This window comes from Coregonus clupeaformis, unplaced genomic scaffold (genome assembly GCF_020615455.1).
Source record: "Coregonus clupeaformis isolate EN_2021a unplaced genomic scaffold, ASM2061545v1 scaf0106, whole genome shotgun sequence".
Lineage (NCBI taxonomy): Eukaryota > Metazoa > Chordata > Actinopteri > Salmoniformes > Salmonidae > Coregonus > Coregonus clupeaformis.
Genome location: NW_025533561.1, coordinates 614,598 through 686,686, shown reverse-complemented (window position 1 = coordinate 686,686; position 72,089 = coordinate 614,598). Strand labels below are relative to the sequence as shown.

Sequence of the window (72,089 nt, the reverse complement as noted above, 5' to 3'; positions counted from 1 at the left end):
TGACAAGATTGCCGAGTCCAAAGTCTTAAAAAATGATGAGGTAAGACAAATAGGAAGATTCTGGCAAAGATAAAGTGTAACAAAGTGAAAATGTAAAGTTTCCATCAACCTCGGTGCAATGTAGACATCAAAGAACGGTGCAGTTCGTGGTGGAGTAGTGGGTGAAACCATTCACTTCAGGAAAAGGGGTGATATAAATAAATTTTCCTGTACTCCTGAGTGGTGCAGTGGTCTAAGGCACTGCATTGCAGTGCAAACTGTGCCACTAGAGATCCTGGTTCGAATCCAGGCTCTGTCGCAGCCGGCCGCAACCGGGAGTCTCATGGGCGGCACACAATTGGCCCAGCCTAGGGGAGGGAATGGCCGGCAGGGATGTAGCTCAGTTGATAGAGCATGGCGTTTGCAATGCCAGGGTTGTGGGTTTGATTCCCACGGGGGGCCAGTATAAAGAAAAAAAATATGTATTCACTAACTGTAAGTTGCTCTGGATAAGAGCATCTGCTAAATGATGTACATTTTGTGTTACTGAATTCATAAAAACATTTGCTGCCATTGTAGTAAGGTTGGTAATACGAGAGGTCTTCGGACTTAGCATTTTTTGTACTATTTTCTTTTGAAAGAACAACTAGTGGGTTTGGAGTGCTTCTCCCCTATTTGGGAAGTTGGTCTGCCCGCTCCTCAGTCTGAGAGAGATATTCTGAGAGCAGGTTCGTGTTCCTCTGGATATAAAAACGGTTTAAAGCTGTATAACATAAGTGTTGTTGGAAAACTGGTTCATATATCCTAAAGTCAATAGCAAATGTGGCTGTGTATATATTTATTTTGCCGTTAATTTATTAAAGAACTATTTAATGCAGGTGAACCAAGTTTTTGCTGGCTTAGCTAGCCATGTTAATGATGAGCTAACTAGCACTGTTGGTCACTGCACTACAACGTCACGCTAGCTATTGCCAGCAGGTGACTTATTGAAACTAAGTGAATGTTTATTTTCTTACTACCTTAAAAGGTTTATATAAAAGGGTTGTACTTGTGCTCTGTATTTATGGATTCATATTACTTCACATTGAGGGTATGTTTCACTACTGTTGCTCCTATCTAAAATATATATTGTGTCCTACCTAACCAGTGAACGTGAGGCTGTGACCGTCCTGTCAATGCCTGTCATCACTGTTTGATATCTTTTACTGCAGATAAAACCCGAGTCAACCTGAAGTGTGGGTGTCCATGTGCCTTTCTTCTGGGGGGATATGTGAAGTTGGTTACAAAAGGAACCTGGGAAGAGAAACCATTTTTATGGCATTAATGCGCCCCATCATAGAAAGAGGCAATATTCCCCAGCTCTCTATGTTTTGTTTTAGCTTTGCAACCAGATCACTGTAGTTAAGCTTGAAGATAAACCTTGGGTTTCTAGGTATGTTTAGACCCAGGTAAGTTAAGTGATCATGCACCACTTTAAATGGTATCCTCTCTAACTCACTTGTTGTAAAATTATCTGAGATACACATGAGGTCACTTTTTCCCCAATTTATTGAATTTCCAGATAGTTTGCCAAATGAATTGATTAAGTCTAGTAGGTTAGGGACAGAGGCTACTGGGTCTGAGAGGTATAAAAGCACATCGTCTGCATATAACGAAATGATGCTTTCTATGTCTCCTACTTTAAGACCTTGGATATTAGGATGATCCCTTATTTGTATCGCCAGGGGTTCAAGGGAGACAGCGAAGAGCAGAGGACTGAGTGGGCAACCCTGCTGGACAGATCTAGGTAGTTCAAAGGGACTGGATTTGTCTCTGTTGGTCAGAATAGAGGATGTTGGGCAGGAAATCTCCTCCAGTCACATGCCATTCCCTTGTTTTATGGCAGACTCATATGAAATAATATGACCTCTCATAACCACTTGAAAAGGTTCCTATAGTGTAGAATCAGATACCACTCCTGTGTCATTAGTCTTTGGCTTGGATGCATATTTGATGTGGTTGAAATACTGTCATCTTTTATGATGCTGATAAAGACAGGGGCCGTCTGTTAAGGTGCTAACTGCACAGTGTAGCTACAGGTTATACACTGAGTGGACTAAATATTCACAACACTGTTATGACCAGTTTCTCTGGTATCTCGTACTTCAGGATGTAAGAGAGTAGTCGACCACTTAGATGGAGAGTTGATTCATTGTTATTTAATGGTTACAGTACTGGATTCAATGACAAGCTGTACGGGCGTAGCCTCTTGTCATCTGAATGACTTCCATAGAAAACCTCTCAGTTTATATAATGCTCTCCGAGCTACTTCCATCCCACAGTTGCCAACCATTATTGAGTGTCACTCATCTCTTACAATAGGATCCCCATACATAGTATCGTGTGGCACCCTAGCCAGGCCATTCCATCACGTACTCCTTCTAAGATTAGCAACAGTGGCCCCTAATCTATCTTGGCACGCCGACCTTCTGGCCCCCCATCCGTGACCGACACAACACATGGCTTGTCCTTCTCCTCTCTCTCACCTACAGCTGATGACTTTAAAGACATTAATAAATAATGTATCAAAAGACGTTATATCAAACACCTTCCTAATATTGAGTTACCTCCCCACTTTTGCCCTCAGAACAGCCTCAATTCGTCGGGGCATGGACTCTACAAGGTGTTGAAAGCGTTCCACAGGGATGCTGGCCCATGTTGACGCCAATTCTTCCCACAGTTGTGTCAAATTGGCTGGATGTCCTTTGTGTGGTGTACCATGAGCGTGAAAAACCCAGCAGTGTTGCAGTTCTTGACACAAACCGGTGTGCCTGGCACCTACTACCATACCCCGTTCAAAGGCACTTCAATATTTTGTCTTGCCCATTCACCCTCTGAATGGCACACACACACAATCCATGTCTCAAGTGTCTCCAGGCTGAAACATCCTTCTTTAACCTGTCCCGTCCCCTTCATCTACAAGTGACATCAATAAGGGATCATAGCTTTCACCTGGATTCACCTGCTCAGTCTGTCATGGATGTCCTTAATGTTTTGTCCACTTAAGTGTAAATTGCACAATAATGATCCATTGATGGATTTTCTTATGTAGTCTATTGTTTTCTCTGTATTGAACCTGCCTGCCACCCACCCGCCTGGGGACTGTGGGTTATGAGACAACCCCCGCATCACTAGCTTGCATGTTCTGCAGCCTTGTAGAGATAGGGAGGGGATGACTGGGAGGCAGGTTGGCATTTATTGTCATGAGTCTTGCCCTGGAGGCAGTTCTGCAAAGTGGTCACTAGCTGGCACAGGCATAAAGTATTAATATCTGATTTTAATGCTAACCTTAACCTCACTGCTAATCCTTACCTTAAATTAAGACCATAAAACATATTTATTTTCCACAAATGTTTACGATATAGTCAAATTTTGACTTTGCAGCTGGCATATCTAGAGGAAATCGTGCAGTACTGCCTCCAGGGCAAGATTCATGACAAAATGTAAACCTGCGACTGGGAGAGCCAATGTAAAACCGATAATGAAATTGTTTTCACAATTAACATGCTTTTTCTTATTTCAAGTATGTTTTATTTGAAAAGTACAATATATCCATGTACAATTGTGCAATTATGGAGAATATGTCCATATATAATTGTACAATTTATTTTTCAACATAAAATATATTCAACAAATTATCACATTGGTATTTTAACGGTGTTATTGTAAGAGTTTAAATGTTTAAACAGAGGATACATCTAAAACAGTATCAAAACAGTGCAGTATGTTCTGAGTATGTTACCTTAACGTAAACTCATAACGTCCCACTATAACTTCATGGGAGTCTAGTGGAAAGACTGCATGTTGCTTTGGGTGGATTCATCAACATTTGCAGAATATTCCTGTAATGTCAGATGGCATCTTGTCAGATGGCAACAGCCTAGTCGGCTGCAGACACTCATAAGGAGTTCAAGTAGTTTATTTGCCATTTGCAGGTATTAAAAGTAATACATCCATTGTAATTCCTTGTTGGAGCTCATATAGGACAGTACATACCAGAGGAGGCTGCTGAGGGGAGGACGGCTCATAATAATGGCTGGAACGGAGCCAATTAAATGGCATCAAACACATGGAAACCATGGAAACCATGTATTTGATGTATTTGACACCATTCCACTCAATCCGCTCCAGCCATTACAAGCCTGTCCTCCCCAACTAAGGTCCCACCAGCCTCCTGTGGTACGTTCACACAAACAGGAAAATATATCATAAGAACATCAATAAAAAATGCAAAGTGGTAAAAGATCATAAAAGGAAAAAATGTTCAGTGATGTTCTAAAAGTCTGATGAAAACAGTTTAGGTTGCTTGATTTAACAGGCAGATAGAACTGGGATAGAAGCTGTTCTGGAACCTGGGATCCAGAAACTGCCTAGCAACCACTGGTCCTCACTAGACTGGTGCCCTGCATGTCTATTTTTTCATTGGAGTTTATCAGGTGTTGAAGTGATGTCTGTGTTTGTTGGACACTTAGTGCTGGAATGAGGAGTCTGTTTGTTCCCAATTCTATTAGAAATGATGGTCCTCATTTGAAGGTCCTGAGTCAAGGTCCTCACTATTATAGGAAGATGTGTGAGTGTGTGTGTGTGTGTCCAGCGTGTGTGTGTGTGTGTGTCCAATATGTGTGTTGGTGTGTGTGTCTCCTGTGTGTGTGTCCAGTGTGTGTGTGTGTGTGTGTCCAGTGTGTGTGTGTCCAGTGTGTGTGTGTCCAGTGTTTGTGAGTGTCCAGTGTGTGTGTCTCCTGTGTGTGTGTGTGTGTCCAGTGTGTGTGTGTGTGTGTGTGTCCAGTGTGTGTATCCAGTGTGTGTATGTGTGCGTGTGTGTCCAGTGTGTGTGTCCAGTGTGTGTGTGTGTGTGTGTGTGTGTGTGTACCCAGTGTGTGTGTCCAGTGTGTGTGTGTGTGTCCTGTGTGTGTGTCTGGTGTGTGTGTGTCCAGTGTGTGTGTCTCCTGTGTGTGTCCAGTGTGTGTATCTGTGTGCGTGTGTGTGTGTGTGTCCAGTGTGTGTGTGTGTGTGTACCCAGTGTGTGTGTGTCCAGTGTTTGTGTGTCCAGCATTTGTGTGTGTCCAGTGTGTGTGTGTGTGTCCAGTGTGTGTCTGTGTGTGTGTCCAGTATGTGTGTGTGTGTGTGTGTGTCCTGTGTGTGTGTGTCCAGTGTGTGTGTGTGTCCTGTGTGTGTGTGTGTGTCCGGTGTGTGTGTGTGTCCGGTGTGTGTGTGTCCAGTGTGTGTGTGTCCAGTGTGTGTGTGTCCAGTGTGTGTGTGTCCAGTGTGTGTGTGTCCAGTGTGTGTGTGTGTCCAGTGTGTGTGTCTCCTGTGTGTGTCCTGTGTGTGTGTGTGTGTGTGTGTGAGTGTGTGTGTGTGTGTGTGTGTGTGTGTGTGTGTGTGTGTGTGTCCAGTGTTTGTGTGTCCGGTGTGTGTGTCCAGTGTGTGTTGGTGTGTGTGTGTGTCCAGTGTGTGTGTGTGTGTGTGTGTACCCAGTGTGTGTGTGTCCAGTGTTTGTGTGTCCAGCATGTGTGTGTGTCCAGTGTGTGTGTGTGTGTGTGTGTGTCCAGTGTGTGTCTGTGTGTGTCCAGTGTGTGTGTGTGCCAAATGTGTGTGTGTGTGTGTGTGTGTACCCAGTGTTTGTGTCCAGTGTGTGTGTGTCCAGTGTGTGTGTCTCCATTGTGTGTGTGTGTGTGTGTGTGTGTGTGTGCAGTGTGCAGTGTGTGTGTCCAGTGTGAATGTGTGTGTGTGTGTGTCCAGTGTGTGTGTGTGTGTGTGTGTCCAGTGTGTGTGTGTGTGTTTGTGCAGTGTGTGTGTGTGTGTCCAGTGTGAATGTGTGTGTGTGTGTCCAGTGTATGTCCAGTTTGTGTGTGTGTGTGTGTGTGTGTGTGTGTGTCAGTGTTACCATGGTAGACAAATTGAGGAAAAAAAATCCAGAAAATCACATTATAGGATTTTTTATGAATTTATTTGCAAATTATGGTGGAAAATAAGTATTTGGTCACCTACAAACAAGCAAGATTTCTGGGTCTCACAGACCTGTAACTTCTTCTTTAAGAGGCTCCTCTGTCCTCCACTCGTTACCTGTATTAATGGCACCTGTTTGAACTTGTTATCAGTATAAAAGACACCTGTCCACAACCTCAAACAGTCACACTCCAAACTCCACTATGGCCAAGACCAAAGAGCTGTCAAAGGACACCAGAAACAAAATTGTAGACCTGCACCAGGCTGGGAAGACTGAATCTGAAATAGGTAAGCAGCTTGGTTTGAAGAAATCTACTGTGGGAGCAATTGTTAGGAAATGGAAGACATACAAGACCACTGATAATCTCCCTCGATCTGGGGCTCCACGCAAGATCTCACCCCGTGGGGTCAAAATGATCACAAGAACGGTGAGCAAAAATCCCAGAACCACACGGGGGGACCTAGTGAATGACCTGCAGAGAGCTTGGACCAAAGTAACAAAGCCTACCATCAGTAACACACTACCCCGCCAGGGACTCAAATCCTGCAGTGCCAGACGTGTCCCCCTGCTTAAGCCAGTACATGTCCAGGCCCGTCTGAAGTTTGCTAGAGTGCATTTGGATGATCCAGAAGAGGATTGGGAGAATGTCATATGGTTAGATGAAACCAAAATATAACTTTTTGGTAAAAATTCAACTCGTCGTGTTTGGAGGACAAAGAATGCTGAGTTGCATCCAAGGAACACCATACCTACTGTGAAGCATGGGGGTGGAAACATCATGCTTTGGGGCTGTTTTTCTGCAAAGGGACCAGGACGGCTGATCCGTGTAAAGGAAAGAATGAATGGGGCCATGTATCGTGAGATTTTGAGTGAAAACCTCCTTCCATCAGCAAGGGCATTGAAGATGAAACGTGGCTGGGTCTTTCAGCATGACAATGATCCCAAACACAACGAAGGAGTGGCTTCGTAAGAATCATTTCAAGGTCCTGGAGTGGCCTAGCCAGTCTCCAGATCTCAACCCCATAGAAAATCTTTGGAGGGAGTTGAAAGTCCGTGTTGCCCAGCGACAGCCCCAAAACATCACTGCTCTAGAGGAGATCTGCATGGAGCAATGGGCCAAAATACCAGCAACAGTGTGTGAAAACCTTGTGAAGACTTGCAGAAAGCATTTGACCTGTGTCATTGCCAACAAAGGGTATATAACAAAGTATTGAGAAACTTTTGTTATTGACCAAATACTTATTTTCCACATTAATTTGCAAATCAATTCATAAAAAATCCTACAATGTGATTTTCTGGGTTTTTTTCCTCATTTTGGCTGTCATAGTTGACGTGTACTTATGCTGAAAATTACAGGCCTCTCTCATCTTTTTAAGTGGGAGAACTTGCACAATTGGTGGCTGACTAAATACTTTTTTCCTCCACTGTACATGAAGTGCTTTCATTTCTAATCGGTAAAATACATATGTATGAATACCTTTAAATAATAATAATATGCCATTTAGCAGACGCTTTTATCCAAAGCAACTTACAGTCATGCGTGCATACATTTTTACGTATGGGTGGTCCTCTGTAGCTCAGGGTGGTCCTCTGTAGCTCAGCTGGTAGAGCACGGCGCTTGTAACGCCAAGGTAGTGGGTTTGATCCCCGGGACCACCCATACACAAAAAAAAAAATTATGCACGCATGACTGTAAGTCGCTTTGGATAAAAGCGTCTGCTAAATGGCATATTATATTATTATATTATGGTGATTATTTACAGGGACACTGAGGAGTCAACATTATAAACCTTAAACCCTGGATAGAGGGGCTCAGTGAATGTGGAGTGGAATGTGTTCAGGTGGGTCAGTGTGTCAGAGGAGACTCTGTAGAAGGACAGAGTGCCGGCTGGCCAGTCCAGATACACTCCTACTCTGTGGGGGCTGGAGGAGGGGACGTCTAAATTAGTGAGATTATTATTGTGCCAGGCAGAGTAACTGTTGTCAGAGCAGTCCAGACTCCAGGACTTGTCATTGTATCCAATCCTACTGTCACTACCCCTTCCTCTCCTGCTGATTCCTTTATATGTCACTCCTATATCAGCCCCTTTCCCACTCCACTCTACCTCCCAGTAACAGAGTCCAGTGAGACCCTCTCTACACAGCACCTGTCTATAGTCCTCAAATCTCTCTGGGTGATCAGGATACGGCTGCTTCTCTCTCCTACATGTCACCTTTCTGTTCTCCTCAGACAGAGAGAGGAATCTGTTTACTGTGTTTAGGTCCAGTGTGAGATCACAGACATCTGATGGATAAAACCAGACACAATATTACAAATTATCATCATCCTTGAACACACACACCCACACTGAACACACACACACATCCTGAACACACACACACACACTAAACACACACACATATCCTGAACACACACACACACACCGGATACACACTCACACTCACATCCTGAACACACACTGGACACACACACATATCCTGAACACACACACACATCCTGAACACACACACACACACACACACATACACCGAATACACACTCACACTCACATCCTGAACACAAACACAAACACACACACACACACTGAACACAAACACACACATATCCTGAACACACACACACACACGGATACACACTCACATCCTGAACACACACACACACACAGAACACACACACACACACACACACACACATCCTGAACACACACTGGACACACACACATATCCTGAACACACACACACATCCTGAACACACACACCCTGAACACACACACACACCCTGAACACACACACTGAACACACACACACACACACATCCTGAACACACACATACACACTGGATACACATACACACTCACACTTACATGCATGAACGCACACACACACACACACACACACACACATTTCTAAAGTAACACGAACACGCAACACACACACACACACACAGACACACACATTGTCAAAGCAACTCTTTGTAAACTTTGGTGTCCCTGATTTCTGCTTCTGTAGAACTACAGCTGATATTTAATATGACCAAGTAAGTAATGATGGTGGTCTTTGACTTTGACTTCACTTGAATTAAGACTTATTCTTAGTCATATTCTTCACAGCAGTCAACACTCACATTTTCTAAGTCCAGGTTTCATTGTGTTCTCTCCACCATGTTCCACACTGTAGCGGTAAGCAGAAGAACAGACAGTCATTGAGGGATACACCTGAACTCACACACACACACACACACACACACACACACACACACACACACACACACACACACACACACACACACACACACACACACACACACACACAGTCAGCATATAACTTTGTGTGTGTGTGTTTCTGTGTATCCAGTGTGTGTGTGTCCAGATTGTGTGTGTCCAGTGTGTGTGTGTGTGTCCAGCATGTGAATGTGTCCAGTGTGTGTGTTTGTGTGTCCAGTGTGTGTGTGTGTCCAGTGTGTGTGTGTGTGTGTGTGTGTGTGTGTGTCCAGTGTGTGTCTAGTGTGTGTGTGTGTGTTTGTGTGTGTGTGTGTGTGTGTGTGTGTCCAGTGTGTGTGTCTAGTGTGTGTCCAATGTGTGTGTGTCCAGTGTGTGTGTGTGTGTGTGTGTGTGTGTGTGTGTGTGTGTGTGTATAGTGTGTGTGTCCAGTGTGTGTGTGTTTGTGTGTTTCTAGTGTGTGTGTCTAGTGTGTTTGTGTGTCCAGTGTGTTCTTGTGTGTGTGTGTCCAGTGTGTGTGTGTGTGTGTGTATGTGTGTGTCCAGTGTCTGTGTGTGTGTGTCCAGTGTGTGTGTGTGTGTGTGTGTGTGTGTGTGTCTAGTGTGTGTGTGTTCAGTGTGTGTGTGTGTCCAGTGTGTGTGTGTGTGTGTCCAGGGTGTGTGTCCAGTATGTGTGTTTGTGTGTGTGTGTCCAGTGTTTGTGTCCAGTGTGTGTGTGTCCAGGGAGTGTGTGTGTGTGTGTCCATTGTGTGTGTGTGTGTGTGTCTAGTGTGTGTGTGTCCCCAGTGTGTGTGTATTTGTGTCCATTGTGTGAGTGTCCCCAGCGTGTGTGTGTGTGTGTGTGTCCAGTGTGTGTGTGTGTGTATGTGTCCAGTGTGTGTGTGTGTGTGTGTGTCCAGTGTGAGTGTGTGTGTGTGTGTGTGTGTCCAGTGTGTCTGTGTGCGTGTGTGTCCAGTGTGTGTGTGTCCAGTGTGTGTGTGTGTGTGTGTGTGTGTGTGTGTGTGTGTGTGTGTCCAGTATGTGTGTGTTTGTCCAGTGTGTGTGTGTTTGTCCAGTGTGTGTGTGTGTTTTTGTGTCCAGTGTGTGTGTGTCCCCAGCGTGTGTACCCAGTGTGTGTGTGTGTCCAGTGTGTGTGTGTGTCCAGTGTGTGTGTGTGTCCAGTCTGTGTGTGTGTCTGTGTGTGTGTGTGTTTGTCCAGTGTGTGTGTGTCCAGTGTGTATATGTGTGTGTGTGTGTGTATGTGTGTCCAGTGTGTGTTTGTGTCCTGTGTGTGTGTCTGTGTCCAGTGTGTATGTGTCCAGTGTTTGTGTGTCCAGTGTGTGTTTGTCAAGTGTTTGTGTGTGTTTGTCCAGTGTGTGTGTATGTGTGTCCAGTATGTGTGTGTTTGTGTTTGTGTGTGTCCAATGTGTGTGTGTCCAGTGAGTGTGTGTGTGTCCAGTGTGTGTGTGTGTGTGTCCAGTTAGTGTGTGTGAGTGTGTCCAGTGTGTGTGTGTGTGTGTGTCCAGTGTTTGTGTGTGTCCAGTGTGAGTGTGAGTGTGTGTGTGTCCAGTGTGTGTGTGTGTGTGTGTCCAGTGTGTGTGTGTGTGGTTGTGTGTCCAATGTGTGTGTGTCCAGTGTGTGTGTGCCCAGTGTGAGTGTGTGTGTTTCCTTTGTGTGTGTGTGTGTGTGTGTGTCCAGTGGGTGTTTTTCCAGTGTGTGTGTGTGTCCAGTGTGTGTGTGTGTATGTGTCCTTTGTGTATGTGTCCAGTTAGTGTGTGAGTGTGTGTCCAGTGTGTTTGTGTGAGTGTGTGTCCTTTCTGTGTATGTTTCCAGTGTGTGTGTGTGTGTGTGAGTGTGTCCAGTGTGAGTGAGTGTGTGTGTGTGTCTGTGTGTGTGTGTGTGTGTGTGTGTGTGTGTGTCCAGTGTGTATATGTGTGCGTGTGTATGTGTGTGTACAGTTTGTGTGTCCAGTGTGTGTGTGTGTCCAGTATGTGTTTGTGTGTCCATTGTGTGTGTGTGTGTTTCCTTTGTGTGTGTGTGTGTGTGTGTCCAGTGTATGTTTTTACAGTGTGTGTGTGTGTGTCCAGTGTGTGTGTGTGTGCCCCATGTGTGTGTGTCCAGTTAGTGTGTGTGAGTGTGTTCAGTGTGTGTGTGTGTCCAGTGTGTGTGTGTGTCCATTGTGTGTGTGTGTGTGTGGACAAATACACACAAAGGACACACACACACTGGACACACACACACACACACACAGTCTTTATATAACTTAGTCCAAGTGGTGGTCAGAATGTTTGTCTTAACTAGCCTGATAACTCCAACATGTCTGATATGAACGTTGACATAAACCCTCTACATACTTGAGTTTCTCCAGTCTGCAGTGTGGATCCTCCAGTCCAGCAGAGAGCAGTCTGACTCCTGAGTCTCCTGGGTGATTGTAGCTCAGGTCCAGCTCTCTCAGGTGTGAGGGGTTTGACTTCAGAGCTGAGACCAGAGAAGCACAGCCTTCCTCTGTGACTAGACAGCCTGACAGCCTGCAAAGAGTCAAATCCTATTAAAACCACACTGCTATTCTTTGGTGGTGAAAATAGTGGCAGTATATTTTTTCAACATATTCAGATATATCAGTGTCCTGAAACCTGCCATATCTATTCATAAATGAATGTATCATTATTAGAAATGACAAATTATCAAAAGTATTGCTTGTAGATAGAAAAATACATATTACAAATATTTGAGTAGACTGACCAGAGCAGTTTAAAAAGTAGTATCAGTCAAAAGACAGACAGTGAGGTATCAGATTTAGATTGTATTGAGTATACAGTCCACACCATATCTATTTTGACAGTGAAGATAACATTTTAAATGTGGCTCTATACTCCAACATTTTGGATTTGAGATCAAATGTTTCATATGAGGTGACAGTATATAATGTCACCTTTTATTTGAGGGTATTTTCATATATATCTGTTTCACCGTTTATAAATAAAAGCACTTCATGTATCTAGTCCCCCTATTTGAAGAAGTCATAAGTATTCTGACCAATTCACTTATAGTGTATTAAAGTAGTCAAAAGTTGAGTATTTGGTCCGATATTCCTTGAACACAATGACTACATCAAGCTTGTGACTCAAACACGTTGGTTGCATTTGCAGTTTGTTTTGGGTTCTGTTTTGCCCGATAGTAACTGAATGGTGGATGATGACTGGAGTAATTTTCTGTCTAAGTGAGTAGATAACATGTTTCTAAACACTACTAAATTAATCCTGATGATGACATGATTAAGAAAAATCATGAATGAATCATGAAAAATTATGAGTGAGAAAGTTACAGAGGCTACAACAAAACATGCTAACCTCTCACCATTACCAATAACAGAGGGGGTATGATCCTTGTTCCTCTGTAACTTTCTCATTCATCATCATTCACGATTAATTTACATGAATAATAATTAGTAAAAAAGTTACATCATAATTCACAATTCATTTATGATTATCTCCCGGGAGGCGCAGTGGTCTAAGGCACTGCATCGCAGTGCTAGCTGTGCCAGTAGAGATCCTGGTTCGAATCAAGGCTCTGTTGTAGCCGGCCGCGAACGGGAGACACATGGGGCGGTGCACAATTGGCCCAGCGTCGTCCAGGGTAGGGGAGGGAATGGCCGGCAGGAATGTAGCTCAGTTGGTAGAGCATGGCGTTTGCAACGCCAGGGTTGTGGGTTCGATTCCCACAGGGGGCCAGTATGAAAAATAAAAAAAATATGTATGCACACATTACTGTAAATCGCTCAGGATAAGAGCATCTGCTAAATGACTAAAATGTAATTGTAATTATTCATAATCAAGGTAGCATCCATATGAATGTAGAAGTGTTCAGAAACATCTTCTATTCTTACTGACAATACAAGTGAAGTGACTACAAAATGACAGGACATTATTCACCATTCAGTTTCTATTAGGAAAAACATTATCTAAAACACAACCAAGACAAACTGCAAATGCATTCAACAAGTTTGTAGAATCACACGACTGATGTAATCACTGCAGGTAAGGAATATGGGACCAAATACAAAACTTCTGACTTTTTCAAATGGGAGAACTAGACACATAAAGTGCTTTCATTTCTAAACAGTAACACAGATATGTATGAAAATAATCTCAAATAAAAGGTGACATTATATACTGTCACCTCATATGAAACATTTTATCTCAAATTCAAAATGTTGGAGCATAGCGCCAAATTTAAAACTGTAAGCTTCACTGTCCAAACACATATGGTGTGGACTATGTGTGCCTGGTAAACACATGTGGATCTGGTGAACAGTTATAACTTGTTGACCAACTACAGGAATACTGACCTCAGAGTCTCCAGTTTACAGTGGGGATTCCCCAGTCCAGCAGAGAGCAGCTTCACTCCTGAATCCTTCAGGTCATTGTTACTCAGATCCAGCTCTCTCAGGTGTGAGGGGTTTGACTTCAGAGCTGAGACCAGAGAAGCACAGCCTTCCTCTGTGACTAGACAGCCTGACAGCCTGACAAAGAGTCAAATCATATTAAAATCACACTGATATTCTTTGGTGGTGAAAATAGCGGCAGTATATTTTTTCAACATTTTAGAATATATCAGTGTCCTGAATTAATTAATTAATTCATAATTATTCATTATCATAGTTGCATCCACATGAATGTAGAAGTGTTCTGAAACATCTTCTATTCTTACTGACAATACAAGTGAAGCGACTCCAAAATGACAGGACATTATTCACCATTCAGTTTCTATTGGGAAAAACATCATCTAAAACACAACCAAGACAAACTGCAAATGCATTAAACCAGTTTGTAGAATCACAGGCTTGATGTAATCACTGCAGGTAAGGAATATGGGACCAAATACTAAACTTCTGACTACTTCAATACAATATACAGTGGGGAAAAAAAGTATTTAGTCAGCCACCAATTGTGCAATTTCTCACACTTAAAAATATGAGAGAGGCCTGTAATTTTCAACATAGGTACACGTCAACTATGACAGACAAATTGAGAAAAGAAAATCCAGAAAATCACATTGTAGGATTTTTAATGAATGTATTTGCAAATTATGGTGGAAAATAAGTATTTGGTCACCTACAGACAAGCAAGATTTCTGGCTCTCACAGACCTGTAACTTTAAGAGGCTCCTCTGTCCTCCACTCGTTACCTGTACTAATGGCACCTGTTTGAACTTGTTATCAGTATAAAAGACACCTGTCCACAACCTCAAACAGTCACACTCCAAACTCCACTATGGCCAAGACCAAAGAGCTGTCAAAGGACACCAGAAACAAAATTGTAGACCTGCACCAGGCTGGGAAGACTGAATCTGCAATAGGTAAGCAGCTTGGTTTGAAGAAATCTACTGTGGGAGCAATTATTAGGAAATGGAAGACATAAAAGATCACTGATAATCTCCCTCGATCTGGGGCTCCACGCAAGATCTCACCCCGTGGGGTCAAAATGATCACAAGAACGGTGAGCAAAAATCCCAGAACCACACGGGGGGGGGGGGACCTAGTGAATGACCTGCAGAGAGCTGGGACCAAAGTAACAAAGCCTACCATCAGTAACACACTACGCCGCCAGGGACTCAAATCCTGCAGTGCCAGACGTGTCCCCCTGCTTAAGCCAGTACATGTCCAGGCCCGTCTGAAGTTTGCTAGAGTGCATTTGGATGATCCAGAAGAGGATTGGGAGAATGTCATATGGTCAGATGAAACCAAAATAGAACTTTTTGGTAAAAACTCAACTCGTCGTGTTTTGAGGACAAAGAATGCTGAGTTGCATCCAAAGAACACCATACCTACTGTGAAGCATGGGGGTGGAAACATCATGCTTTGGGGCTGTTTTTCTGCAAAGGGACCAGGACGACTGATCCGTGTAAAGGAAAGAATGAATGGGGCCATGTATCGTGAGATTTTCAGTGAAAACCATCAGCAAGGGCATTGAAGATTAAACGTGGCTGGGTCTTTCAGCATGACAATGATCCCAAACACACCGCCCGGGCAACGAAGGAGTGGCTTCGTTAAGAAGCATTTCAAGGTCCTGGAGTGGCCTAGCCATAGAAAATCTTTGGAGGGAGTTGAAAGTCCGTGTTGCCCAGCGACAGCCCCAAAATATCACTGCTCTAAAGGAGATCTGCATGGAGGAATGGGCCAAAATACCAGCAACAGTGTGTGAAAACCTTGTGAAGACTTACAGAAAACGTTTGACCTGTGTCATTGCCAACAATGGGTATATAACAAAGTATTGAGAAACTTTTGTTATTGACCAAATACTTATTTTCCACCATAATTTGCAAATAAATTCATAAAAAATCCTACAATGTGATTTACTGGATTTCTTTTTCTCATTTTGTCTGTCATAGTTGACGTGTACTTATGATGAAAATTACAGGCCTCTCTCATCATTTTAAGTGGGAGAACTTGCACAATTGGTGGCTGACAAAATACTTTTATTCCCCACTGTAAGTGAATTTGTGAAAATAATTATGATTTCTTCAAATGGGAGAACTAAATACATAAAATGCTTTCATTTCTAAACATTATGAGTACCCTCAAATAAAAGGTGAAAATCTGTACTGTCACCTAATATGAAACATTTTATCTTAAATCCAAAATGCTGGATCATAGACCCCTTTTCAGTACACGACACACTGACGTCAGGATGCGCCCGACTTCTGGCTGCAGTAAAAAAGCCATCTCCATCTGCGCCCATTCAACAAAGATTTACATTTTTATTAATTCTAACAAAATAACTTTTTGGGGTTCTCCTCTTAGAATTATGTTTTGATTATTTCTTTAACAGTCGGTAAGATTATATTTGGTTTTGATCTATTTTGGATGCAGTAGTTGTTAGCTAGAATGCTAACATTCATTGACAAAGGCTGTAGCAAAAGCTAGCCAAAGAGCCATTTTACTGATTGAAATTAAAGTGTGTATTTTGTGTAATGCAGTTGATTTGCAATGATGACACAAACATTATATTAAGCAGAACATTCATATGACCTATGAAATCAAATTATAATCCAAAAGTAGTGTGAAATGCACTCATAAGCAACATGTACACTGAGGCTTTTTTTTCTGGCGTTCTATAAGAACTCCCCAGTGTTCCTGGCGTTCTATAAGAACTCCCCAGTGTTCCTGGCGTTCTATAAGAACTCCCCAGTGTTCCTGGTGTTCTATAAGAACTCCCCAGTGTTCCTGGCGTTCTATAAGAACTCCCCAGTGTTCCTGGCATTCTATAAGAACTCCCCAGTGTTCCTGGCGTTCTGTGAGAACTCCCCAGTGTTCCTGAGGTTCTGTGAGAACTCCCCAGTGTTCCTGGCGTTCTGTGAGAACTCCCCAGTGTTCCTGGCATTCTATAAGAACTCCCCAGTGTTCCTGGCGTTCTATAAGAACTCCCCAGTGTTCCTGGCGTTCTATAAGAACTCCCCAGTGTTCCTGGCGTTCTATAAGAACTCCCCAGTGTTCCTGGCGTTCTATAAGAACTCCCCAGTGTTCCTGGCGTTCTATAAGAACTCCCCAGTGTTCCTGGCGTTCTATAAGAACTCCCCAGTGTTCCTGGCATTCTATAAGAACTCCCCAGTGTTCCTGGTGTTCTATAAGAACTCCCCAGTGTTCCTGGCGTTCTATAAGAACTCCCCAGTGTTCCTGGCGTTCTGTGAGAACTCCCCAGTGTTCCTGGCGTTCTGTGAGAACTCCCCAGTGTTCCTGGCGTTCTGTGAGAACTCCCCAGTGTTCCTGGCGTTCTGTGAGAACTCCCCAGTGTTCCTGGCATTCTATAAGAACTCCCCAGTGTTCCTGGCGTTCTATAAGAACTCCCCAGTGTTCCTGGCGTTCTATAAGAACACCCCAGTGTTCCTGGCGTTCTATAAGAACTCCCCAGTGTTCCTGCCGTTCTATAAGAACTCCCCAGTGTTCCTGGCGTTCTATAACAACTCGCCAGTGTTCCTGGCATTCTGTGAGAACTCCCCAGTGTTCCTGGCGTTCTATAAGAACTCCCCAGTGTTCCTGGCGTTCTATAAGAACTCCCCAGTGTTCCTGGCATTCTATAAGAACTCCCCAGTGTTCCTGGCGTTCTATAAGAACTCCCCAGTGTTCCTGGCGTTCTGTGAGAACTCCCCAGTGTTCCTGGCGTTCTGTGAGAACTCCCCAGTGTTCCTGGCGTTCTGTGAGAACTCCCCAGTGTTCCTGGCATTCTATAAGAACTCCCCAGTGTTCCTGGCGTTCTATAAGAACTCCCCAGTGTTCCTGGCGTTCTATAAGAACTCCCCAGTGTTCCTGGCGTTCTATAAGAACGCCTTTTCAATAATGATGTAATTTCTTGGTCGCACCACGACTCCCGTTGGTTGAGCACCCTCCACTTCTATGCTCATTACTTTTAGCAACAATACTTTTTAAGATGAGTTCTTTATTTATTTGTGGTAATGTGTTGCTTTTTATACAGTTCTTCCGAAGAATAATCAAGTGGGGAAAAAATGGCCCCCCTGCAATCAACCTTTATACATCTTGCCCCCGTAAGAATATAGTTGAATAGCCGTGACATATGGTGTGGACTATGTGTGCCTGGTAAACAGGTGGATCTGGTGAACAGTTATCACTTGTTGACCAACTACAGGAATGCCACAGGTTCCACAAAGAGCGACCTGGGAAAAATACAATTAGCTAATAACAGGGCAGCAGTGCTGGCCCTTAAATGTACACGGTAGATAACATTAATGATATGCTTGTCAATCTCTTATGGCTCAAAGTGGAGGAAGATTGACTTCATCACTACTTGTTTTTGTAAGAAGTGTTGACATGCTGAATGAACCGAGGTGTCTGTTTGGCACACAAGACATGCCACTAGAGGTCACTTCACAGTCCCCAAGTCCAGAACAGACTATGGGAGGCGCACAGTACTACATAGAGCCATGACTACATGGAACTCTATTCCACATCAGGTAACTGATGCAAGCAGTAGAATCAGATTTAAAAAATAAAATAAAATACACCTTGTGGAACAGCGGGGACTGTGAAGAGACACACACACAGGCACATACACACATACATATAGACACTAACTCTACACACACGTACACATGGATGTTGTATTGTAAATATGTGATAGTGGAGTAGTGGCCTGAGGGAACACACTTAATGTGTTATGAAATGTAATGTCATGTAATATTTTAAATTGCTAATAATTGCCTTAATGTTGCTGGACCCCAGGAAGAGTAGCTGCTGCCTTGGCAGGAACTAATGGGGATCCTTAATATAATAAAAATACTGACCTCAGAGTCTCCAGTTTACAGTGGGGATTCCCCAGTCCAGCAGAGAGCAGCTTCACTCCTGAATCCTTCAGGTCATTGTTACTCAGATCCAGCTCTCTCAGGTGTGAGGGGTTTGACTTCAGAGCTGAGACCAGAGAAGCACAGCCTTCCTCTATGACTAGACAGCCTGACAGCCTGTAAAGAGTCAAATCATATTAAAATCACACTGCTATTCTTTGGTGGTGAAAATAGTGGCAGTATATTTTTTCAACATTTTCAGATATATCAGTGTCCTGAAACCTGCCATATACACTGAGTGTAACTAGCATTAAGAACACCCTCCTAACATTGAGTTGCACCCCCTCTCCCAATTCATTGGGCATGGATTCTACAAGATATCGAAAGCGGTCCACAGGGATGCTGGCCCATGTTGACTCCAATGCTTTCCACAGTTGTGTCAAGTTGGCTGGATGTCCATTGGGTGGTGGACCATTCTTGATACACACTGGAAACTGTTGAGCATGAAAAACCCAGTATTGTTGCAGTTCTTGACACAAACCTGGTGCACCATCCACCTACTACCATACCCCGTTCAAAGGCACTTAAAAATTGAGTCTTGTCCATTCACCCTCTGAATGGCACACATACACAATCCATGTCTCAATTGTCTCAAGGCTTAAACGTCCTTATTTAACCTGTCTCCTCCCCATCTACACTGATTGAAGTGGATTTAAGAAGTGACATCAATAAAAGAACATAGCTTTCACCTGGATTCACCTGGTCAGTCTGTCATGTTCACTCAATATATACAGTGGGGGAAAAAAGTATTTAGTCAGCCACCAATTGTGCAAGTTCTCCCACTTAAAAAGATGAGAGAGGCCTGTAATTTTCATCATAGGTACACGTCAACTATGACAGACATATTGAGAAAAGAAAATCCAGAAAATCACATTGTAGGGTTTTTAATTAATTTATTTGCAAATTATGGTGGAAAATAAGTATTTGGTCAATAACAAAAGTTTCACTTGTTGACCAACTACAGGAATACTGACCTCAGAGTCTCCAGTTTACAGTGGGGATTCCCCAGTCCAGCAGAGAGCAGATTCACTCCTGAATCCTTCAGGTCATTGTTACTCAGGTCCAGCTCTCCAGGTGTGAGGGGTTTGACTTCAGAGCTGAGACCAGAGAAGCACAGCCTTCCTCTGTGACTAGACAGCCTGACAGCCTGCAAATATTAAAATATTTGTAAAATCACACTGCTATTCTTTGGTGGTGAAAACAGTGGCAGTATATTTTTTCAAAAACCTGTCATATGGGTCAATATCACCATAAGGTGCCTTTGAGACTTCCCCATTTCCCCCCCAAAAAGCTGAGATTTTCCATTGAACTTCATATTCATTGTATTAAGTATATGTTATGCTGTTAGAAATGCATAATGGTCAAGCTCCCACATTTTTTTATAAATTAACTGCAAGCAGACAATTTACATGCAAACAGCAAAATATGTCCACCCTGCATGGACAATTTCAAAGCAGAATAAATACATTGTAATTACATAGTGATTATAAAACGTACATTTTCAGAAAACTATTTAGTCACTTTCTCAACAATATATTTTAGTTTATGGGAAAAGTATTTGGATAATAATGAAATTATGGCAAACTATTTGTTTCTCTATAAAATCTGCGCGAGTTGCACTTTATTTTCTAAATAAAATCTAACAAAAAAGATATCTGGTCAAACTTTCAAACAATACTATTTGGCCCTCATTTGTTTATAAAGGAATCACACAAAAGATTTTGCTAACTTGTGAAAATAATTTGTTTATTTTCATAGAACATGAAAATAACAGGGTGGACAGTGACATGACAGGGTGGACCCTGGGCATGACAGGGTGGACACATTGTGAAATGTCATTGAATGGCCTCATAAATGCAAGGAACAATGCAAGAAAATTATGTAAAAAATGCCTTTTCCCATGTAGGGGGAAATTACAAGTTGAACAGACTGTTTTTGATCCACTCTACCTGCATGCAGCCACTGAATAAAGATGCCCAAAATGAGACATTAATGTGGCCTTCTAGCGTTAAACTCTGTACATCATTCTGCACAGTGAAAGTCAAACATTCAACTGTAGAACAAGAAGAAAAATGTTTTTAAGTGGAGAACAGTTGATTTGAAAAAACAGAATATTACAGAAAGATCACTTGGACGCATCTCCAAACAGTCTCTCCCTTTCTGCAGAGACATGGCTCAGTTCTGCAGTTGCTGTTCCACATACTTCCATGCACACACTTCAATCTGTACAGAGCCCTTGTTCAGAGCCTGTGGTTCTGGTATTAGGCAAAGTACCTGCCAGTCATGGTACCAACAGATGTCGTCCCGAAGACTTGGCCATTTGAACTTGTTTATGCCATGGCGTTGCATACACTTAACTTTCACACTGTGCCCTTCTGCATCCATGATGATACCTGGGTATGCTTCATTGTCATAATTAACGACGCACCACTCTCCAATGTGCTTTACCTCAATAATTTCTGGTCTCCTAGGATTATCTGGTGTCTTTCCACATGCTGGGGACTTGTCAGATGAAACAGGAACATTAGCTTGAGTGACCTCTTGAAGGTTAAAGCAGGGGCAGTCCAAAACACCTTCCTCCCTTTTACACAGACATGAAATGTCTCTGTATTTCATTTGGCCGGGTGTCAGACTGATAGCTTGGTGGATTCTCATAGTGCCTTTTATGGCAGCTATTGCAGGTACCTCAGGCTTTGATTCTGACTGTAGCAAAGCACTGGCCCTGTTTCTGGCTCTGGCTTGACTTTTTGCCTCTCTCCATTTCTTTCTTTTTGCCCTCTTCTCTCTCTCACTGAGCTCATTGACACCCTTCTTCTTTCCAGTCTCTCTGTCTTTTTTCCATTTGACCCTTTCTTTCTCAAGGTACTTTCTTCTTCTGTCTGGGTCAGCATCACGACGTTCCCGATATCTCTTTGCTATCTCAGCTCCTTTTGATCTCATTCCTTGAAAAAGACGATTCAAAATGTTCCCTTACACACTTTAATTGGCAGTCCCGGTAAACTAGGCTTGCATTATCAAACTAGGTTTGCTGATACCGATATCGCCAAAAAAATTGTCCATATTGTCCATTCTTACTATGTATAGCATGTACTGTTATAAAGTGTGTGTAATAGCTGTTGTAATATGTGTAACATTATCAGTATGTGGCCTAAACTATGCACATGTCCTTCGTGTCTTGAACCATGTCCACCCTGTCATGGAAGGCTTGCTGACAGGGTGGACAATGACAGGGTGGACATTTTTGGCTAATGTTAGCATTTAATGAGCACATGGTGGACCTTCACTTAGCAACATACTACAGTTAGCAAGCTGACTGTGTACTGTTTTACAAATATATTTCAAAGTTCTGATAGGTTTTTCTATCAATTGATATTTCACTATGACAGAGTGGACATGTTAAGCTTGACAACATCCAACTACACACATAATATGATGAAAATTATGAAACATAAGTGTAAATACTTACTCTGCAACTAGACACTGCTTCAGCCTTCATTGAAGAAAGACAAAATGCTCGTAGTGATGTCACTGAAAACATCAGTGGGTTTCTTAAAGGGGCAGTTACCCCATAATGACAGGGTGGACAGCAATTTCAGGGACACATGCAAAATGTTCAATATGATTATGAAAATACAATATACATGATCAAAATTACTTGTTTTATCAAATAACTTATTGTGGACAGTAAAACCATGTAAAAAAAAAAATTGGATTTAGTATAATTTAACCACTTATTACACACACTGTAGTTAGCAGAGCAGTGTGTGGGACATGCCAAAATCACATACATCCAATGAAAAAAAATATATAAAATGAAGGAAACACTTTTTTAGAGACGTATCATTCTACTGATATGTGTGCAAATGTTTGGCCACTTCTAATAAGACCTCAGACTTTCATTATTCTGCTACATTTTCATGATGACTGAGTGAGTCTGATGAGGACACCAAAGGCACCTCATAGTGATATTGACTCATATACAGTATATTCATAAATGGATGTATCATTACTAGAAATTACAAATTATCAAAGTATTGCTTGTAGAGAGAAACATGTATAGTACAAATATTTGAGTAGACTGACCAAACCACTTTGAAAAGCAGTATCAGTTAAAAGACCGACAGTGCGCCCGACTTTTGGCTGCAGTCAGAAAGCTGTGTTGTCTCCATGTTGCTGTTTGTTGCTACTTGCCAAACTTTTCGGTTTAATAACCGTTTAATCAAAATCTGCATTTAACACATCTACCAACATCTTCGTTTTTTCCTCGCTGTACTTTTTTTCATTCAACTTTTTATCTGGACATGGTTCTACAGGACCTCCACCAGCCGAAAAAGCTAAGTAGTAACATTAACACTATGCCATCTAATTGCAGTCGCTTTAATCATAATATACAGGAGAACTATCGCCTTATGGTCAGGATAGCCGTGTTGCAAGCCCAGCTTCAGATGCAATCGTTAGGCAAGGGCAATGTAAGTGTAGGAAAGGATGAAACAGTATCTGTGCCACCAGTAAGTACAGATAGTAGTATAAATCCCCCCCCGCAGCCGACAGAAACTTTCAACCGGTTCTTCCCATGAAGCAACAAGTCGGTGTCAGAGGCCGAGCCTTCTCAGGTCACTCCTCCACCCGTTACGGGGTCTGAGCCACCGAAGCCTCCCACCATTAGCTCTGACAAATTGAAAACCCTAGTCATTGGCGACTCCATTACCCGCAATAGTAGACGTAAAAATAAGAATCCAGCAATCATACACTGTCTACCAGGGGGCAGGGCTACCGACGCGAATCTGAAGAGTTGGCTGGCTAAGGCTAAAACTGGTGAGTGTAGAGAGTATAGGGATATTGTTATCCACGTCGGCACCAACGATGTTAGGATGAAACAGTCAGAGGTCACCAATCGCAACATGGCTTCAGCGTGTAAATCAGCTAGAAAGATGTGTTGGCATCGAGTAATTGTCTCTGGCCCCCTCCCAGTTAGGGGGAGTGATGAGCTCTACAGCAGTAATTGTCTCTGTCCCCCTCCCAGTTAGGGGGAGTGATGAGCTCTACAGCAGTAATTGTCTCTGGCCCCCTCCCAGTTAGGGGGAGTGATGAGCTCTACAGCAGTAATTGTCTCTGGCCCCCTCCCAGTTAGGGGGAGTGATGAGCTCTACAGCAGTAATTGTCTCTGGCCCCCTCCCAGTTAGGGGGAGTGATGAGCTCTACAGCAGTAATTGTCTCTGGCCCCCTCCCAGTTAGGGGGAGTGATGAGCTCTACAGCAGTAATTGTCTCTGGCCCCTCCCAGTTAGGGGGAGTGATGAGCTCTACAGCAGAGTCTCACAACTCAATCGCTGGTTAAAAACCCAGCACATCCCACAAAAATGTTGCTAACATTTACGACAGCAAATTTAAATTTACAAAAAAGAAAATGACTGTGTTTTTGTCCTTTCAGCTTCTAGTCATGAAACCTATGCAGCCTACTCAATCACTTTTTATAGCTACTGTTTACAGGCCTCCTGGGCCATATACAGCGTTCCTCACTGAGTTCCCTGAATTCCTATCGGACCTTGTAGTCATGGCAGATAATATTATAATTTTTGATGACTTCAATATTCACATGGAAAAGTCCACAGACCCACTCCAAAAGGCTTTCAGAGCCATCATCGACTCAGTGGGTTTTGTCCAACATGTCTCCGGACCTACTCATTGCCACAGTCATACCCTGGATCTAGTTTTGCCCAATGGAATAAATATTGTGGATCTAAATATTTTTCCTCATAATCCTGGTCTATCGGACCACCATTTTAATACATTTGCAATCGCAGCATATAATCTGCTCAGACCCCAACCAAGGATCATTAAAAGCCATGCTATAAATTCTCGGACAACCCAAAGATTCCTAGATGCCCTTCCAGACTCCTTCCACCTACCCAAGGACGTCGAAGTACAAAAATCGGTTAATCACCTAACTGAGGATCTAAATTTAACCTTGCATAATACCCTAGATGCAGTCGCACCACTAAAAACTAAAAAACATTTGTCACAAGAAATTAGCTCCCTGGTATACAGAAAATACCAGAGCCCTGAAGCAAGGTTCCAGAAAATTGGAACGGAAATGGCGCCCACCAAACTGGAAGTCTTCCGACTAGCTTGGAAAGACAGTTCCATGCAATATCGAGGAGCCGTCACTGCTGCTCAATCATCCTATTTTTCCAACCGAATTGAGGAGTATAAGAACAATCCAACATTCATTTTTGTCGCAAGCGAACCTAAAAGCAGCATTCCCCAAGAGAGCAAGGCTTTCACTTCAGCAGTGATGAATTCATGAACTTTAGAAGATCATGATCATTAGAAAACAAATTACGGACTCCTCTTTGAATCTGCATATTTCTCCAAAGCTCAGTTGTCCTGAGTCTGCACAGAACTGCCAGGACCTAGGATCAATGGAGACATTTTTTTAAAATCCTGTATCTCTTGACACGTTCATAAAAACAGTAATGCCTCTAAACCTTCAAGCTGCATACTGGACCCTATTCCAACTAAACTACTGAAAGAGCTACTTCCTGTGCTTGGCCCTCCTATGTTGAACATAATAAACGGCTCCCTATCCTCTGGATGTGTACCAAACTCACTAAAAGTGGCAGTAATAAAGCCTCTCCTGAAAAAGCCAAACCTTGACCCGGAAAATGTAAAAAACTATTGGCCTATATCGAATTTCTCATATTCCTCTCAAACATTTCAGAAAAAGCTGTTGTGCAGCAACTCACTCAATGTATAAGAAACACTTCAGTCTGGTTTTAGACCCCATCATAGCACTGAGCCTGCACTCGTGATGGTGGTAAATGACCTTTTAATGGCGTCAGACCAAGGCTCTGCATCTGTCCTCATGCTCCTAGACCTAAGTACTGCTTTTGAAACCATCAATCACCACATTCTTTTGGAGTGATTGGAAACCCTAATTGGTCTACACAGACAAGTTCTTGCCTGGTTTAGATCTTATCTGTCAGAAAGATATCAGTTTGTCTCTGTGGATGGTTTGTCCTCTGACAAATCAATTGTAAGTTTTGGTGTTCCTCAAGGTTCCATTTTAGGACCACTATTGTTTTCACTATATATTCTACCTCTTGGTGATGTAATTCTGAAACACAATGCTAACTTTCACTGCTATGCGGACGACACAAAGCTGTATATTTCGATGAAACATGGTGAAGGCCCAAAATTGCCTACCCTGGAAGCCTGTGTTTCAGACATAAGGAAGTGAATGGCGGTAAATGTTTTACTTTTAAACTCGGACAAAACAGAGATGCTAGTTCTAGGTCCCAAGAAACAAAGATCTGCTGTTGGATCTGACAATTAGTCTTGATGGTTGTACAGTCGTCTCAAATAAAACTGAAGGACCTTGGCGTTACTCTGGACCCTGATCTCTCTTTTGACGAACATATCAAGAATATTTCAAGGACAGCTTTTTTCCATCTTTGTAACATTGCAAAAATCAGAAATGTTTAGTTCAAAAATGATGCAGAAAACCTAATCCATGCTTTTGTCTCTTCTAGATTTTGTCTCTTCCCCCCCCCCCCCCTTGTCTCAGCCTCCAGTATCCATGCTGCAATAGTATATGTGCCAGGGGGCTAGGGTCAGTCTGTTATATCTGGTGTTATTCTTCTCTTATCCGGTATCCTGTGTGAATTTAAGTATGCTCCCTCTAGTTCTCTCCTTCTCTCCTCCCGGAGGAACTGAGCCCTAGGATCATGCCTCAGGACTACCTGGCCTGATGACTCCAGGCTGTCTCCAGTCCACCTGGTCGTGCTGCTGCTCCAGTTTCAACTATTCTACCTGCGGCTATGGAACCTTGACCTGTTCACTGGACGTGCTACCTTGTCCCAGACCTGCTTTTTTCGAATCTCTCTCTCTACCGCTCCTCCTGTTTCTACCTCTGAATGCTTGGTTATGAAAAGCCAACTGACATTTACTCTTGAGGTACTGACCTGTTGCACCCTCTACAACCACTGTGATTATTATTTGACCCTGCTGGTCATCTTGAAAAACAATCTGGCCTTAATGGCCATACACTCGTATAATCTCTATCCGGCACACCCAGAAGTGGACTGGCCACCCCTCAGAGCCTGGTTCCTCTCTAGATTTCTTCCTAGGTTCCAGCCTTTCTAGGGAGTGTTTCCTAGCCCCTGTGCTTCTGCATCTGCATTGCTTGCTGTTTGGGGTTTTAGGCTGGGTATCTGTATAGCACTTTGTGACATCTGCTAATGTAAAAAGGTCTTTATAAATACATGTGATTGATTGATAGCAACATTGTCTAGATTTACATTTGTATTACTTTTGGGGGTTCTAATACACTTACAATGATGTTTTATTATTGCTTGAAAAGTCGCTAAAATTATATAATGAACCAAAATATAAACGCAACATGTAAAGTGTTGGTCCCCATGTTTCAGGAGCTGAAATAAAAGATCCCAGAAATTATCCATACTCACAAAAAGCTTATTTCTCTCAAATGTTGTGAACAAAGCATTTCTCGTGTGCCAAGATAATCCATCCACCTGACAGGGGTGGCATATCAAGAAGCAGATTAAATGTGTCACGGATTCTGCCGAGGCTGCTCCTCCTCCTTGCTCGGGCAGGCTTCGGCGTTCGTCGTCCCCGGAGTACTAGCTACTGCCGTTCGATGTTATCGGTGTTTGTTTAGTTTTGTCTGTATTGTTTACACCTGTTCGTCATTATGTTTGATTGTTACCCTTATATTACCCCTGTCTCTCATCAGGACATTGTGTGTGATTGTTTTCCCTTCACGTATGTCATTTAGTGAGCGGGTTATTTCCTCCCTGCGTGGAGTTATTTCTGTGTTCATATGGTCATTATCGGATTAAAGTACGTGTCCGAGAGTTCTGTGTCCTACGCCTGACTTCTTCAACCGCATCTCACCGACAGCCGTGACAGAATCACACACCACAACATGGAGTCAGCAGGAGCGACGGCACCGACCGGATCACTCGAGGAGCGCGTCCTACAACAGGCAGCGATGCTTCAAAATCTTGGTGCCGCCATGGATAACGTGATGAACACTTTGGGACGATGGGAGAGAGGAGGTTTGCCCACACCTCCTCCAACGATACCACCACCATCGGCTACTCCTATCGTCTCACATCCGGAGTCCAGTGGGATTCGGCTCTCGCTCCTGAGGGCTTATGATGGCACCGTAGCCGGGTGTCAGGGTTTCCTGCTCCAGGTGGAACTTTACCTGGCAACCATTCACCCGGCACCCTCGGGATACGAGAGCGTGTCCGCCCTCATCTCCTGTCTGTCCGGCAAGGCACTGGAGTGGACCAACGCCGAGTGGGGAGGGATAGACGCCGCTACTGTGAACTATGCGGAGTTCACCCGCCGCTTCAGGGCAGTGTTCGATCATCCCCCGGAGGGGAAGGCGGCGGGTGAGCGTCTATTCCACCTCAGATAGGGGAGGAGGAGCGCGCAGGAATTCGCACTGGACTTCCAGACTCTGGCTGCCAATTCGGGATGGAATGAGAGGGCCCTCATCGACCACTACAGGTGTAGCTTAAGAGAGGACGTTCGTCGGGAGTTGGCCTGCAGGGACACCAACCTAAGCTTCGATCAGCTGGTGGACATGTCGATTCGCCTGGATACCCTGTTGGCTACCCTCGGACGTCCGGCACTGGGGCCGTTGGAGCTCGGGGGTGCTGGTAGTAGGGAGGCCAGGAAGGAGGCTGTCCCCTGCACCAACTGTGGCCGCCGAGGACACACGGCGGTTCGGTGCTGGGGAGGGTCTTCTAGGATTCGAGGCAGCAGGCAACGCACGGATGAGTCATTCCCGGTGAGTAAGGCCCCAACTCACCCAGAGCTCTCTGTTGTTCATATGTGTATCCAAGTTGTGTTTCCAGAAGTTTCTTCTTACTCCCAGCATAAGGCGCTAGTCGATTCAGGCGCAGCTGGGAATTTTAGCGATCGCCATTTCTCATATAAGTTAGGAATCCCTATATTACCAATCGATGTGCCCTTCCATATCCATGCCCTAGATAGCCGGCCTTTGGGGTCGGGATTGATTAGGGAGGTCACAGCGCCACTGAAGATGAAAACGCAGAGGGGTCATGAGGAGACTATACAGTTGTATTTAATTGACTCTCCTGCGTTTCCAGTGGTGTTGGGACTTCCCTGGTTAATATCTCATGACCCCAACATTTCATGGCAACAGAGGGCTCTCAAGGGATGGTCTGATCAGTGTGTGGGGCAGTGTGTAGGTGTTTCCGTAGGGGCAACGACGGTGGAGAGTCCGAACCAAATGCCCACAATGCACATTCCTCCTGAGTATGCCGATTTGGCACGCGCCTTCTGTAAGAAGAAGGCGACTCAATTACCACCTCATCAACAGGGGGATTGTGCGATAGACCTCCAGGTTGGCGCTGTGCTCCCTCGCAGCCATGTGTATCCTCTGTCTCAGGAGGAGACGGCTGCTATGGAGACATACGTCACCGAATCCTTGAGACAGGGATACATACGGCCGTCCACTTCTCCTGCATCCTCAAGTTTCTTTTTTGTGAAGAAGAAGAATGGGGGTTTACGCCCGTGTATTGATTAACGTGGTCTCAATCAGATCACTATTAAATACAGCTATCCTCTCCCTCTGATTGCTAGTATGACGGAGTCATTACACAGGGCGCGCTTCTTCACAAAATTGGATCTCAGGAGCGCTTACAACCTGGTGCGCATTCCGGAACGAGATGAGTGGAAGACAACATTCAGTACCACCTCGGGTCACTATGAGTACCTCGTCATGTCATACGGTCTAATGAATGCTCCTTCAGTCTTCCAATCATTTGTAGACGAGATTTTCCGGGATTTGCATGGACAGGGGGTAGTGGTGTATATTGATGACATTCTGATATACTCCGCTACACGTACTGAGCATGTGTCCCTGGTACGTCGGGTGCTGGGTAGACTGTTGGAGCATGATCTGTATGTGAAGGCAGAGAAATGTCTGTTTTTCCAGGAGTCCATCTCCTTCCTGGGACACCGGTTGTCTGCGTCAGGGGTGGAGATGGAGATTGACCGCGTTTCAGCCGTGCGTAATTGGCAGACTCCAACTATGGTAAAGGAGGTGCAGCGTTTTTGGGGTTTTGCCAATTACTACCGAAGGTTTATCCGGGGTTTTGGACAGGTAGCAGCTCCCATTACCTCCCTGCTAAAGGGGGGCCCGGTGCGTTTGCAGTGGTCGGCTGAGGCGGACAGGGCGTTTAGTCATTTGAAGGACCTGTTCACCTCAGCTCTGGTGCTGGCACATCCGGATCCCTCTTTGGCGTTCCAAGTCGAGGTGGATGCGTCCGAGGCAGGGATCGGTGCTATACTGTCTCAGCCCTCGGGCACGCCTCCAAAACTCTGCCCCTGTGCTTTCTATTCCAAGAAGCTCAGTCCGGCGGAACGCAATTATGACGTGGGGGACAGGGAGCTGCTAGCTGTGGTCCAGTTCCTGAAGGTGTGGAGACATTGGCTTGAGGGGGCTAACCACCCTTTTCTCATTCTGACTGACCATCGTAACCTGGAGTACATCCGGGCAGCGAAGAGACTGAACCCTCGTCAGGCTAGGTGGGCCATGTTTCTTGCCCAGTTTGTATTTAAGATCACGACGTCCTGTCTCAACGATATGACACAGAGGAGAGGTCCATTGAGCCCACTCCCATACTACCGGAGTCTTGTCTCGTGGCACCGGTGGTGTGGGAGGTCGACACGGAAATCGAGCGGGCGTTACGTACCGACCCATCTCCCCCAGAGTGTCCAGAGGGACGGAGGTACGTACCGCTCGAGGTCCGTGACCGACTGATTTTTTGGGGCTCACACGTCACCCTCCTCTGGTCATCCTGGTATTGGTCGGACGGTGCACTGTCTTAGCGGGAAGTACTGGTGGCCCACCTTAGCCAGGGACGTGAGGGTTTACGTTTCTTCCTGCTCAGTGTGCGCCCAGTGTAAGGCGCCTAGACACCTGCCCAGGGGGAAGTTACAACCTCTCCCCGGTTCCACAACGGCCGTGGTCTCACCTGTCGTGGGTTTTTGTCACGGACCTTCCCCCTCCCAGGGGAATACCACGATCTTGGTAGTTGTGGATCGGTTTTCTAAGGCCTGCAATCTCATCCATATGCCAGGTCTTCCTACAGCCCTACAAACTGCTGAGGCCCTGTTTACACACGTCTTCCGGCACTACGGGGTGCCTGAGGATATAGTGTCTGATCGGGGTCCCCAGTTCACATCTAGAGTGTGGAGGGCGTTTATGGAACGTTTGGGGGTCTCGATCAGGCTTACCTCGGTTTTTCACCCTGAGAGTAATGGGCAGGTGGAGAGAGTAAACCAAGATGTGGGTAGGTGTCTGAGGTCCTACTGCCAGGACCGGCAGGAGGAGTGGTCGGGGTATATTCCCTGGGCAGATACTCACTCCGCCACTCCTCCACTAATCTCGGAGGAGACATGGAACGCTGCGCACGTCCATCTGCAGCGGGCCATCAGACGGCAAAAGGCGAGCGCTGATCGCCACCGCAGTGAGGGTCCGGTTTATGCACCGGGAGATCGGGTCTGGCTCTCGACCAGAAACCTGCCCCTTCGCCTGCCCTGCCGGAAGCTGGGCCGGCGGTTTGTGGGGCCATTTAAAGTCCTGAGGAGATTGAACGAGGTATGTTATAGGTTACAGCTGCCTATTAATTATCGCATTAACCCCTCGTTCCATGTGTCTCTCCTCAGGCCGGTGGTAGCTGATCCACTCCAGGAGAATGAGGTAAGAGAGGCCCCTCCTTCCCCACTAGACATCGAAGGAGCTCCGGCGTACTCAGTCCGTTCCATCGTGGATTCGAGGCGTCGGATGGTGGGTCTGCAGTATCTCGTGGAGTGGGAGGGGTACGGTCCGGAAGAACGGTGCTGGGTCCCTAGGAGGGACATCCTAGATCCCTCCCTGTTGACAGAGTTCCACCGGAGTCATCCGACTCGCCCTGCTCCGCGTCCTCCTGGCCGTCCCCGAGGCCGGGGTCGGCGCACGGCTGGAGCCGCGCTTCAACGGGGGGTACTGTCACGGATTCTGCCGAGGCTGCTCCTCCTCCTTGCTCGGGCAGGCTTCGGCGTTCGTCGTCCCCGGAGTACTAGCTACTGCCGTTCGATGTTATTGGTGTTTGTTTAGTTTTGTCTGCATTGTTTACACCTGTTTGTCATTATGTTTGATTGTTGCCCTTATATTACCCCTGTCTCTCATCAGGACATTGTGTGTGATTGTTGTTTAGTGAGCGGGTTATTTCCTCCCTGCGTGGAGTTAATTCTGTGTTCATATGGTCATTATCGGATTAAAGTACGTGTCCGAGAGTTCTGTGTCCTGCGCCTGACTTCTTCAACCGCATCTCACCGACAGCCGTGACAAAATGACATGATCATCACACAGGTGCAGCTTGTGCTGGGGACAATAAAAGGCCCATCTAAAATGTGTAGTTTTGTCACACAACACAATGCCACAGATGTCTCAAGTTTTGAGGGAGTGTGCAATTGGCATGCTGACTGCAGGAATGTACACCAGAGCTGTTGCCAGAGAATTGAATGTTAATTTATCTATCATAAGCCGCCTCCAACGTTGTTTTAGAGAATTTGGCAGTACGTCCAACCGGCCTCACAACCGCAGACCACGTGTAACTACGCCAGCCCAGGACCTCCACATCTGGCTTCTTCACCCGAGGGATCGTCTGAGACCAGCTACCTGTGACAGCTGATGAAACTGTGGGTTTGAACAACCAAAGAATATCTGCACAGACTGTCAGAAGCCTTCTCAAGGAAGCTCATCTGCATCCTTTTCATCCTCACCAGGGTCTTGACCTGACTGCAGTTTGGCGTCGTAACCGACTTCAGTGGGCAAATGCTCACCTTCAATGGCCACTGGCATCGTGTGCTCTTCATGGATGAATCCCGGTTTCAACTGTACCGGGCAGATGGCAGATGGCAACGTTGTGAACAGTGTTCCATGGTGGCAGTGGGGTTATGGTATGGGCAGGCATAAGCTACAGAAAACGAACACAATTGCATTTTATCGATGGCAATTTGAATGCACAGAAATAATGTGATGAGATCCTGAGGACCATTGTCGTGCCATTCATCTGCCGCCATCACCTCATGTTTCAGCATGATAATGTCGCAAGGATCTCTACACAATTCCTTGAAGCTGAAAATGTCCCAGTTTTTCGATGGCCTGCATACTCACCAGACATATCACCCATTGAGCATGTTTGGGATGTTCTGGATCGACGTGTACGACAGCGTGTTCCAGCTCCCGCCAATATCCAGCAACTTCGCACAGCCATTGAAAAGGAGTGGGACAACATTCCACAGGCCACAATCAACAGCCTAATCAAGTCTATGCGAAGGAGATGTGTCGCGGAGGTTGCTGGTTTGTTGAGGCAAATGGTGGTCACACCAGATACTGACTGGTTTTCTGATCCACGCCCCTACCTTTTTATTAAGGTATCTGTGACCAACAGATTCATATCTGTATTTCCAGTCATGTGAAATCCATAGATGAGGGCCTAATGAATTTATTTCAATTGACTGATTTCCTTATATGAACTGTAACTCAGTAAAATCTTTGAAATTGTTGCATGCTGCGTTTATATTTTTGTTCAGTGTATTTGTTTGTGATATTTGCAAAATAACTATTTTGAATGCAGCAGTTATTAGCTACAATGCTACAGCTTATTGACATAGGCTGTAGCGAAAGCTAGCAAAAGAGCAATTTGACTGGTTAAAATAAAAATAAAAATGTTTATGCAGTTGATTTGAGATGATGACACAGATATTATATTAAGCACGACATTCATATTCATGCGACCCATAAAATCCAATTATAATCCAAAAGTGAAATGCACTCAAAAGCATGTGTGAACAGAGGCTTTTTTTTAGAGGCTTTGATTTTTTAAATAATAATACTTTTTTTGCTGCCGTTCTATGCGAACTCACCCGTGTTCTTCCACCAACTTTTCTTTTTCAATAATGATTACATTTTTTGGGTTGCACCTCAACTCCCGTTGGTTGAGCGCCCTCCACTTCTTTCCTCATTACTTTTAGCAACATTACATTTTAAGACAAGTTATTTATTGGTGGTAATGAGTTGCTTTTTATACAGTTCTTCCAAAGAATAATCAAGTGGATAACATCCGGCCCCCCTGATATTAACCTTTTTTATATCTGGCCCCTGTAAGAATACAGTTGAATAGCCGTGACATTTGGTGTGGACTATGTGTGCCTGGTAAACACATGGATCTGGTGTGAACAGTTATCACTTGTTGACCAACTACAAGAATACTGACCTCAGAGTCTTCAGTTTACAGTGGGGATTCCCCAGTCCAGCAGAGAGCAGCTTCACTCCTGAATCCTTCAGGACATTGTTACTCAGGTCCAGCTCTCTCAGGTGTGAGGGGTTTGACCTCAGAGCTGAGACCAGAGAAGCACAGCCTTCCTCTGTGACTAGACAGCCTGACAGCCTGCAAAGAGTCAAATGATATTAAAACCACACTGCTATTCTTTGGTGATGAAAATAGTGGCAGTATATTTTTTCTACATTTTCATATATATCAGTATCCTGAAACCTGCCATATATATTCGTAAATGGATGTATCATTATTACAAATGACAAATGATCAAAGTATTGCTTGTAGACAGAAAAGAAAAAGACAGACAGTGAGCTATCAGATTTAGATTGTATTGAGTATACAGTCCACACCATATCTATTTTGACAGTGAAGCTAACATTTTAAATGTGGCTCTATACTCCAGCATTTTGGATTTGAGATCAAATGTTTCATATGAGGTGACAGTATATAATGTCACCTTTTATTTGAGGGTATTTTCATAGATATGTTTAAACGTTTAGAAATAAAAGCACTTTATGTATCTAGTCCCCCTATTTGAAGAAGTCAAAAGTAATCTGACCATTTCACTTATAGTGTATTAAAGTAGTCAACGGTTGAGTATTTGGTCCCAAACTCTTTGGCTGCATTTGCAGTTTGTTTTGGTTGTGTTTTGGGTTATGTTTTGTCCATTAGTAACTGAATGGTGGATGATGATTGGATTCATCTCCTGTCTAAGTGAGTAGATAACATGTTTCTAAAAACTACTAAATTAATCCTGATGATGCCATGATTAAGAAAAATCATGAATGAATCATGAATAACAATAAGTGAGAAAGTTGCGGGGGGGTAATCTTTGTGCCTCTGTAACTTTCTCATTCATCATCATTCACAATTCATTCATGATTATTTATAATCATGGTAGCATCTAAATGGCTGTAGAAGTGTTCAGAAACATCTTCTATTCTTACTGACAATACAAGTGAAGTTACTCCAAAATGACACAGGACATAATTCACCATTTATATTGGGGAAAACATAATTCAACACACAACCAAAACAAACTGAAAATGCATTCAACAAGTTAGTAGAGTCACAAACTTCATATAATCACTGCAGGCAAATAATATTTGACCAAATACCAAACTTTTGACTACTTTAATAAACTAAGTGAATTTGTCAAAATAGTTACGACTTCTTCAAATGGGGGGACTAGATACATGTTTTTTTAAACTATAATGCAGTTGATTTGCAAAGAAAACACCAACATTATATTAAGCAGAACATTCATATGACCTATGAAATCAAATTATAATCCAAAAGTAGTGTGAAATGCACTCATAAGCAACATGTACACGGAGGCATTTATTCCTGGCGTTCTATAAGAACTCCCCAGTGTTCCTGGCGTTCTGTGAGAACTCCCCAGTGTTCCTGGCGTTCTGTGAGAACTCCCCAGTGTTCCTGGCGTTCTATAAGAACTCCCCAGTGTTCCTGGCGTTCTATAAGAACTCCCCAGTGTTCCTGGCGTTCTGTGAGAACTCCCCAGTGTTCCTGGTGTTCTATAATAACTCCCCAGTGTTCCTGGCATTCTATAAGAACTCCCCAGTGTTCCTGGCGTTCTATAAGAACTCCCCAGTGTTCCTGGCGTTCTATAAGAACTCCCCAGTGTTCGTGGCGTTCTGTGAGAACTCCCCAGTGTTCCTGGCATTCTATAAGAACTCCCCAGTGTTCCTGGCGTTCTGTGAGAACTCCCCAGTGTTCCTGGCGTTCTATAAGAACTCCCCAGTGTTCCTGGCATTCTATAAGAACTACCCAGTGTTCCTGGCATTCTATAAGAACTCCCCAGTGTTCCTGGCATTCTATAAGAACTCCCCAGTGTTCGTGGCGTTCTGTGAGAACTCCCCAGTGTTCCTGGCGTTCTATAAGAACTCCCCAGTGTTCCTGCCGTTCTGTGAGAACTCCCCAGTGTTCCTGCCGTTCTATAAGAACTCCCCAGTGTTCCTGGCATTCTATAAGAACTCCCCAGTGTTCCTGGTGTTCTGTTAGAACTCCCCAGTGTTCCTGGCGTTCTATAAGAACTCCCCAGTGTTCCTGGTGTTCTATAAGAACTCCCCAGTGTTCCTGGCTTCTGTGAGAACTCCCCAGTGTTCCTGGCGTTCTAAAAGAACTCCCAAGTGTTCCTGGCGTTCTGTGAGAACTCCCCAGTGTTCCTGGTGTTCTGTGAGAACTCCCCAGTGTTTCTGTCATTCTGTGAGAACTCCCCAGTGTTCCTGGCATTCTGTGAGAACTCCCCAGTGTTCCTGTCGTTCTGTGAGAACTCCCCAGTGTTCCTGCCGTTCTATAAGAACTCCCCAGTGTTCCTGGCGTTCTGTGAGAATTCCCCTGTGTTCCTGGCGTTCTATAAGAACTCCCCAGTGTTCCTGGCGTTCTATAAGCACTCCCCAGTGTTCCTGGCGTTCTATAAGAACTCCCCAGTGTTCCTGGCGTTCTGTGAGAACTCCCCAGTGTTCCTGGCGTTCTATAAGATCTCCCAAGTGTTCCTGGCGTTCTTTAAGAACTCCCCAGTGTTCCTGGCGTTCTATGAGAACTCCCCAGTGTTCCTGCCGTTCTGTGAGAACTGCCCAGTGTTCCTGGCGTTCTGTGAGAACTCCCCAGTGTTCCTGGCGTTCTATAAGAACTCCCCAGTGTTCCTGGCTTTCTGTGAGAACTCCCCAGTGTTCTACCACCAACTTTTCCTTTTCAATAACCACAACTCCCGTTGGTTGAGCGCCCTCCACTTCTTTCCTCATTACTTTTAGCAATATTACATTTTAAGAAAAGTTATTTATTGGTAGTAATGAGTTGCTTTTTTATACAGTTCTTCCAAAGAATAACAAGTGCGAAAAAATCAACCTTTTTTACATCTGGCCCCTGTAAGAATATAGTTGAATAGCCGTGACATTTGGTGTGGACTATGTGTGCCTGGTAAACACATGGGTCTGGTGAACAGTTATCATTTGTTGACCAACTACAGGAATACTGACCTCAGAGTCTCCAGTTTACAGTGGGGATTCCCCAGTCCAGCAGAGAGCAGCATCACTCCTGAATCCTTCAGGTCATTGTTACTCAGATCCAGCTTTCTCAGGTGTGAGGGGTTTGACTTCAGAACTGAGCCCAGAGAAGCACAGCCTTTCTTTTTGACTCCACAGCCTGACAGTCTGACAAAGAGATCATCATGAAGTCACAAACACATAGTTAATTTAACACCAGTAGTGTAGAAGGACAATGGCAGATGCATTTGGTTTATTCTCTTAAACAACATATAGATTCATCTTCCATCTCCTACAATTGTATGGTCATATTGTTATACTAATATGAACATCTATGCATTGATTCAATATGTTTTTCAATAATACATATACATTCTCTAAACTGAATATTTCTTCCTGATGATTAGTACTTAAATATAATTGTATGTACTCACAGAGCAGCTCTGGAGGATTTTACCACTGGCAGCAGCCTCAGAAGACCTTCCTCTGATCTGGAGTATTTCTTCAGGTCAAACACATACAGCTCTTTTTCTGAAGTCAGCAACACAAAGACCAGAGCTGACCACTGTGCAGGTGACAGTTTTTCTTTGTAGAGACGTTCTAAGCTCAGGTAACTTTGGATCTCCTCCACTAGAGAATGGTCATTCAGTTCATTCAGACAGTGGAACAGATTGATGCACCTCTCTGGAGAGGGATTCTCCCTGATCTTCTTCTTGATGTACTTTACTGTTTCTTCATGGCTCTGTGAGCTGCTTCTTGTCTTTGTCAGTAGACCTCGTAAGTGCTTCTGATTGGACTCCAGCGAGAGGCCCAGAAGGAAGCGGAGGAAAAGGTCCAGGTTTCCCGTCTCACTTTGTAAGGCTTTATCCACAGCACTCTTGTAGACAGTAACTTCAGGCTTGTCTCTGAACAGCGCAAAGAAGTTCCTGGGCGTTGATTGAGGTTTGGCCATTAGATTCTCATTGTTGTTGATGAATGAGAGGAACACATATACAGCAGCCAGAAACTCCTGAATGCTCAGATGCACGAAGCAGTACACCTTGTTCTGGTACAGCTTACATTCCTCTTTAAAGATCTGTGTGCACAATCCTGAGTAGACTGAGGCTTCATTGACATCAATTCCAGCCTCTTTCAGGTCTTCTTCACAGAAAATCAGATTGCCATTCACAAGCTGTTGAAAAGCCAGTTTTCCCAGTGACATAATCATCTCTTTATTCCAGTGTGGACCTGTCTCTTCTTTCCCAAGATACTTTTCATTCTTCTGTTTGGTATGAAACTCCACAAGGTGTGAGTACATCTCAGTCAGAGTCATGGGCATCTCTTCTGTCTTTTCTGTACTCAACATGTGTTCAAGGACTGTTGCAGAAATCCAACAGAAGACTGGAATGTGGCACATTATGTGGAGGCTCCTTGATGTCTTTATGTGTGAGATGATTCTGCTGGCCAGGTCCTCATCATTGAATCTCTTCCTGAAGTACTCCTCCTTCTGTGGGTCATTGAAGCCTCGTACCTCTGTCACCTGGTCAACACACCCTGAAGGGATCTTATTGGCTGCTGCAGGTCGGGTAGTTATCCAGAGTAGAGAAGAGGGAAGCAGATTTCCCTTGATGAGATTTGTCAGCAGAACATCCACTGAGGTTGACTCTGTGACTTCACAACAGATCTTGTTCTTCTGGAAGTCTAGGGGCAGTCGGCACTCATCCAGACCATCAAAGATTAACAGAACTTTGTACTTGTTGTAGTTGGAGATTCTTGATTCTTTGGTTTCCATTGAGAAGTGATTGAGAAGTTCAATGAAAGTGTGTTTTTCCCCTTTCATCAAATTCAGCTCCCGAAAAGGGAATGAAAATACAAATTGGACATCCTGATTTGCTTTTCCTTCAGCCCAGTCCAGAATTAACTTCTGCACAGAGATTGTTTTTCCGATGCCAGCGACTCCCTTTGTCAGCACAGTTCTGATAAGTTTGTCTTGTCCAGTTAAGGGTTTGAAGATGTCGTTACATTTGATTGCAGTCTCTGGCCTTGCTTGTTTCCTGGTTGTTGTCTCAATCTGTCTCAACTCATGTTCATTATTGACCTCTCCTTTTCCACCCTCTGTGATGTAGAGCTCTGTGTAGATCTTATTGAGAAGTGTTGGGTTTCCTTGTTTAGCGATCCCCTCAAATAAACATTGAAACTTCTTCTTTAGATTAGATTTGAGTTCACATTGGCAATTCACAGCAAGCTCATCGGAACCTAGAAATAACACAGAGGATATTAATATTACGTCTGTTTTAATGGCTACAGTATTGTAGGACTGTGTTATTATAATAATGTTTTATCTTAATTGCCTGTATAAATGTGTAAACGTTTTCATAATGCTCTCTCTCTCTCTCTCTCTCTCTCTCTCTCTCTCTCTCTCTCTCTCTCTCTCTCTCTCTCTCTCTCTCATCTCTCTCTCTCTCTCTCTCTCTCTCTCTCTCTCTCTCTCTCTCTCTCTCTACTCTCTCTCTCTCTCTCTCTCTCTCTCTCTCTCTCTCTCTCTCTCTCTCTCTCTCTCTCTCTCTCTCTCTCTCAACCCTGCTGCTACTTGATGAGGTAACTAGGTGTTGTGTTAACCCATTTGTTCCCACATTTTTCCCAGACATGTAACTATGCAAATATTTTACCATTAGTAACCCTAACATCCTTGTTTTACATTTATTTTTAAAACAATCTAAAAATGTATGTTTTATTCTCAGTCACAATTGTGACAGATGAGAACATACAGTATACTGTCTATAATAAAATGATACCCCTATTCCTCATCTCCAATATCTATATACCTCAGCCCACTTGCCCACACACCCCAGCCCTGTTACCCCCATGCCCTGAATACTCATAAACTGTAAACCAGGATTACCCCTGCACCTCAGCTCCAGTACTCCAGCAAACCAGGTCTACACCTTTGACTGAGTCCCAATACTAATATAAACCAGGTCTACACCTTTGACTGAGTCCCAATACTAATTTAAACCAGGTATACACCTTTGGATGAGTCCCAATACTAATATAAACCACGTCTACACCTTTGGATGAGTCCCAATACTAATATAAACCAGGTCTACACCTTTGGATGAGTCCCAATACTAATATAAACCAGGTCTACACCTTCGGATGAGTCCCAATACCAATATAAACCAGGTCTACACCTTTGGATGAGTCCCAATACTAATATAAACCAGGTCTACACCTTCGGATGAGTCCCAATACCAATATAAACCAGGTCTACACCTTTGACTGAGTCCCAATACTAATATAAACCAGGTCTACACCTTTGACTGAGTCCCAATACTAATTTAAACCAGGTATACACCTTTGGATGAGTCCCAATACTAATATAAACCACGTCTACACCTTTGGATGAGTCCCAATACTAATATAAACCAGGTCTACACCTTTGGATGAGTCCCAATACTAATATAAACCAGGTCTACACCTTTGACTGAGTCCCAATACTAATTTAAACCAGGTCTACACCTGCATATCTCAGCCCAAACACCCATATGAACCAGGTTTACACCTGTGGCTATATCCCAATACTCTGATGAACCAGGTCTACCCTTCTGACTATTCATCAAAACTCACATAAACCAGGTCTACTATTGTGCAAGACACACTAAACAAACTATTGACATTAAATATTTGTTAAGTTATTACACTAATTAAGTGTACGGATCTATACATGGCCAATTACCCCTGAGTGACTGTTCGGTAATCCCTGTTGTGACCATTCTGAGAAATCATATAAAACTTATCTGAATCATACTAGCCACCTTAATAATGCAGAATATATGACTTATGTGTTGATTAATACAACTTGAACTTCTCTAGAGCCTGTAAAGTACATACTTTATTTTCCAATATTGTGACCGACTGGATTAAATGGGTTAAGGCTGCTACAATATCATTGAGTTACACAGCTATTTTAGCTGTACTTTAGCTACAGCTTTTAAATGTTTGTTATAAAACAGCATTCAACGTGAGGCAGACAGCTCTTACTTTTCTCCAGTGTGTCAGCAAGCATCAGGTCTGTTTGATGACTCTGGGAAGACTGACCACTGAGAATCTCTGACTCTGATCTCTCCTGTTGGTTTCTGTGGACAAAACATGAGATGACATATCCTCATCCAGGGAGTACACACACACACACACACACACACACACACACACACACACACACACACACACACAACAGGGAGGGAATGTTGCATTTGTTTAATATTATTTTAGGACTATGAAAATTGAAACAAGGTTTAGCCTATGGATTATGAAAACAACAAAAATAAATGGGAAAATGGGAGAGGAGAAATGACTAGAGACAGTGTTGTTTAACTCACTGACCATGACCCATGAGTTATTCTTACCTTTGTTCACTAGAAAAGTCTCCCTCTCTGAAGTATATAGGAAGTTCCATAGACTGGTCACTCTTCAAGGACACACAGCTGGATACAGGGGAGGCTGGTCTCTCCTGCTTGATTGGGCTTCAACACAACAGAGACAAACATTACATCTCTCATCTACTCAGAGATCATATGGGGAAACATAAGAAGAGTTTCATTCCAAAACGCTATATGTACACTACCAGTCAAAAGTTTTAGAACACCTACTCATTCAAGGGTTTTTCTTTATTTTTACTATTTTTTACATTGTAGAATAACAGTGAAGACATCAAAACTATGAAATAACAGATATGGAATCATGTAGTAACCAAAAAAGTGTTAAACAAATCAAAATATATTTTATATTTGAGATTTTTCAAATAGCCACCCTTTGTCTTGATGACAGCTTTGCACACTCTTGGCATTCTCTCAACCAGCTTCATGAGGTAGTCATCTGGAATGCATTTCAATTAACAGGTGGGCCTTCTTAAAAGTTAATTTGTGGAATCTCTTTCCTTCTTAATGCGTTTGAGCCAATCAGTTGTGTTGTGACAAGGTAGGGGGGTATACAGAAGATAACCCTATTTGGTAAAAGACCAAGTCCATATTATGGCAAGAACAGCTCAAATAAGCAAAGAGAAACGACAGTCCATCATTACTTTAAGACATGACGGCCAGTCAATACGGAACATTTCAACAACTTTGAAAGTTTCTTCAAGTGCAGTCGTAAAAAACATCAAGTGCTATGATGAAACTGGCTCTCATGAGGACCACCACAGGAATGGAAGACCCAGAGTTACCTCTGCTGCAGAGGATAAGTTCATTAGAGTTACCAGCCTCAGAAATTGCAACCCAAATAAATTCTTCACAGAGTTCAAGTAACAGACACATCTCAACATCAGACCCAAGAAACACGAGCAATGGACATTAGACCGGTGGAAATCTGTCCTTTGTTCTTGAGTCCAAATTGGAGATGTTTGGTTCCAACCGCCGTGTCTTTGTGAGAAGCAGTGTGGGTGAATGGATTATCTCCGCATGTGTAGTTCCCAACGTAAAGCATGGAGGAGGAGGTGTTTTGGTGTGGGGGTGCTTTGCTGGTGACACTGTCTGTGATCAATTTAGAATTCAAGGCACACTTAACCAGCATGGCTACCACAGCATTCTGCAGTGATACACCATCCCATCTGGTTTGGGCTTAGTGGGACTATCATTTGTTTTTCAACAGGACAATGACCCAACACACCTCCATGCTGTGTAAGGGCTATTTTACCAAGAAGGAGAGTGATTGAGTGCTGCATCAGATGACCTGGCCTCCACAATCCCCCAACCTCAACCCAATTGAGATTGTTTGGGATGAGTCGGACTGCAGAGTGAAGGAAAAGCAGCCAACAAGTGCTCAGCATATGTGGGAACTCCTTCAAGACTGTTGAAAAAGCATTCCAGGTGAAGCTGGTTGAGAGAATGCCAAGCGTGTGCAAAGCTGTCATCAAGGCAAAGGGTGGCTATTTAAAGAATGTCAAATAAAATATATGTTGATTTTTTTAACACTTTTTTGGTTACTACATGATTCCATATATGTTATTTTCATAGTTTTAATGTCTTCACTATTATTCTACAATGTAGAAAATAGTAAAAATAAAGAAAAACCCTTGAATGAGTAGGTGTTCTAAATCTTTTGACTGGTACTGTATAATTTTCAGAAATGTTGGTAAATTACATTTTAGACATTTAGCAGACGCTCTTATCCAGAGTGACTTACAGGAGCAATTAGGGTTAAGTGCCTTGCTTAAGGGCACATCGACATATTTTTCACGTAGTCGGCTCGGGGATTAGAACCAGTGACCTTTCAGTTACTGGCACAACGCTCTTACCCACTAAGCTACCTGCTGCTTTTATTATTTAAAGAAATTATGAAAGATATTGGTGTGTGTTTTCACCATCTAATCATGCCATGGGATTGTTCAATGACAGACATTGTTGAAAATCTATCACTTGATGGTTTCATTAAAGAGAGACAAATAATCATAGTTTTTGCAAAATGCTATATATCTGCCTCATTCTCAGAGAAATAAGTAGTACTGCTAGGTTTTACACAGTAAAAATATATATCTGCCTCACTCTCAGAGAAATAAGTAGTACTGCTAGGTTTTACACAGTAATAATATATATCTGCCTCACTCTTAGAGAAATCAGTATTACTGCTAGGTTTTACACAGTAAAATATATATATCTGCCTCACTCTCAGAGAAATAAGTAGTACTGCTAGGTTTTACACAGTAATAATATATATCTGCCTCACTCAGAGAAATAAGTAGTACTGCTAGGTTTTACACAGTCAAATGTAACAAATAACGACATTTTTAATTTCAATATTTTTCTCATCTCGTCTATATTGGTGCGCCAGGAACATTTACAGTTGAGCTCGCTCAGTTTAGTTCAACGCTGATTGGCTATTATTTTATTTAAAAAATTATGAAGGGAGGCCAAATGCTCGCATTCAATGATACAGGCGGCAACAATGCCATATTATTTTTATTTTATGTTTATGTTTATATTATTTATTTTATTTTTGACCTTACAGCAACAGATAATTGGCTTCACATACTGAGACAGAGGGGTGCTGTATCGCTTGCTCAGATGCTTTATCCGGTGAGATACATTCAGCCTCTTGCAAATTGAAGCAAAATTATGAAACACAGAGAGACAAAATACATATATATATATATTTAAAAATAAATGAATAAATCATTTTTGGGGGAAGCATGGCTTCCGTTGGCATCCAAGAAAACATGGCACTGCAAATAAAAAGTTGCCAATGTCTCTGCGAACAAGCTAAGTGTAAAAAGATGCTTCAAATGAAATCCGAGGTGACTTTATTGAAATATAAACAGCAGGCTATAGTCCTATTTCAATCATATTAAAATACATTTATGTTTAATCAATTTAGTTATATTTTTCTACTTGTAGGCTACTGTCTGTAATTTGTCTCAACATATTTCATGATGTGTAGCCTAACATGTGAACAATGATGTGCCAAATCTGTGATTTAGTGCATTTTTATCGGGTAAGCATTAGAATAAGCTGCCTCAATATTTGCAGCCGTAGGTGATAATATCTCTCTAGGAGCTGATCCATCTTCAGTAGTGTGAAATAATTATAATATTATGGAAATATTTGAACGGAGAAAACTGATCCAAGAGCAGCCGATCTGAGCTCTCCCTTTCTTTTGATCCCATCACATGACCCCAAAAGGCACTTTTATGTTACATCTCATTTGTAAGACAGACTCTTCTTTAAAACACTCCTAAAACACTATCCGGAAACCGTACACAGAGCCATTTACAGTACAGATGCCGTATCTTAATTTGATAATCCTGTTGTTGCAGGAATATTCCTGCACAGCAGAAAATGCAAACTTGTAGTGTATTCGAGATTTTAAAAGGCTTCTAAAGTTTGTAATTTCCACTCTTGCACTATAAAAAAAAACGAATCTACCCTACAAAAAGTGTCCATTAATTATAATCTATCAACATAATAATTCAGAATTCCTGTTGTTGCAGGAGTATTTTCCTGCTGTGAGAAACTGGATCAAATTAAGATATGTCATCTGTAAGTGTATTCATCTTAAGATATATTGGTGAGACAACCACATATCACAGTCAAATATAGAAGATACAAACATTCCATTCCCGCTAAACAATGGATATACAAATGTATAGCGTTCATAAAAAAATAATATTTTCATACACATCTCAAATCTATTAATAAAAAATCTGAGAACAGTAATTTTGCAGGTACCCATAAGCAATCATTTCTGAGGAAAAAACACACATAAAATATTTTTGTATATAGCGTTTTGGAAATTCTTAAACAAAATTATCATCTCACCTCTTAGCTTTGGTGTCATGTTCCCCAGAGAGACTCATTTTAGAGGCAGGGCCCCCCTCCTCTCTCTCCCCAGAGAGACTCATTTTAGAGGCAGGGCCCCCCTCCTCTCTCTCCCCAGAGAGACTCATTTTAGAGGCAGGGCCCCCCTCCTCTCTCTCCCCAGAGAGACTCATTTTAGAGGCAGGGCCCCCCTCCTCTCTCTCCCCAGAGAGACTCATTTTAGACCACTGACCCCTAAACAGAGATGCAGCATGTTGGTTGTGGTGAACACAGTGACAACTCATTCTAGAATGTCCATTGTTCTATTTTATTCAAATGAAACATTTACTAACAGACACGTCCAAACAGTCAGGTGGTTTAATGCGATCACATGAACATGTAGTCATGACTGATGTTTTTCACCTCATCTCTATGTTTAGTGTCAATAATAATAAGAATATAATGTGTCACTGTTTGTTAAGGCATGGGTTCCCAAACTGTTTTGCTTCATGACCCACCAACTGAGGTGTTTTTTGAGTCGCGGCCCACCATAATGGTTGAACGGTAAAATAACGGTAAGAAAAACATACACAGACCAAAGAATAAGTCAAAAGTATTATCTTGGCAGGGAACAGAAAATGTTTCAACGCTAATCTCCTGCAATTCCACACATCCTGCCAAGTGTAATGCAATTTTAAAGCAATTCTATGCAATTCTATGCAAGGTGAGATATTTTTTTCAGTTTTTAAGCTAATTTTCTAGAATTAATTATTATTGAAAAATGTATAAGTCCATTATCTTTTCGACATACTTTATAGTTGGTTTTAGTCGTTTAAGTTTATACACAAGTAGGTCCCTACAGTGTTCACATAGTCTATTAGTAGGTCCCTACAGTGTTCACATAGTCTATTAGTAGGTCCCTACAGTGTTCACATAGTCTACTAGTAGGTCCCTACAGTGTTCACATAGTCTATTAGTAGGTCCCTACAGTGTTCACATAGTCTACTAGTAGGTCCCTACAGTGTTCACATAGTCTATTAGTAGGTCCCTACAGTGTTCACATAGTCTATTAGTAGGTCCCTACAGTGTTCGCATAGTCTATTAGTAGGTCCCTACAGTGTTCACATAGTCTACTAGTAGGTCCCTACAGTGTTCACATAGTCTACTAGTAGGTCCCTACAGTGTTCACATAGTCTATTAGTAGGTCCCTACAGTGTTCACATAGTCTATTAGTAGGTCCCTACAGTGTTCACATAGTCTATTAGTAGGTCCCTACAGTGTTCACATAGTCTATTAGTAGGTCCCTACAGTGTTCACATAGTCTACTAGTAGGTCCCTACAGTGTTCACATAGTCTACTAGTAGGTCCCTACAGTGTTCACATAGTCTACTAGTAGGTCCCTACAGTGTTCACATAGTCTATTAGTAGGTCCCTACAGTGTTCACATAGTCTATTAGTAGGTCCCTACAGTGTTCACATAGTCTATTAGTAGGTCCCTACAGTGTTCACATAGTCTATTAGTAGGTCCCTACAGTGTTCACATAGTCTATTAGTAGGTCCCTATAGTGTTCCATAGTCTATTAGTAGGTCCCTACAGTGTTCCATAGTCTATTAGTAGGTCCCTACAGTGTTCACATAGTCTATTAGTAGGTCCCTACAGTGTTCACATAGTCTATTAGTAGGTCCCTACAGTGTTCACATAGTCTATTAGTAGGTCCCTACAGTGTTCACATAGTCTATTAGTAGGTCCCTACAGTGTTCCATAGTCTATTAGTAGGTCCCTACAGTGTTCCATAGTCTATTAGTAGGTCCCTATAGTGTTCCATAGTCTATTAGTAGGTCCCTACAGTGTTCCATAGTCTATTAGTAGGTCCCTATAGTGTTCCATAGTCTACTGGTAGCAGGACTTATCACCTTCAAATCGGTTTAATTCTAAATAACTGAGCATGTAGCGATATATATATATATATTTTTATCCTACGGAAACCATCAGGTCATTCAGCAATATAAAGGATCATATCTCAAGGCTACTCTATTGAATGTTTGACGACCGAACTTCATAATAGTTAGCCTAGACTTGAAAAGAGTTTGCCAGTCTTTCCTTAAAATCAACACATTTATCTGATTTCTAATTGTGCAGAGAAATGTGTGCCACAGTTTCTACAGCCATTTTGTAACTGCATAGGCTACAAGCTTATTTACATATTCACATATTTTGTGACGGTCACTGTTTTCTTGCAAAAGAAGTAGCCTCTATTACAGACTTCAAAAACCTTTTTATATAAATCTCAAATACACTATAAGTTTTAAATTCCCTACATTGCAGGAAAGTTCTCCTGCAACCGGGTGATCAAATTCAGATCCTACTTCTGTACAGAGATTGTCTTTATCCAAACCAAGGCAGTTTGAGTTAGTAGCGATGAATTTTAAACTGTCCGCTGCTGTTAACCTATGTGATTGGATGTTAGAGACCCCCATCTGAACAGTTTCTTTCCCCATGCTGTGGCCCTCACCAACTGGCCATCTGGCCCATAGAGACTAAAGGACTTTACACTCTAAGTTGCACACCACATCTCATTTCAGGGGAAGGTATTGGGAAGTTTGAAAGATAACAGTGAATATGAGACATGGGGGAGGAATTGGGAAGGTTGAAAGATAACATTGAACCCCCCTTGCAAGTATCGCAACGCAAACAGGAAGTTAAATTAGTGCTAACTACAGTAGTGTTGAAAAACTTTTCCACCCCACTCTTCCCAATCAGTCTCAAGAACAGAACCTGTGGTTTAATGAAGATACATGTAGATACAACAGAAACAAGATGTGATACTATCTACTTCTCTTTTACCAGAACAGAGACATTTCCCAGAGGAGGCTGGTGGGAAGAGTTATTGGAGGACGGGTTCATTTTTATGGCTGAAATTGAATTAATAAATTACATGTTTGATGCCGTTCCATTAACTCCATTCCAGTCTTTACAATGAATTTAAAAAACGACCTTTAAAGGTCCATAGCAGCCGTAAAAATAATATAAGATCATATGTGAAAATTGTGCATTTCTAAAAATATAAAGTTAAAAAGTGATCCTCGAAGACCTAATTTAAAAGTTTAAACATTTTAAAACCAGTGATGTTCAAACCCAATCAGATTCACAGTGGTGTGGGGAGCAATAAAATCCCCTCTATTGGACTGGAAACTAGAAACTCACTGCAGGTGGAAATCACTGGGTTTACTCCATTGGACTGGAAACTAGAAACTCACTGCAGGTGGAAATCACTGGGTTTACTCCATTGGACTGGAAACTAGAAACTCACTGCAGGTGGAAATCACTGGGTTTACTCCATTGGGCTGGAAACTAGAAACTCACTGCAGGTGGAAATCACTGGGTTTACTCCATTGGACTGGAAACTAGAAACTCACTGCAGGTGGAAATCACTGGGTTTACTCCATTGGACTGGAAACTAGAAACTCACTGCAGGTGGAAATCACTGGGTTTACTCCATTGGGCTGGAAACTAGAAACTCACTGCAGGTGGAAATCACTGGGTTTACTCCATTGGACTGGAAACTAGAAACTCACTGCAGGTGGAAATCACTGGGTTTACTCCATTGGACTGGAAACTAGAAACTCACTGCAGGTGGAAATCACTGGTTTTACTTTTATGTCACATTTTGTAAAGACTTTTCTTCTTGTCTTTTTAACTACAGATCATAGAAACGTGCTGTTTTCTCAAATATAGACACTGTTGTTGTGCTGGAGAGGATGAATATGAGGTTAAAAAGTGGAGGAATTGCCTTTTAACACTAGAATCAGACCCCAAATAAACCTATTTCCTGCTCCCTGATTTTTCCTCAATGTTTGTATTTTACACTGCTCAATTGTCAGAATTTCTTAACCACAAACAGAAAAGTATTCTATGCCTTGTTACCCGTTGTTTTCACACATATTCCCAACTTAATCTGCCAAGACAATGTGCCACTAATGAGTCTCTCTTTCCTCACTGAATAAATGACATATGGATGAATGGGTAATAATTGTGCACCTTACTTCACAACTGAATTTAAATTAGGCTTAACTGAATGATAAGGAGGGTGCAGATGTTGAATTCGTTTAGAACAACAGTGTAATGATGAGTTTGTGTTATGCCTATTTATCAGCAGCAAATCATTTGACCGCATCTTGCAGGTTGATACCGTTCTGTTCCATTTTACTTTGTAAATAGAAGCTGTTACTATGGTGTCGAGAACTATGCTGACATGCAGTGAGAACAAGAATTCCGCTGACACTGTCCTTTGATTATAAAGGTTTATTACATCAAAGGATTTCAGCGTCAATTTACAGACATCTGCAGACATCTGGAGAACAACGGGCCCAATATAATATGTTGTGCTGTCCTCCTTTGTCCCAAACCATAGTATATTTCCTTAGCAAAGTCATAAATTGTTCAGATACCACAACAGGACTGTTTTATTTACTGTAACTCTATTACTAATCAAATGTATTGTAAGGGAAACGAAAACATGCTATGTGTTGCAGTCAACACAATCTCACACTCAATCCGTGCAAATATGCACAAAAACTTTTTCTGCAGATTTTGTGCGTATTTGTGAATTTTTGTGTGGCTTAATTCGTGTGAAAATAACCATTTTTGTATGACTTAATTCATAGGGGTGAATTAAGCCACACAAAAACGCACAAAATCTGCTAAAATACTTTTTGTACATATTTGCTCAAATTGAGTGTGAGATTGTGTTGCAAAACGTATGCCTTTAGAATAATGCAAAACATATCCTTGACTCTACCTAAACTAATTTCACACATAATAAGAGTTAGCCTATAGACCAGATGAAATTGACAATAGTCTGTAATTGACAGATGCAGGGAAAAGAGCATCTATTTATCAAATCCTCCTTCAGAGTCACATGCAGGTAAAACATTGTGATTTCTATATAGTGCTGTATCTGAAAGAGCATATTCTGAAGTTTCTATGACACTTACCTTTATCAAATAACTCTCAAAATTCAAGAGGTGAAGCTCTATTTCCAAATATCATTTTTTCACCAACATCCCTGCTGTTCATTCATTTAGCACATGACCACTCTAGTGCCAGCATTGCTCTGGCTACTAAGCTACAACGAGTAACATAATATTCTGTCGCCAATGGATGAATGGCCAATGGAAACCAGATAGAAACTGATAATGATGCATGTGACTTCTGTTTTGGTTAGCCGTGGATGTCGAAACCAACTTGCTCAGTGTCTTTCCATATCTGGGGAAAGATTAAACCAGACCAGCTGAGTGAGGGACTGTCTGAGACTGTGGTTTTGAGACACGTGGAGCCCCAAAAAATAATACACAATGTCAAGTCAGCAGGTCCTGCTCTCCCTCTTCCTCAAGCACCACAGCTCCCACTGGGGAAAAATACACAATGCCAAGACAGCAGGTCCTGCTCTCCCTCTTCCCCAAGCACCACAGCTCCCACTGGGGAAAAAGACACAATGTCAAGACAGCAGGTCCTGTTCTCCGTCTTCCCCAAGCACCACAGCTCCCACTGGGGAAAAATACACAATGTCAAGACAGCAGGTCCTGTTCTCCCTCTTCCCCAAGAACCACAGCTCCCACTGGGGAAAAAGGAGACACAATGTCAAGTAAGTAAGTGCGGACGGAAAAAGTCCCATAAAAACTGTGTGCAGGGCAACCGATTTGTTTGTGGGGCTTGCTCACACAAAGCCCCGAAGCTGTGTGCTGACTGTGGATCCAAAGCATAAAGAGAAGACGTGATTGGTTCATGTGTAAAGGCGCGGTACAGTGTCTGATACAATCAACACATTATTGTTTTTATATCTTGTCATAAATATATTAACACAAATATTTATTTATGCAATTCATCCTTTATAATTGTTAATGCACTGGTGCTTTTGTTTAGGAATACAGCAAATCATTTCTCCTGAACACCTGGCTAGTTATATTATTATTATTATTATTATTATTATTATATTTTTCATTCTACTTTGTCAAAATAAACTGTAAATTGACTTTATTAAGTACTATAACGCTATTAGTAATTGAATCTACAAATAAAGTTGATCAGATGGATTACACTGTAAGGTTTTTATTATAAGGGAAACAGAAATAGGCTCTAGGCCTTTTTTTATTTTTACTTTGTAGAATACACTTTTTTTTAAGTTACAAAAAATATATATTTCCACTAATATTTATTCATGCAATTAATCCTTTACAATAGTTTATGCACTATTTATCAAGCGTTTATTTATCAACCATGTTTGCACACCTTGCTCTAGTGCAGGGATGGGCAACTCCAGTCCTCGGGGCCTGATTGGTGTCACACTTTTGCCCCAGGCCCAGCTAACACACCTGACTCCAATAATTAACTAATCATAATATTCAGTTTAGAATGGGATTAGGTTAATCAGCTGTGTTTGCTAGGGATGGGGGAAAAGTGTGACACCCCGAGGATTGGAGTTACCCATCCCTACTAGCTGAAAGGCCAGGCGGTTCTAGTGTTAAGGACTGGTAGATGGGTGTTGCTCATGCATTCACTCATGCTGACCGGCTCCAGTACTTTGTTCTTGACTAAAGCCTCCAAGTCAGCCTTGACTTATGGTCTGATAGCATAAGGTACAGGTCCTGCTTTCAGAAACGTTGGTTTGCTGTCTGGCTTAATGCTAATCTTCCCTATAATGTCGTTCATACTACCCAGCTGTCCATTAAAGACTTCTCCATGTTTCTTTAAGATGGCAGGTAGGTCTGTGTCTCCATGTGTCATTGTATGCACTGATGGCCAGTCCAGTGTGATTTTCTCCATCTATGAACATCCCAGTAGTGATGCATAGTCTCCTTTCACAACATAGAGTGGCAGCTTTTCAGTTTGTCTGTTTACCTGAACTGTGACATCAGTGATGCCTCTCACAGCGACAGATTCACCTGTGTAAGTCTTTAACACGAGGTGCGCTGGTTGAAGTGGAAGGTGTTTCAGTGTATTTTTTTCTGACACAAGAGATACAGCTGCCCCTGTGAAAATCTCCATACCCACCGGCTGTCCCTCTAGCAAGGGGGAGACATAGTAGCCGTGCGGCCCGCCAGGAAAAAGTCAGGATTTTCAGTGTGACTTCCTCGTCTGATGAGTCACTCACCTCAGTGTTCTCTTACTCAACAGTGTGAACATGTCTATGTGTCTTTCGTTGGAATGTCTGTTTCTTGTTTCCCGTTTTTGCGTTTTCTCTGTTCTCTTTTTGTTTCTGGAGACTTGTTCGATGTTGCCCTTTTTACCACAGGCTGGACAATCCATGTCCTTCCACCAGCATGTAGAAGCCTGATGGCCCTTTTTACCACAGGCTGGACAATCCATGTCCTTCCACCAGCATGTAGAAGCCTGATATCCCTTTTTACCACAGGCTGGACAATCCATGTCCTTCCACCAGCATGTTGATACCTGATGTCCCACCTTGCCACAGTGGAAGCATGTGACTTGATTTCCCGGTCTCTGATTTTCAGTTGAAACTCTGTGCACTTTTCCTTTTTTTATGATTCACTTTTTATTTATTTTCAAAGGAACACAGACAAGAACAAATATCAGCAGGAATGGTTATACAGCTAGAGACACGATACTGTTAAAATATATATCAGTATATTATGGAAACTAGTTATTGCAGATAAATACAATTATAATAAACCACATATACAATCACCCACCTCAGCTGCATCAGCCCACCCTCCAACCCCTCCTGGGACCACCCCAACCCACACTCCAACCCCCTCCTGGGACCAACCCAACCCACCCTCCAATCCCTCCTGGGACCACCCCAACCCACCCTCCAACCCCCTCCTGGGACCACCCCAACCCACCCTCCAACCCCTCCTGGGACCACCCCAACCCACCCTCCAACCCCTCCTGGGACCACCCCAACCCACCCTCCAACCCCTCCTGGGACCACCCCAACACACCCAACCTGATCTCCATTAAATTAAATACTAAATCAAGGTACACATTTGCACAAAAATTATCATGAACGGTCAATCTGTTGGGTAAAACAAACTACAGGAGTTATTTTATGGTTTCAGCTGCAATTGTTGTTTGGCTAGCCCGATGGATCCTAGCAGTGGATATTTCTAAATAAATGATATCTATAAAAGTGCTGATCCAATGAGGTGTGGTGGTTGCCATTTTAGTTCCAACATCTTTTTAGCTGCTGTCCAACCTGACAACATTATACGTCTTTGCTGTAATGACAGTGGCGAATTATCATTCAGTAATAACAGTTTGGGGGAACAAAGTATGAGGATACCTCTTTCCAAAACATGTCCCCTGGTCACTCCCAGTACATATGATTAAAGGAGCCCAAGGCACCTTGATTACATAGATCACACAGAGGAGCGGTTGTGATTTCTATTAAATGATGTTTTCTAGGTGGAAGGTTTACCCTGTGTATGAGATTAAAATGTATCAGCTGGTGATTAGGATTGTTAGATGAACCCACTAAGTTCCTGATGAACTCAACTGGTGAGCCACTTTAGCAGCTAGTTCCATGGACACACTGATTTCAATGTCCTTTGCCAAGGTCAGATGACTTTCAGTCAACAGTCTCTTTTGTGTAGCTTCACTCCGTAGCCCACATACTAGTCTGTCTCTAATGATGTCATTTAGAACAGCATTAAACTCAGTGTTCTGGTAGTTTATTTAATGCAGCAGCAAACATTGTTACTGATTCTCCCTCTTTGTCACGGTTCAGACAGACGACAAGAGGACCACAATTGCGTCACACCAGAAAGTTTATTAAACTTAAGGGAAGAGGGAAGTAGGGAGTGAGTGAAGGCTCCAGGGGTTATTCCGTCCAATGTGCTGGGTCTGTGCCTCCCCCCAGTGGCAGCGATGCGTCCGATGACGCCGGTGGTTGGTGGTCCAGAAGTCCTGGGGGGGGAGGAAACACAGACACAACAGGGCGGATGAAACAAGGCAGAAGTACAGTTCAAGGGAAATCCGAATACGTTGTAGCAAGGCAGAAGGCTGGTCAGAGTTACCGGGGTCGAAGAGTAGTCAGGAGTCGTAATGGCAGAAAGCAGGTCTGGTTTTCCTGGGGCAGAAGAGTATCCCAGAATCAGGCAGGTCCGGGGTCACAAAACAAGGGCGAGCCAGAAGCGCGAGCAAACAGGTTCCGGGTGTGAGCTTTGCAGACGATCTGACACAGGAGAGCTGAAAGACAGGACTTTAAATACTGGGAGAGGTTAGTGGGTAATGGAGCGCAGCTGGCAGAGTAATTAGAGCCGAGCAGGGACAGGTGGAGCTAGTAGGCTGAGTAGAGAGAGAGTGGTGAGCAGAGTGGAAACCAATTAAGGTGGTGACCCGATGGAGTGAGAGGGCTCATGACAGAACCCCCCCCCCAAGGGACGGCCCCAGAAGTCCCAAGAGCAACACCACGCCGGGCGGGAGGAGGGGAGCCGGAGGAGGGCTAGAACTCCTCCGAACGGTCCGAGCGAACGTCCTCATCCTCGGAGGAAGCCGGAGGACCGTGGTCGGGAGATGGGACAGGTCCCGAGACAGGATCAGGCACAGGACAGGAAGCCGAGCGGGCAGGACGGTTAGGGATCCCTCTGGGGCGGCCCCTACGGATAGCAGGTTGATCAGGATGCCGTTGGTGGAAGGCGGTGATAAGAGTCCTATCCACAATCCGACTAGCTGGCTCCCAGGTCCTTTCCTCAGGTCCATAGCCCTCCCAGTCAATGAGGTACTGGAGACCTCTACCCCTCCGTCTGGACCGAAGCAGGCGGCGGACGGTGTAAACCAGACCACCATCGACGAGCTGTGGAGGAGGAGGACAAGGCGCCGCAGGGACCAGCGGACTCTCATGAATGGGCTTAATCCTAGACACATGGAAAGTGGGGTGCACCCTCATGGAATTAGGCAGTTGGAGCCGGACAGCAGTTGGGCTAATCACTCGTATGATAGGGAATGGGCCAATGAACCGAGGTGCCAGCTTTTGCGACTCCACCCTGAGTGGCAGGTTCCTTGACGACAACCACACCCTTTGACCAACCTGGTAGGTGGGATCAGGGATTCTCCGACGGTTGGCCCCGGTAGTGTAGCTGGCAACGGATCTGAGAAGTGTGGCTCGGGCTTGTGACCAGGTGCGGCGACATCGACGGGCAAAAGCAAGTGCAGATGGGCAAGTAACCTCCCCTTCCTGGCTGGCAAATAGAGGAGGCTGGTATCCATAAACACATTGGAAAGGGGACATACCGATGGCAGAGCAGGTCAGAGAATTGTGTGCGTACTCCACCCATGTCAATTGCTGCGACCAGGAGTGGGGGTTGCGTGAAGTCATGCATCGCAGTGCCTTCTCGAGCTCCTGATTTGCCCGCTCTGACTGCCCATTGGATTGGGGATGGAATCCGGAAGTCAGACTGACTGTGGCTCCCAGCTGGTGACAGAACTCCTTCCAAAAAGCGGAGGAGAATTGTGGACCACGGTCAGAAACTACATCCTTGGGCAGTCCGTGGATCCGGAAGACGTGTTCCAGGACCACCTGGGCGGTCTCCTTGGCGGTTGGGAGCTTGGGGAGGGGAATGAAGTGTGCCATCTTGCTGAATCGGTCCACTATGGTGAGAATGACGGTCATGCCACTTGAAGGGGGCAGCCCCGTGACAAAGTCAAGGGCGATGTGAGACCAGGGACGTCTGGGCACAGGCAGGGGCTGCAGCAATCCGGCTGGGGGCTGGCAGGACGACTTGTGTTGGTTGCAGATGGGGCAGGCTTGGACGAATTCCCGTACATCCTTTCTCAGAGAGGGCCACCAGAACCTCTGGGCGAGCAGGTTGTAAGTGCGGGTGGAGCCAGGGTGACAAGCTAGGCGGGAGTCATGTCCCCACTGAACGACCTGGGACCTCAGGTTTTCGGGGACAAAAAGGCGGTCAGCTGGGCAAGTGCTGGGACCAGGCTGGTTACGGAGAGCTTCCAGCACCTGTTCCTCAACAGCCCAGGTCAGAGCTGCTACGATGCAGGGACTTGGCAGAATCGACACAGGATCCTTGGAGGGGTTGTCATCCTTCTGGAATTGACGGGAGAGGGCGTCTGGCTTGGTGTTGCGTGATCCAGGCCGGTATGACAGAGTGAAATTAAACCTGGTGAAGAACAGGGCCCAGCGGGACTGCCTGGAGTTCAACCGTTTGGCCGTGCGGATGTACTCCAAGTTCTTATGATCGGTCCAAACGAGAAATGGAATGGTGGACCCCTCCAGCCAGTGACGCCACTCCTCCAAGGCAAGCTTCACTGCCAGCAGCTCTCGGTTCCCTATGTCGTAATTGCACTCAGAGGGGGACAACCGACGTGAGAAAAAGGCACAGGGATGGAGCTTCCTATCCTCCGCAGCCCACTGAGAAATCACAGCACCAACTCCCACATCCGAGGCGTCCACCTCCACAATGAATTGCCGGTCCACATCAGGCATCTGGAGGATGGGAGCGGAGGTGAACCTTACCTTGAGGGTACTGAAGGCCTTGTCGGCTGCTGGGACCCAGGTGAAGGGTTGCTTGGTGCTGGTTAGAGCAGTAAGAGGGGCAGCAACGGTACTGTAGCTCCGGATAAACTTTCTATAGAAGTTAGCAAACCCCAGAAACTGTTGCAGCTTCTTTCTGTTCTCCGGAACTGGCCATGAAGTGACTGCTGATACTTTGGCAGGATCCATTTGGATACTTCCCTCTGCTACTATGTACCCCAGGAAGGCCACTGTCTTGACGTGAAACTGACACTTCTCTGCCTTGGCGTAGAGGGAATTCTCCAGAAGACGATGAAGGACTTGCTGGACATGGCGGGTGTGTTCAGACAGGTTTCTGGAGTAGATCAAGATGTCATCCAGGTAAACGAAGACAAACTTGTTTAACATGTCCCGCAGTACATCATTCACTAGAGCCTGGAACACAGCAGGAGCATTGGTGAGGCCAAAAGGCATAACCAGATACTCGTAGTGGCCTGTTGGTGTATTGAATGCGGTCTTCCATTCATCTCCCTCCCGGATCCGCACTAGATGGTAAGCGTTTCTGAGATCCAACTTGGTAAAAACAGTGGCTCCCTGGAGCAACTCAAAAGCAGAGGTGAGCAGAGGGAGAGGGTAACGGTTTTTCACAGTGATGTCGTTGAGTCCCCTGTAGTCGATGCAGGGGCGAAGAGATCCGTCCCTCTTCCCCACAAAGAAGAAGCCGGCACCAGCCGGAGATGAGGATGAACGGATCAATCCTGTGGACAGAGAGTCATTGATGTAGTCCTCCATGGACTTTCTTTCAGGAGCAGACAACGAATAAAGACGACCCCTAGGAGGGGCTGTTCCAGGGAGGAGGTCGATGGCACAGTCGTACGGTCGGTGAGGGGGCAGAGATGTGGCTCTTGCTTTGTTGAACACTTCTCTGAGACCATGGTAGCATTCTGGGACATGGGAGAGGTCAGGAGCGGAGTTAGTAGGTACTGGCCGAGGGGGTAGTGCGGCAGCAAGCAGGCAGGTTCGGTGGCAGTCCTCTCCCCACACCCTGATCACCCCGGTCACCCAGTCGAGCTGAGGGTTGTGCCGGCGGAGCCATGGGTAACCCAGGATGAGGGGTTGGCCTGGAGAGGGGGAGCAGGTGAAACTGGATAGTTTCTTGATGGTTTCCGGACAGACCCATCAAGACCGGGGCCGTGACATGAGTGACCGATCCGAGTAAGTGTCCGTCCAGTGCCCGGGCAGGAATAGGAGGTGTCAAACGGAGGTTCTCCAGTCCCAGTTGGCGTGCCAGCTTGATGTCCATTATGTTGGCTTCGGCGCCAGAATCCACCAGAGCAGCCAGGGTGTGAGTTGAGTCATAGAGGCGGAGGTGAACTTGCAGCAGGGGTTTGCGGTCGGAGGACTGGATGGTCATTGAGCTCAACCGGACTCCCCCTATGCCCGGTGAGCTTCGGCCCTTTAAAGGGCAGGTTACCACACGATGTCCATCACCTCCACAATAGAGGCAGAGGTTTGAGGTGAAGCGGCGCTGGCGCTCTGCAGGAGTGAGAGAGGCTCACCCAATCTCCATAGGCTCAGACTGATCCAGCTGACTTGGGTGAGTGGCAGTAGCTGACAGGAGCCCAGTCGGATCTCTCCGAATGCCGGTAGTTGGTGGACCTTGGCGCCCCCCTCTCACGACGACGGGTCTGTATCCTTCTGTCGATCCGGACAGTCAGTGCGATGGCTTCATCAAGAGTGGAAGGCAGTTCATGGGAGACCAACTCGTCCTTGATATAGTCAGCCAAGCTATGGAAGAACGCGTCCACCAACGATGGTGTGTTCCAAGAACTTCGTCTTGCCAGGGTTCGGAAGTCGATGGAATGGTCTGCGACTGTACGTCTGCCTTGTCGAATACTGAACAGTTCACGAGACGCCTCTGCGGTTGGTGAATCCAGGTCAAACACCTTCAGCATCTCCTCAGCAAACAGGTCGAAGGTTGCACATGCGGGGGGTTTGACGTTCGAACTCTGCTGTTCCCCAGAGTCGAGCTCGGCCCGTCAGGTGAGTGATGGCATACCCGACCTTAGCCCCCTCCGTGGCGAAGGTCCTTGGCTGCAAGGAGAACTGAAGTCGGCAGCTAGTCAGGAATGGCCGGACCTGGGTAGAATCGCCGTTGAACCGCTCGGGGTTTCCAATCTTGGGTTCCGGGGCAGCGGCTGCAATGACCGGGGCAGGTAACTCGGAGGCAGGGCTGGTGGGCAGACTGGCTGGGGTAAGGTTGGTGAGGAGTTGGACGACCATGGCGAGTTGTTGTTGCTGCTGCTGGGACTGCTGGTGCTGTTGGTGGCCGGTCTGAAGCAGAGAGGTGATGTCGCCGCTCATGCGACCTAGCTCTCTCTCAGTGTGTTCCAGGCGTTGCATGGCGGTGGGTTGCTCAGGTTCTTCGGTTTCCATGTTGGGGGAAGTGTGCGCTGAGTCCATGATGGTCAGATCGTACTGTCACGGTTCAGACAGACGAAAAGAGGACCACAATTGCGTCACACCAGAAAGTTTATTAAACTTAAGGGAAGAGGGAAGTAGGGAGTGAGTGAAGGCTCCAGGGGTTATTCCGTCCAATGTGCTGGGTCTGTGCCTCCCCCAGTGGCAGCGATGCGTCCGATGACGCCGGTGGTTGGTGGTCCAGAAGTCCTGGGGGGGGAGGAAACACAGACACAACAGGGCGGATGAAACAAGGCAGAAGTACAGTTCAAGGGAAATCCGAATACGTTGTAGCAAGGCAGAAGGCTGGTCAGAGTTACCGGGGTCGAAGAGTAGTCAGGAGTCGTAATGGCAGAAAGCAGGTCTGGTTTTCCTGGGGCAGAAGAGTATCCCAGAATCAGGCAGGTCCGGGGTCACAAAACAAGGGCGAGCCAGAAGCGCGAGCAAACAGGTTCCGGGTGTGAGCTTTGCAGACGATCTGACACAGGAGAGCTGAAAGACAGGACTTTAAATACTGGGAGAGGTTAGTGGGTAATGCAGCGCAGCTGGCAGAGTAATTAGAGCCGAGCAGGGACAGGTGGAGCTAGTAGGCTGAGTAGAGAGAGAGTGGTGAGCAGAGTGGAAACCAATTAAGGTGGTGACCCGATGGAGTGAGAGGGCTCATGACACTCTTCCTGATGTCTCCTGTGGAACCTGAACCTTTCAGCATTAACTGGTGTTTCTGGTGAAAAATGTCCTTTAAGTATCTCCACAATATCCCCATACGTCTTATTACCTGTTCTGTCTGGCTGTAGCAGGCTGCCTAGTAAATTAAATGTCTTTGGCCCCATTACACTAAAACATGTAGGCACAATGTTGTCCTCATCCATGTCATTTACAAGAACAAAATATTCAAACTGTTCTGTATATGAGCTCCACTGATCAATACTTTCATCAAACTGTCCAATGGTTCCAACAATTCCAATAATTTTTCATTTCTCAATAAGCTCCTGATTGTCACTCACTTCAATATTGTCCTCAACCAAAGCAATATTTTCCTCAGTCACGTGATCTTCATTCACTTCACTCACTGACGTTTCCTCCTAAATTCGCTCATTTAGCAATTCTTTATTCCAAAGTTCATCTTCACAGTTGAATAAATGTCCTTTCCTTTAATCACTGTATATTCCTCCTTTTTAATCACGTTGTTTTCCCGCTCCGATGTCCGTCTCCAGTCCTTTTCTGCCGTCCATGACGATGCTAACTCTTTCTTAGCTAGCTGGACTTTGCACTTGCCTCTGCTATCAATACACTGTGCTAACATTAGCCTATACTGTACCACAGAAAATAACAGTTTTAAACAGTTGTAAAAACCCACTTCTTCCAGACAGAATAGTTCCTGTAGATTCAGACTTACTCATCGCCAATCTTTTGTTATGTCTCGTGGGTTTCATAACCACGTCTGTATAACAATTCAATAATGATGAGACAGGAGACAGGAATCAGTTCAACCATTTATCTGGAATGTGATCATCTCAACACATACAAACCCCCATGATGCACTGCAGCACAACCCCAATATACAACAAATACATAGATAAGTAAATGGACACGAAACAAAACTCATAGAGGAACTGAAATGTTCAGTTGTAGAAAGTAGGGCCATGGGATAGGGTCAGAAAGGTCAGTGTGTTTGATAACTGGTTCCAGAGGTGACATAACAAGCATAAGGTCCATTATAACACAGTGAAGTAGAGGTGGGAGCTAAAAGCAGACATGGACAGTGAGACGGTGTGAGGAGGTCAGGGGTGAAACACTAGATCAGGACAGGTAGAAATGGCAGGGCTGGAAATAGACACAGAGACACATTCTGATCATGGCTCAGACCTGACCTGAGACACCCAAACAGAAGATGCCATAGCAAAGTCCTGTCCAGTAGGCTATATGGGATTTCCTTTCATCAAAATCCTACACATGGAAATGTGTCCACTGTGTGTGTGTGTCCAGTATGTGTGTGTGTGTCCAGTGTGTGTGTGTCCAGTGTGTGTGTGTGTGTGTGTGTGTCCAGTGTGAGTGTGTCCAGTGTGAGTGTGTCCAGTGTGAGTGTGTCCAGTGTGAGTGTGTGTCCAGTGTGTGTGTGTGTCCAGTGTGTGTGTGTCCAGTGTGTGTTTGTGTCCAGTGTGTGTGTGTATACAGTGTGTATGTGTGTGTCTAGTGTGTGTGTGTCCAGTGTGAGTGTGTCCAGTGTGAGTGTGTCCAGTGTGAGTGTGTGTCCAGTGTGTATGTGTGTCCAGTGTGTGTTTGTCCACAGGTGTGTGTGTGTCCAGTGTGTGTGTGTGTGTCTCCAGTGTGAGTGTGTCCAGTGTGTGTGTGTGTCCAGTGTGTGTGTGTCCAGTGTGTGTTTGTCCGGTGTGTGTGTGTGTGTGTGTGTGTGGGTGTGTGTCCAGTGTGTTTGTGTGTGTGTTTGTGTGTGTCCACTGTGTGTGTGTGTGCAGTGTGTGTGTCTAGTGTGTTTGTGTGTGTATCCAGTGTGTGTGTGTGTGTGGGTGTTTACTGTGTGTGTGTTCAGTGTGTGTCCAGTGTATGTGTGTGTGTGTGTGTGTCCGGTGTGTGTGTGTCCGGTGTGTGTGTGTGTTTGTCCTGCATGTGTGTGTCCAGTGTGTGTATGTGTGTTTGTGTGTGTCCAGTGTGAGTGTCCAGTGTGTGTGTGTTCAGTGTGTGTGTGTCTAGTGTGAGTGTGTCCAGTGTGAGTGTGTCCAGTGTGTGTCCAGTGTGTGTGTGTCCAGTGTGTGTGTGTGTCCGGTATGTGTGTGTGTGTGTGTGTCTAGTGTATGTGTGTGTGTGTGTGTGTGTGTGTGTCCAGTGTGTGTATTTGTCCAGTGTGTGTGTGTGTGTGTGATTGTGTGTGTCCAGTGTGTGTGTGTGTTTGTGTGTGTCCACTGTGTGTGTGTGTCCAGTGTGTTTGTGTACAGTGTGTGTGTTCAGTGTGTGTGTGTGTGTTCAGTGTGTGTCCAGTGTGTGTGTGTGTGTGTGTTTGTGTGTGTCCAGTGTGTGTGTGTGTGTTCAGTGTGTGTGTGTGTACAGTGTGTGTGTGTCCAGTGTGTGTGTGTCCAGTGTGTGTTTGTCCAGTGTGTGTGTGTGTGTGTCCGGTGTGTGTGTGTGTGTTTGTGTTTGTGTGTGTCCAGTGTGTGTATTTGTCCAGTGTGTGTGTGTGTGTGTGTGTTTGTGTGTGTCCACTGTGTGTGTGTGTCCAGTGTGTTTGTGTCGAGTGTGTGTGTTCATTGTGTGTGTGTGTGTGTGTGTTCAGTGTGTGTGTGTGTGTGTGTGTGTGTGTGTTTGCATGTGTCCAGTGTGTGTGTCCAGTGTGTGTGTTCAGTGTGTGTGCGTGTGTCTAGTGTGTGTGAGTGTGTCCAGTGTGTGTGTGTCCAGTGTGTGTTTGTCCAGTGTGAGTTTGTCCAGTGTGTGTGTGTGTGTGTCCGGTGTGTGTGTGTGTGTTTGTGTTTGTGTGTGTCCAGTGTGTGTATTTGTCCAGTGTGTGTGTGTGTGTGTGTGTTTGTGTGTGTCCACTGTGTGTGTGTGTCCAGTGTGTTTGTGTCGAGTGTGTGTGTTCATTGTGTGTGTGTGTGTGTGTGTTCAGTGTGTGTGTGTGTGTGTGTGTGTGTTTGCATGTGTCCAGTGTGTGTGTCCAGTGTGTGTGTTCAGTGTGTGTGTGTGTGTCTAGTGTGTGTGTGTGTGTGTGTGTGTGTGTGTCCAGTGTGTGACCAGTTTGTGTGTGTGTGTGTGTGTCAGTGTGTGTCCAGTATGTGTGTGTGTGTGTGTGTGTGTGTGTGTGTGTGTGTCAGTGTTACCATGGTTATTATTTACAGGGACACTGAGGAGTCAACACCATAAACCCTAAACCCTGGATAGAGGGGCTCAGTGAATGTGGAGTGGAATGTGTTCAGGTGGGTCAGTGTTTCAGAGGAGACTCTGTAGAAGGACAGAGTGCCGGCTGGCCAGTCCAGATACACTCCTACTCTGTGGGAGCTGGAGGAGGGGACGTCTATGGTAGTGGACTTATTATTGTGCCTGACAGAGTAACTGTTGTCAGAGCAGAGCAGACTCCAGGACTTGTCATTCCATCCAAGCCCACAGTCATAACCCCCTCCTCTCCTGCTGATTCCTTTATATGTCACTCCTATATCAGCCCCTCTCCCACTCCACTCTACCTCCCAGTAACAGCGCCCAGTCAGACCCTCTCTACACAGCACCTGGTCCCAATCCTCAAATCTCTCTGGGTGATCAGGATACGGCTGCTCCTCTCTCCTACATGTCACCTTTCTGTTCTCCTCAGACAGAGAGAGGAGTCTGTTTACTGTGTTTGGGTCCAGTGTGAGATCACAGACATCTGATGGATGAAACCAGACACAATATTAGAAATCATCATCATTCACATTAGAATGTTAACTCACTTTTCACTAATTCATTTAATGTAGATGTTTCTAGGTATCAAAAGGAGAAGTTAAGGTAACTTGAGATTTGTTCAATTATCATATGTTATACTGTATGGTAAAATAAAACACACTTATTCCCATTAATTACACACAAACACACACAACCTGAACACACACACACACATCCTGAACACACACACACAATATAAAAAATCATCATCATCCTGAACACACACACACACTTAACACACACACACACACACAAACACACACATCCTGAACACACACACACACACACACACACACATCCTGAACACACACACACACTGGACACACACACACACACACACACTGTACACACACACACACATCCTGAACACACACACACACATCCTGAACACACACTGGAGACACACACACATTTCTAACACACACACACACACACACATTTCTTATGTAACACGAACACTCCACACACACACACAGACACACGCATTGTCAAAGCAACTCTTTGTAAACTTTGGTGTCCCTGATTTCTGCTTCTGTAGAACTACAGCTGATATTTAATATGACCAAGTAAGTAATGATGGTGGTCTTTGACTTTGACTTCACTTGAATAAATACTTATTCTTAGTCATATTCTTCACAGCAGTCAATACTCACATTTTCTAAGTGCAGGTTTCATTGTGTTCTCTCCACCATGTTCCACACTGTAGCGGTAAGCAGAAGAACAGACAGTCATTGAGGGATACACCTGAACTCACACACACACACACACACGCACACACACACACACACACACACACACACACACACACACACACACACACACACACACACACACACACACACACACACACACACACACACACACACACACACACACACAGTCTTTATATAACTTAGTCCAAGTGGTGGTCAGAATGTTTGTCTTAACTAGCCTGATAACTCCAACATGTCTGATATGAACATTGACATAAACCCTCTACATACTTGAGTTTCTCCAGTCTGCAGTGTGGATCCTCCAGTCCAGCAGAGAGCAGTCTGACTCCTGAGTCTCCTGGGTGATTGTAGCTCAGGTCCAGCTCTCTCAGGTGTGAGGGGTTTGACTTCAGAGCTGAGACCAGAGAAGCACAGCCTTCCTCTGTGACTAGACAGCCTGACAGCCTGCAAAGAGTCAAATCATATTAAAACCACACTGCTATACTTTGGTGGTGAAAATAGTGGCAGTATATTTTTTTCAACATTTGCAGATACATCAGTGTCCTGAAACCTGACATATCTGTTCATAAATGAATGTATCATTATTAGAAATTATCATAATATTGCTTGTAGAGAGAAAATATGAAGTACAAATATTTGAGTAAACTGACCAGAGCAGTTTAAAAAGCAGTATCAGTCAAAAGACAGACAGTGAGGTATCAGATTTAGATTGTATTGAGTATACAGTCCACACCATATTTATTTTGACAGTGAAGCTAACATTTTAAATGTGGCTCTATACTCCAGCATTTTGGATTTGAGATCAAATGTTTCATATGAGATGACAGTATATAATGTCACTTTTTATTTGAGGGTATTTTCATACATATCTGTTTCACCATTTAGAAATGAAAGCACTTTATGTATCTAGTCCCCCTATTTGAAGAAGTCAAAAGTATTCTGACCAATTCACTTATAGTGTATTAAAGTAGTCAAAAGTTCAGTATTTGGTTGTAAACTCGTTGGTTGCATTTGCAGTTTGTTTTGGTTGTGTTTTGGGTTATGTTTTGCCCAATAGTAACTGAATGGTGGATGATGACTGGAGTAATTTTCTGTCTAAGTGAGTAGATAACATGTTTCTAAACACTACTGAATGAATCCCTGATGATGCCATGATTAAGAAAAATCATGAATGAATCATGAATAATAATGAGTGAGAAAGTTACAGAGGCTACAACAAAACATGCTAACCTCTCACCATTACCAATAACAGTGGGGGTATGATCCTTGTTCCTCTGTAACTTTCTCATTCATCATCATTCACGATTCATTCATGATTATTCATAATCATGGTAGCGTCCACATGAATGTAGAAGTGTTCAGAAACATCTTCTATTCTTACTGACAATACAAGTGAAGTGACTCCAAAATGACAGGACATTATTCACCATTCAGTTTCTATTGGGAAAAACATCATCCAAAACACAACCAAGACAAACTGCAAATGCATTCAACACGTTTGTAGAATCACAAGCTTGATGTAATCACTGCAGGTAAGGAATAAGGGACCAAATACTAAACTTATGACTACTTTAATACAATATAAGTGAATATGTCCAAATTATTACAACTTTTTCAAATGGGAGAACTAGATACATAAAGTGCTTTCATTTCTAAACAGTAACACAAATATGTATTAAAATACCCTCAAATAAAAGGTGACATTATATACTGTCACCTAATATGAAACATTCTATCTCAAATCCAAAATGCTGGAGCATAGCACCAAATGTTTAACTGTAAGCTTCACTGTCCAAACACATATGGTGTGGACTATGTGCTCCTGGTAAACACATGTGGATCTGGTGAACAGTTATCACTTGTTGACCAACTACAGGAATACTGACCTCAGAGTCTCCAGTTTACAGTGGGGATTCCCCAGTCCAGCAGAGAGCAGCTTCACTCCTGAATCCTTCAGGTCATTGTTACTCAGATCCAGCTCTCTCAGGTGTGAGGGGTTTGACTTCAGAGCTGAGACCAGAGAAGCACAGCCTTTCTCTGTGACTCCACAGCCTGACAGCCTGACAGAGAGATCATCATGATTTCACAAACAAACTGTTAATTTAACACCAGTAGTGTAGAAGGACAATGGCAGATGCATTTGGTTTATTCTCTAAAAACAACATATAGATTCATCTTCTGTCTCCTAGAATTGTATGGTCATATTGTTATACTAATGTGAACATCAATGCATTGATTCAATATGTTTTTCAATAATACATATATTTCTCTAAACTGAATATTTCTTCCTGATGATTAGTACTTAAATGTCATTTTATGTACTCACAGAGCAGCTCTGGAGGCTTTGACCACTGGCAGCAGCCTCAGAAGACCTTCCTCTGATCTGGAGTATTTCTTCAGGTCAAACACATCCAGCTCCTTTTCTGAAGTCAGCAACACAAAGACCAGAGCTGACCACTGTGCAGGTGACAGTTTGGCTTCTGAGAGACTTCCTGATCTCAGGTAGCTTTGGATCTCCTCCACTAGAGAATGGTCATTCAGTTCATTCAGACAGTGGAACAGATTGATGCACCTCTCTGGAGAGGGATTCTTCCTGATCTTCTCCTTGATGTACTTGACTGTTTCTTCATGGCTCTGTGAGCTGCTTCTTGTCTTTGTCAGTAGACCTCGTAAGTGCTTCTGATTGGACTCCAGTGAGAGGCCCAGAAGGAAGCGGAGGAAAAGGTCCAGGTATCCCGTCTCACTTTGTAAGGCTTTATCCACAGCACTCTTGTAGACAGTAACTTCAGGCTTGTAGTCTCTGAACAGCGAAGAAAAGTTGCTGTACGTTGATTGAGGTTTGGCCATTAGATTCTCATTGTTGTTGGTGAATGAGAGGAACACATATACAGCAGCCAGAAACTCCTGAATGCTCAGATGCACGAAGCAGTACACCTTGTCCTGGTACAGCCCACATTCATCTGTAAAGATCTGTGTGCACAATCCTGAGTACACGGAGGCTTCATTGACATCAATGCCAGCATCTTTCAGGTCTTCTTCATAGAAAATCAGATTGCCATTCACAAGCTGTTGAAAAGCCAGTTTTCCCAGTGACAGAATGCTCTCTTTATTCCAGTGTGGACCTGTCTCTTCTTTCCAAAGATACTTTTCATTCTTCTGTTTGGTATGAAACTCCACAAGGTGTGTGTACATCTCAGTCAGAGTCTTGGGCATCTCTTCTCTCTTGTCTGTACTCAACATGTGTTCAAGGACTGTTGCAGAAATTCAACAGAAGACTGGAATGTGGCACATGATGTGGAGGCTCCTTGATGTCTTTATGTGTGAGATGATTCTTCTGGCCAGGTCCTCATCACTGAATCTCTTCCTGAAGTACTCCTCCTTCTGTGGGTCATTGAACCCTCGTACCTCTGTCACCTGGTCAACACACCCTGGAGGGATCGTATTGGCTGCTGCAGGTCGGGTAGTTATCCAGAGGGAAGCAGATTTCCCTTGATGAGATTTGTCAGCAGAACATCCACTGAGGTTGACTCTGTGACGTCACAACAGATCTTGTTCTTCTGGAAGTCTAGGGGCAGTCGGCACTCATCCAGACCATCAAAGATGAACAGAACTTTGTACTTGTCGTAGTTGGAGATTCTTGATTCTTTGGTTTCCATTGAGAAGTGATTGAGAAGTTCAATGAAAGTGTGTTTTTCCTTTTTCATCAAATTCAGCTCCCGAAAAGGGAATGAAAATACAAATTGGACATCCTGATTTGCTTTTCCTTCAGCCCAGTCCAGAATGAACTTCTGCACAGAGACTGTTTTTCCAATGCCAGCGACTCCCTTTGTCAGCACAGTTCTGATAAGTTTGTCTTGTCCAGTTAAGGGTTTGAAGATGTTGTTACATTTGACTGCAGTCTCTGGTCTTGCTTGTTTCCTGGTTGTTGTCTCAATCTGTCTCAGCTCATGTTCATTATTGACCTCTCCTGTTCCACCCTCTGTGATGTAGAGCTCTGTGTAGATCTTATTGAGAAGTGTTGGGTTTCCTTGTTTAGCGATCCCCTCAAATACACGTTGAAACCTCTTCTTTAGATTAGATTTGAGTTCACGTTGAAGAATCACAGCACGCTCATCTGAATCTAGAAACAACACAGAGGATATTAATATTACATCTGTTTTAATGCCTACAGTATTGTAAGACTGTCTTATGAAGTTTAAATTATAATCATTTATTCTCTTGTCTGTATAAATGTGTAAATGTTTTCATAATGCATTACAGACTGGTGTGACTGATTATATTATTATTGGTATTATTGATGGTATTATTAATGTTCTCTCTCTCTCTCTCTCTCTCTCTCTCTCTCTCTCTCTCTCTCTCTCTCTCTCTCTCTCTCTCTCTCTCTCTCTCTCTCTCTCTCTCTCTCTCTCTCTCTCTCTCTCTCTCTCTCTCTCTCTCTCTCTCTGTCTAAATTAATCACCACAACACATCCCCGCTGCTACTTGATGAGGTCACTAGGTGTTGTGTTAAGGCTGCTACAATATCATTTAGTTACACAGCTACTTTAGCTGTACTTTAGCTACAGCTTTTAAATGTTTGTTATAAAACAGCATTCAACATGAGGCAGACAGCTCTTACTTTTCTCCAGTGTGTCAGCAAGCTCCTTCTGGTTCATTTTCCTCAGGACGTGCAGTGTGATCTTCAGAGCCCCCTCTCTGGCACTGCTCTCCTGCTTCTCATCTTCAGCATCCACCACCTCCTTATCCTGCTTCTGACTCTCAAAGCCTTCTGGGAGTTCTGGACTAAGAATCCTCTTGAACATCTTCAGCTCGTTCTTCACAAATGTCATAATATTCTCTTCAAGCAACTGAAATAAATCAAGTAAATCAGTTAAGCAAGAGACTAAATGCTTTCTCATTAACACATAAATGAATGATTGACAGATCAACTTTACTTGAGGTAAACAAAAACAAATGTACATAACAGGACCACATACACTGAATATGGAGGCCAGGTCTGTTTGATGACTCTGGGAAGACTGACCACTGAGAATCTCTGACTCTGATCTCTCCTGTTGGTTTCTGGGGTCAAAACATCAGATTACATCTCCTCATCCAGGGAGTACACACACACACACACACACACACACACACACACACACACACAGACTCACACAGACACACACACACTCACACTCACACTCACACTCACACTCACACTCACACTCACACTCACACTCACACTCACACTCACACACACACACACACACACACACACACACACACACACACACACACACACACAGGGAGGGAATGTTGTGTTAGTTTAATATTGTTTTAGGACTATGAAAATGGAAAAAAGTATTAGCCTATGGATTATGAAAACAACAAAAATAAATGGTAAAATGGGAGAGGAGAAATGACTAGAGACAGTGTTCTTTAACTCACTGACCATGACCCATGAGTTCTTCTTACCTTTGTTCAGTAGAAAAGTCTCCCTCTCTAAACATTATAGGTAGACCCATAGACCGGTCACTCTTCATGGACATACAGCTGGGTACAGGGGAGGCTGGTCTCTCCTGCTTGATTTTGCTTCAACACAACAGAGACAAACATTACATCTCTCATCTACTCTGAGCTCAGATTGGGAAACAAGAGTTTCATTCCAAAACGCTATATATCCATTTTCAGAAATGTTCGTAAATTAGCTTTTATTGTTTAAAGAAATTATGAAAGAGATAGGTGTGGTTTTTCACTAGCTAATCATGGCATGGGATTGTTCAATGACAGACATATATTTGTTTAAAATCTATCACTTGATGGTTTCATTTCAGAGAGACAAATAATCATGTTTTTTTGCAAAATGCTACATATATGCCTCACTCGCAGAGAAATAAGTACCGTAGTACTGCTAGGTTTTACACAGTAATAATATATATCTGCCTCACTCTGAGAGAAATAAGTAGTACTGCTAGGTTTTACACAGTACTAATATATATCTGCCTCAGTCAAACGTGACCGAACGGCTTGATCTTATGTAGCAAAATTTGAAATTGTGTTTTTACATTGGATACAAGTAGAGACTCAGCTAGAAAAAGGTATATCATACACTATAGTTGAGGAACAATGGGAAAGTAATTCTGCTTTGAAAGATGATAAACTTGTAACCTCAATTTTGAGAAAATGACCTTTGAATGTTTTGGTTCACCTACTGGAGAGCTCTTTTTTATCTACAGTGGTGTTACTTTGGCAGATAATGTCACCCATCTAAACAAATCGTATATATATATATATATATATATATATATATATATAGTTAACTAAATGTATGGTGTTTTTGGTTTATGTCAGTTTCATTGTTTGTTATGCTATAAATGGTTATTTTATGGTTGTAAGTGGTAAAATTAACTAATTAATTAAATACTACTTTAGTAAGGATATATTTTATTCAGTACTACTGCAGTTACTAAATAATTCCAATAGATGGCAGCATAAGACCATGAATGACATTTCAGAAGGTTAGTTGAGTTTTCTCCCTGGATACACCACCACTCCCCCTCACAGGAAAACTCCTGCACACACTTTTTACTGTCCCTTTCCACACTGCTAATGCAAGAGGAACGACTGAAAAAGCATTTAACAGATTACTGTGAAATAATATAATGATGATTCATGTTTATTATTACCTGTTTAATGCTCATGTTTTGAAATTATACTTGATTACTATAACGATTATCAATAAGCCTGAACATTAATTTAGTCACCTCTGGTTGAGAAAAACGTATTTTCCTGGTACATTCATTGTCAGATTCATCAACCAGCAGCGAGCACTCTGCCTTCTAGCACAAGCGAGGGGCATGTTGAGGTACATTTGCTAACCGGGAGGGTTGCATGATGTAATTCATTGGTGGGCTGGAAGACGCACTCTTGTCTTTTCTATTCCGAGGTTGTTTAATCGATATATTAGTTATTTTTAAATGCATGTATACTAGGGTTGAGGTTGGAGCATCTGACTTGTGATTATTTACCCGGGGTTCAACACCTGCTATAGGCACTATTTAATTGTTCTTCCAAAAGCATCACAGGCCTAATACGAGATATATAGCTAACTAAAGTAATGAGTGACCATTTTAGAAAATCATGGGACATATAGTATTTGGTTGCATGCTATTTTATGTCAATCATATTGCTGCTTGTAGCCTATAACTGATGCTTCGTGGTCTTATGCTGCCATCTATTGGAAATATGTAGCTATTAAAAGTTATTAATTCACGTACAGACATTGGTGAGGCAGCTGAGAAATAAAGTGTATTAGATCAGTCTCAATCCTGCCCCACGCCAATTGCTGGACTTTCACACAGAGGTTACTAGGTCACCCAATTCAAACCACATTTGAAAAATAAAACAAATGTGTCTTATTTATCAAGTGTTCTGTCTTGCAATTATACATGTAATAAAATAACAACAAAATAATCAAAACGCTATTTAATACTATAATTGTATTTACTAAGATAATATTATTACTAAAATAGTTTCTAAAAGTGTTCTAGGCTACCCTACCCTAGAATTAGGGGTTAGGGTTACGGCTAAAATAGGTTATAAGTAGGGTAAGAGTTTCTGTATAGCACTTTGTGACATCTGCTGGTGTAAAAAAGGCTTTATAAATACATTTGATTGATTGTTAGGTTTAGGGTTTATATGGCAAAAAACAGTATGGGTTTATGGCACTCTTGCGCCTCCCTTTGGCCATCTGTGGGTACTACATAACTCATTCATTACATTTTTTACATTTACATTTTACATATTTAGCAGACGCTCTTATCCAGAGCGACTTACAGTAAGTGAGTGCATACATT

At 43.7% G+C, this 72,089-nt stretch overlaps 1 long non-coding RNA gene across 1 annotated transcript; it reads right to left on the bottom strand.

Moving 5' to 3' along the window:
* Positions 1 to 40,987: 40,987 nt before the first annotated feature.
* LOC123483390 lies at positions 40,988 to 45,225 on the bottom strand. Its single transcript, XR_006658222.1, has 3 exons — positions 45,196 to 45,225; positions 41,293 to 41,409; positions 40,988 to 41,022 (listed from the first exon to the last, which is right to left on the bottom strand). It is a non-coding gene; the product is annotated as an uncharacterized LOC123483390 (long non-coding RNA).
* Positions 45,226 to 72,089: the final 26,864 nt, after the last annotated feature.